General features: G+C 44.1%; 1 long non-coding RNA gene across 1 annotated transcript; it reads left to right on the plus strand.

Annotated features, from left to right (window-relative positions):
- Positions 1-11817: 11817 nt before the first annotated feature.
- LOC311242267 lies at positions 11818-17371 on the plus strand. Its single transcript, XR_014620606.1, has 3 exons — positions 11818-11901; positions 16516-16684; positions 17297-17371. It is a non-coding gene; the product is annotated as an uncharacterized lncRNA (long non-coding RNA).
- Positions 17372-72089: the final 54718 nt, after the last annotated feature.

Genomic DNA, 72089 nt, shown 5'->3' on the forward strand with positions numbered 1-72089 from the left:
CCTATGGGGTTGAACGACTTATTGGTGAGTATGTATAAACCATGCTTCGAATGATATATGTTGTATTCCGCCTGCATACCGAACTGAAAAGTAGTGGTAGTATGTGTGCCTAAGTCATAAGGGGGTTATGGTCGAAATACTTCCTAAAGGTCAGTGAATACCACGACCACAACACCAGAGGGAGCTCCACAAATCATGTTAAACCCAGATTCGGCTCAAACAAGGGACTAAACACGTTTCGCAATTATGCCACATCAATGTGGAACGCCCTACCTAAAGCTGTAAAGGAATGTGAAACACTACCCACTTTCAAAACCACTCTCAAAGAGCACCTACGGGAGACTGCAATTCGAAACTGGCCCCTGTAAATGTCCTAACCCAACCCCCTCCAATGTACAGTAAATGTCCTAACCCAATAATACACGAGACCCTCTTCTTGGGACCAAATAAAGTTTTGTCGATATTCCAATGTACAGTTTCCCCCACCTCGCCTACCCAACCCACCCACCCTCAATGTACAGTTCCCCCACCCCACCTACCCAACCCCCCACCCCACCTACCCAACCTCCTCCAATGTACAGTTTCTACGTCAAATGTATATACTCTCTTTTTTAGACGCTTTTTGTATCACAAACAGTACTGTATTTGTAAATCTGGTATGTCATAAATGTATAGATGTAGCAGTACTGTCTATCTGTATGTTGTGTATGTCATATATGTTATGATGAATTGAAAATGGGGGACACTGATGTAAACAAGACGAAAGTCTTTCTCTGGTCTGCATCCTCTTAACAATTGTGTGTATTGAGCTGTACTGTATTGTACCCATTCTGCAATCTGTTAATACAATTTTCAATCAATGAGCGGCACAGTGGTGTAGTGGTTAACACTGTCGCCTCACAGCAAGAAGGTCCAGGGTTCGATTCCCGCTTGGGGACCAGGTTTCCATGATGCCAGTTACCCAGGTGGGGTATCTCCCAGGCCTTTCTGTGTGGAGTTTGCATGTTCTCCCCATGCTCGCAAGGGTTTCAACCCCCGATAAGATAAACCCAATGGAAAAACATGCACAACAACAGATCGCTAACGCTGTGGCGTCCTTGACGAAGACGGACAGGAGCACTTGGATTGGTCCCCGGGGCGTGGCTCACGTTGACGCCCTATCTGCTCCCGGCTGCCCATGGGGGGAAGGACGACGGGATGGGTTAGGCACAGAGACTCAATCGCATCGGCGACTGAGAAAAGGACAATGCATGTGTGTGTGTGTATCCCGGTGTGTGTGTGCCGCTCCAATTGCATGTCCAGTTTGTTGCATGCCGAATAAAGACCGCCCTAAAAGAGGTCCTGCATTATATTATATTATAATCGATTCAATCAATCAATCAATGTGGAACGCCCTACCCACAGTCATAAAAATATGTGAATCCCTACACACATTCAAAACCGCTCTTAAAGAGCACCTACGGAAGGCTGAAATTCAAAACTGGCTACCGTAAATGTCCAACCCCCCCCCACCACCTCCTAATAGTCAGTCTCCTCCCCACGTATGTATATATTCTCTCCCCACCGTATGTATATTTCTATCCCACCCACCCACCCACCCCCTGCTAATAGACAGTCTCCTCCCCACCGTATGTATATTTCTCTCCCACCCCCTCCTAATGTACAGTCTCCTCCCCATCATATATTTTCTGTTAGGATCTCTGGGGAACAGTACTGTATATTTGTATATCGTATGTTACAAATGTAACAGTACTATACCTGTATGTCCCTATGCCATATTAATAAATGTCATGTTGTGTATGTCATAAATGTTTGATTGATTGAACATTTTATTAACAGATTGCAGAATGGGTACAATGCAGTACGGCTCAATACACACAATTGTCTTGTTTACATCAGGGTCCCCCATTTTCAATTCATCATACTCTATGAATACATCATGTCACTATGAATTGAAAATGGGGGACCCTGATGTAAACAAGACGAAAGTCTTTCTCTGGTCTGCATCCCCTTAATAGTCTTAACTTAAATTACTATAAGACGTTCATATGTATAGACTTTTCTTTACCTTAATGGTTCGACTGCAATCTACCGTCTTCCTCAGAAGCATTCCATAAGTGATGAAATATGAAAGTCATTATGGTAACTTTTTGGATTTTATCCATTTTGGTTTGGATTATAATTATGACCAAATATCCTCAGATTCAGATTCCTTTATTAAGCCATTTGTGTAAAAACAGTGAATGCATATATATAAAGTGTAAAGTGCAGAGTTCCAGTAAGGACCAGTGCAGTGTCATTGTCATTGTGCCAGTGTCACTTGGGGGCGGAGGGGGGGGGCCTGAGGCATTGATCAGCCTGGCGGCTGAGGGGAAGAAACTCAGTCTGTGACGAGCTTTCACAGCCTTTGGGATCCTCAGTCTTCTCCCAGAGGGGAGAAGGGTGAAGAGGCTGTGTCCGGGGTGGGAGGGGTCGGCCATGATCTTTCTTGCCCTCTTCAGCGCCCTGGAGTCGTGCAGGGACCTGAGGGAGGGCAGGGGACAGCCGATCACCCTCTCCGCAGAGCGAATCACCCGCTGCAGCGGGGAACCAGGAGATGATGGAGAGGGTGAGGATAGACTCAATGATGGCAGTGTAAAATTGGGCCATCATGTTCCTCGGCAGTTTGTATTTTTTCAACTGCCGGAGGAAGAACATCCTCCCCTGGGCCTTTTTGAGCAGGCCCGTGATGTTGAGCTCCCATTTCAAGTCCCGGGAGATGGTCATGCCAAGGATATGTCATATGTCATTAATGTATAATAAAAACAGTATTGGACCCAAAATTGACCCTTGCGGTACTCCGCAGACGATGTTCATCAGTGTTGACCTATGTTTGTCAATTTGTACATATTGTTTCCTGTCTTCCAAATAACTTTCCAGCCAATTTAGAACAGTTCCTCTAATACCACATCGATCAATTTTCTTTTTTTATAATATACCATGATCTATAGTATCAAACACCTTCTTCAAATCTATAAATATTCCTACAGCAAATTCTTGTTGTCCGTACATGTGGTGATTTCCTCAGTTAGGTCTGTAAGTGCCAATGAAGTTGATCTATTATGTCGGAAACCATACTGGCTGTCGGAAAGCAAGTTATTTTTTTCAATAAATTGAAAAAAGCTTTTCTAGTATTTTTGAGAACTGAGGTAGGAGAGAGACTGGCCGGTAATTTGTAAAAGTATGTTTATCCCCTGATTTAAATAATGGTATTACTTTTGCTATTTTCATTTTATTTGGAAATGTTCCTGTTTGAAAAGATAAGTTGCAAAATTAGTTAGTGGTTTTATAATTCCCCCAACAATTTTCTTAATCGTCTCCATATCAATATCATTATAATCTTTAGATTTTTTATTCTTACAGTTCAATACAGTGTCCATTACTTCATTTTCATCTACCGGATAAAGAAACATTGAGCTTGAGTTGAAGTCTATCAGTTTATCCAGTGACCCAGTTGTGAATGTAATTTTCTCTGCCAATTCAGGTCCAATACGTACAAAGAATTTATTAAAACCATCAACCACCTCATCCATGTTGCTTATGGACTTTCCATTTACAATAAAATGATCTGGATAGTTCACACCATTAGACCCCTTTCTGATAAGATTATTAAGCACCTTCCAAATACCCTTAATATCATATTTTTTTTACTTTCTAGTAGATTGGCATAGTATTCCTTTTTACAATTTCTCATAATAATTGTTAACTTGATTTTATACATTTTATATTTAGACTCTGTTTCATTAGTTCTGTATTTAATAAATCTTCTATACAACAGGTTTTTATTTTTTCAAGCATTTAATAGCCCCATTGTTAACCATGGATTCTTTGTGGAATTTCTTCTCTTGTCCTGTTTTTTTTATTGGACATTTGTTGTCATAAGATGCTTTAAATATTTCCAGAAAAGAGTCATAGGCGACATAAATATAATTTTTTTGGTATACTGTATTCCAATCCTGTTCAATTAAGTTATTTTTTGCCTCCAGGACTTTTCTATACATAGTATCATACACAACAAAAGTTGGTAGATGGTCACTAATGTCATTAAGTAATAGCCCACTCACAGTATTGTTATCTATTATGTTTGTAAAAATGTTATCTATCAGTGTGGCACTATGTGAAGTTATTCTGCTGGGTCTGGTGATTTTAGGATATAGGCTCATGCTGAACATAGTGTCAATGAATTCCTCTGTCAATCTATGTTTTGGGGGATTTAGCAGATCAATATTGAAATCCCCACATATGAATACATATTTTTGATTATTTATAGAAAATAGTTTTTCCATCCAGTTGTTAAACACATTAATATCTGATCCTGGTGTCCTATATATACAGCTAACAACTATATTCTTCTTTTTTGCCAAGCTTATTTCAACTGTTACACATTCAAACACATTTTCTACTGCCAATTACATCTTATCCAACACTTTACAATCCATTTTACTATCAACATATAATGCCACACCCCCTCCACTTTTGTTTTGTCTGTTTGTGTAAAACATGTCATAACCAGGCATGGAGGCCGGCACCTGCAGCAGGGAGAGCTGGTGCTCCAGGACGGGTGGAAGGATGGTGTTGAAGGCCGAGCTGAAGTCCACATACAAGATCCTGACATAGTTGCCCGCGCAGTCCAGATGTTCCAGTGTATAGTGCAGAGCCATGTTCACAGCATCCTCTGTGGATCTGTTGGCTCTGTACGCGAACTGCAGCGGGTCCAGCACAGGATCTGTGATGAGCTTCAGGTGGGCCAGGACAAAGCGCTCCAGGACCTTCATGACCACAGAGGTCAGGGCGACAGGTCTGTAGTCATTAAGGTCCGTGACCTTGGCCTTCTTGGGGACGGGGATGATGGTTGAGGCCTTGAAGCATGCTGGGACGTGACACAGCTCCAACAAGGCATTAAAAATGGTGGTAAACACCGGGGCGAGCTGGTCAGCGCAGTGCTTCAGGGCAGAGTGGGAGACAGAGTCCGGGCCGGCCGCCTTCTGGGGGTTCTGACTAGAAAACAGCCGTTTCACCTCTCTCACACTGACAGAGAGGGGGGGAGGGGCCCACTCGGGTGGGGGGATGGAGGTTGTGGCTGAGTGGGTGAAGGAAGAGGGCGGGGGGAACCTCTTTCTCAAACCTACAATAAAATTCGTTTAGCTCGTTCGCCAGGGGGAGGCTATCAGGCGCCTGTGGTGACTTCGGCTTATAGTTTGTAATGGTCTTGAGGCCTTTCCATACGGAGGAGGAATTCCCCTCAGAGAGCTGTTGTCGCAGTTTCTCTGAGAAGCGAAGTTTCGCCTCCCTCACCTCTTTGGCGAACTTGTACTTGGCCTGCCTGAACCGATGAGCGTCTCCACTGAGCCTGGCCACCTCCTTCTCCGACCTCAGCCGCCTGAGTTGGGCTGAAAACCAGGGCTTGTTGTTGTTAAAGATTGTCCTAGAGCGGAGGGGGACACACCTCACCGAGGCTGATGAATGATGTCACAGCTTCTGTACCTATACTTCTGGAACAACACAGTGAAGTATTGGTACAATGTTAATCCTCAGCATCGTGAACAAATTTTTTTTTTGCACATTTCCAAATGAAAAGGCACGACCAACTGTAGCCTTAACATAATGTGTTTCCTTTTTAACTACTGTGAGCTATGTTTAATTTAATTGCACTTAAAGTCAATATATGTATTTAACTTCTGCATTTAAGTGTGTGTGTGTGTGTGTGTGAGATCAGGCAGGCCGTCCACAACAACTGATACAAATAACATGTAAAGGGCTTCTCTTGTGTTGCATCATGTACAGGCCGCACAGTGGACTTCCACTGCATGATTTAATATCCTGCCTGACACTGTCACAACAAATGAGTCAAGTCAAGACTAGTCAAGCGTTTTATTTGTCACGGCATACAAGTATACAATGAAATGCGGGTGGTCTTGCCTGCAACAATGTGCAATACAGTGGTACAACATATAATAGAATCCAAGAAAAACAACATTGTGCAATAAACAGGTAACAGGTAACATGGTGTGACATCTCGGTATCTGTACATAGTTATTTACAGAGCATATAGGACATGCTAGGTAGCTTTGGTAGTGCAATACACTGTTACTGTTGCTATACTAATTTAAAGTGGCCTTTCCTTTTGGCCATAAGTGAGGGTGTGTGCGGCATGAGTGTGTGCCCGCTCATGTTAAAGTGTTAAAGTGGCTGCTAGTGTGTGAGCGTGCACAGCGTGCATGTCGTGTGTGTGCTCATGTGTGCTTGTGTGTGGATAGTTCAGTGTTCTGTGGCACTCAATGTTCATTGTTCAAGGCTCTGATGGCCTGGGGGAAGAAGCTGAGCCTAAGCCTCTCTGTCCTAGTAGCTGGGGTTCGCAGGCGTCTGCCTGACCTCAGCAGCTGGAACAGGCTGTTATTGGGGTGGTGGGGGTCTTTCATTATTCTGCAGGCTCTGGATTTGCACCTCTTGTTGTATAGAACCTGCAGGGGAGGTAGTGCAATACCCGTGGTACGCTCGGCTGAGCGCACCACTCTCTGTAGGGCCTTCTTGTCCTGTGCCGTGCTGTTTCCATACCAGGCAATGATGTTTCCGGTCAAGATGCTCTCTACAGCTCCTGAGTAGAAGGACTGGAGTATCTTCCCCGATACTCTGAACTTCCTTAACTGGCTCAGGTGGTAGAGGCGCTGCTTCGCCTTCTTTACTACTGTGTCTATGTGTGTTGACCATGTCAGATCCTCTGAGATGTGGACCCCCAGGTACTTAAAGCTGCTCACCCTGTCCACGGTAGCCCTGTTAATCATCAGTGGTGTGTGTGTCTCCTGCTGTCCTCTCCTATAATCCACGATCAGCTCCTTGGTTTTACCAATGTTCAGGAGCAGGCTGTTGTCCTGGCACCAGCACTCCAGTACCTCAATCTCCTCCCGGTAGGCCTTCTCGTCGTTGTCCGAGATCAGCCCCACCACCACTGTGTCGTCTGCGAACTTCACTATGGAGTTGGAGCTGAACTTGGCCACACAGTCGTGTGTGTAAAGTGAGTACAGCAGGGGGCTCAGAACACAGCCCTGGGGGGACCCGATGCTCAGGGTGATGGTGTTGGAGGTCTGACCCCCCACCCTGACCGCCTGGGGTCTTTCACTCAGAAAGTCCAGTACCCAGGCGCTCAGGGCGGAGCTCAGACCCAGCTCGATCAGCTTGTCCACCAGTCTGGTGGGGACTATGGTGTTGAACGCTGAGCTGTAGTCAATGAACAACTATCAGTCTATCAGTGAGCTGGATGCAATCCTACCTTGAGGGGAGGGAACAGATGGTAGAGGTAAACAGTACCCTATCCCCCCCCCCCTCACAGTGAGCTGTGGTGTTCCACAAGGAAGCATACTAGGACCGCTACTGTTCCTAATTTATGCAAATGACATGTCGTCAGCTTGTGACTGCAACTTGTTCCTGTTTGCGGACGACTCAGCCCTGCTGGTCTCTGACAAGAACAAGTTACAGGTTGAAAAAACCCTCAGCTCGGAACTAGGCAAAATCTGCATAATGGCTCGCTGATAACAAACTATCATTACACATGGGCAAAACAGAGTCCATTCTCTTCGGTTCAAATAACAAACTCAGCAAGACCGACGGCTTCTCAGTTACAGTGGGTGACAATATTGTCACAAGGAAAGATGAAATTACCTACCTGCGTTCCATCCTAGAGGCTAATCTCTCCTGTGACAAAATGGCATCCAATGTAATAAAAAAAGTCAACCAACTAATTCGATTCTTGTACTGGATCTCCTCTCTGGTAAACAAGAATACCCTGAAGACTCTGGCAGGAGCACTCATTCAAGGGTACTACGACTATGCTTGCACCTCATGGTACCAAAGCACCTCAAAGGTGCTAAAAACAAAATTACAAACATCTCAAAATAAACTGGTCAGACTACTGCTTGACCTTACTCCTAGAACCCACCTCACCCCTGCCCACTTTGACAACCTAGGATGGCTTAGAGTAGACGACAGAGTACAGCAACTTGCAATGGGCCTGGTCTACAAGATACACTACACGACCAAGGTACCCATGTACATGTCAAAATACTTCCCAAAGGTCAGTGAATACCACGATCACAACACCAGAGGGAGCTCCACAAATCATGTTAAACCCAGATTCGGCTCAAACAAGGGACTAAACACGTTTCGCAATTATGCCACATCAATGTCGAACGCCCTACCCAAAACTGTAAAGGAATGTGAATCACTACCCACTTTCAAAACCACTCTCAAGGGACACCTACGGGAGACTGCAATTCGAAACTGGCCCCTGTAAATGTCCTAACCCAACCCCCTCCAATGTACAGTAATTTACCTAGTATGGTTGTCAATATTCCAATGTACAATTGTGCTTGTTTGTACAGTGTGTCCCCCCCCCCCCCCCCCCAATGTACAGTTTTGCTTGTTTATACAGTGTTTCCCCCCCCCCCCACCTCTAATGTAAATTACCCAGTATGGTTGTCAATATCCCAATGTACCCAACCCCCCCCACACAACCCCACCCAACCTCCTCCAATGTACAGTTTCTACGTCAAATGTATATACTCCCTTTTCTTGACTCTTTTTGTATCACAAACAGTACTGTATTTGCAAATCTGGTATGTCATAAATGTATAGATGTAGCAGTAGGCCTACTGTCTATCTGTATGTCATGTATGTCATATATGTCCTGATGAATTGAAAATGGGGGACCCTGATGTAAACAAGACGAAAGTCTTTCTCTGGTCTGCATCCCCTTAACAATTGTGTGTATTGAGCTGTACTGTATTGTACCCATTCTGCAATCTGTTAATAAAGTTTTCAATCAATCAATCAATCAATCATGCAAATGGTTATCTTCTAATCTATCAAAAAACAACAACATATATAACAGATTTGCAAATACAGTACTGTTTGTGATACAAAAAGTGTCCAGAAAAAGAGTGTATATACATTTAACGTTACATGGTAACGTTATCTAACTGCATTTAGAATCTAACAAGCTATTAACTTATGATAAACATTAACTAAAGATTGCTACATAAAATACCACTATTGACTACATCCATGAGTGGTCTGCTAATGCGCTAAAATGTAAAAAATGCAGTAAGTAAGTAAAGTAAACTTACGAGCGAGTGCCGCCTCGGCAACAATGAAATGGACTCTTTTTGTATCACAAACAGTACTGTAATTGCAAATCTGGTATGTCATAAATGTATAGATGTAGCAGTACTGTCTATCTGTATGTCATGTATGTCATATATGTTACGATGAATTGAAAATGGGGGACCCTGATGTAAACAAGACGAAAGTCTTTCTCTGGTCTGCATCCCCTTAACAATTGTATGTTATTAACCCACTTTCAAAAACACTCTCAAAAAACACCTAAGGGAGACTGCAACTCAAAACTGGCCCCTGTAAATGTCCGAACACAACCCCCTCCAATGTACAGTAAATTACCAAGTATGGTCTTGTCAATAATCCAATGTACAGTGTTGTTTGTACAGTTGTACAGTGTCCCCCACCCCTCCTACCCAACCCCCCCCCCCCCCCACTCCTCCCTGATGTAAACAAGTCGAAAGTCTTTCTCTGGTCTGCATCCCCTTAACAATTGTATGTATTGAGCTGTACTGCACTGTACCCATTCTGCAATCTGTTAATAAAGTTTTCATTCATTCATTCATTCATGTATTGAGCTGTACTGTACTGTACCCATTCTGCAATCTGTTAATAAAGTTTTCATTCATTCATTCATTCATGAATGGCGATGATCTGAAAGCTTGAACTACGGACCCCCCCCTGAGCGCTTTACTTCCGCATTCCACGATAACAACACAAGATTTACACATACAGTATTGTTTGTGATACAAAAAGAGTCCAGAAAAAGAGAGTATATACATTTGACGAAGAAACTGTACATTGGAGGAGGTTGGTAGGTTCTTCCCTTTCGGATGTATATATTTTTTACGATCTCTTTTTACTACACAGTACTGTATATCTGTATGTCATGTATGTCATAAATGTTATGATGAATTGAAAATGGGGGACCCTGATGTAAACAAGACGAAAGTCTTTCTCTGGTCTGCATCCCCTTAACAATTGTGTGTATTGAGCTGTACTGTATTGTACCCATTCTGCAATCTGTTAATAAAGTTTTCAATCAATCAATCAATCACTTGGTATAATCACCTGGCCCATTCATTGCGTACATAGATACATTACAACGAAAATAAGTTTGGCAGTTTGGCACCCAACCAGAGGTGTGAGTGTGAAGCAGGGCGTTCCTGACAAAGAGCACCAGCTCAGCGAACCTACCCTGGGTAAATAAAGGTTAAACAATAAATGAGTACTACTGAGTAATAGTGCTAATCAGAAGTATGTGTGTACAGAGTTGTAGTATTAATATGTACAGTGATACTACCATAGTGTCTTTATACCTGTAAGTCATACTGACCAGCAGTGTAACTAGTAAGAGTAGGTAAGGGATACGTACAGCCTGTTTGTAGGTAAGGGATATTAAATCCAGCCAGTTTGTTTCCACACTCTGCTCTCTCCACCATCATTTAAGACTAAATTTCTTGCTCATTTGAAGGGAAAACGCCACCTACAGTCTAACGAGGCAGTACTGTTATATCATTACCTACAGTCTAACGAGGCAGTACTGTTATATCATTACCTACAGTCTAACGAGGCAGTACTGTTATATCATTACCTACAGTCTAACGAGGCAGTACTGTTATATCATTACCTACAGTCTAACGAGGCAGTACTGTTATATCATTACCTACAGTCTAACGAGGCAGTACTGTTATATCATTACCTACAGTCTAACGAGGCAGTACTGTTATATCATTACCTACAGTCTAACGAGGCAGTACTGTTATATCATTACCTACAGTCTAACGAGGCAGTACTGTTATATCATTACCTACAGTCTAACGAGGCAGTACTGTTATATCATTACCTACAGTCTAACGAGGCAGTACTGTTATATCATTACCTACAGTCTAACGAGGCAGTACTGTTATATCATTACCTACAGTCTAACGAGGCAGTACTGTTATATCATTACCTACAGTCTAACGAGGCAGACCCACTGAGCCCATCTATATGTAGATTTGAAACAATCAACCCTAACCCAAGTGGAGCAATCTTCCATTTACTTAGGTATGTATTTTTAGGCGGATTTTCAGAAAATAGGGCTCCGGGCTCAAGAGGTTGTTAACCCACCAACCATACAATGTTTGTGTTTCTTTATTTCTCAACAGTCTCTCCCTCTCCCTCTCCCTCACAGGGGCCGAGATGACCCATGTACGTCTGCTGCTCACGTCTGCAGTGTTGCTGCTTGCTGTCGCTCACAGCCATTCCCATGGCGACCACGGCCACCATCATCACGGCCACGCCCACTCCCATGGTGAAGGCGGTTGCCACGGCCACGGTCCTCAGGTAAAAATGCACCACGGAGCGAGTAAGTGGAGCGCGGAGGCCAACCTGCCTGATGAGGGACACCACGCCCACGGACACGCCCACGGACACGCCCATGATGAGGAACACCACGGACACGCCCACGGACACGCCCATGATGAGGAACACCACGGACACGCCCATGATGAGGAACACCACGGACACGCCCACGGACACGCCCATGATGAGGAACACCACGGACACGCCCACGGACACGCCCATGATGAGGAACACCACGGACACGACCACGGACACGCCCATGATGAGGAACACCACGGACACGCCCATGATGATGAGGAGGTTGTGCGTGTGCACAAAGAGAGTGGCCATGGACACGCGCACGGAGAGGAGCGAGTGAAGCGGGAGGCGGAGGGAGAGAAGAGAGACCTGGTGGAGCTCTGGACGCAGGTATGATCCCATCACCTCCATAAGCCCCTGTGCAACACAAACCAAACCTTGATGTGGCGCTATTTGGTTTAGTGTTGGGTTTTTCATTCATCGACCCTCCTAGAACAGGCTTCATCGACCCTCCTAGAACAGGCTTCATCAACCCTCCTAGAACAGGCTTCATCGACCCTCCTAGAACAGGCTTTATTGACCCTCCTAGAACAGGCTTCATCGACCCTCCTAGAACAGGCTTCATCGACCCTCCTAGAACAGGCTTCATCAACCCTCCTAGAACAGGCTTCATCGACCCTCCTAGAACAGGCTTCATCGACCCTCCTAGAACAGGCTTCATCGACCCTCCTAGAACAGGCTTCATCGACCCTCCTAGAACAGGCTTCATCAACCCTCCTAGAACAGGCTTCATCGACCCTCCTAGAACAGGCTTCATCGACCCTCCTAGAACAGGCTTCATCGACCCTCCTAGAACAGGCTTCATCGACCCTCCTAGAACAGGCTTCATCGACCCTCCTAGAACAGGCTTCATCGACCCTCCTAGAACAGGCTTCATCAACCCTCCTAGAACAGGCTTCATCAACCCTCCTAGAACAGGCTTCATCGACCCTCCTAGAACAGGCTTCATCGACCCTCCTAGAACAGGCTTCATCAACCCTCCTAGAACAGGCTTCATCAACCCTCCTAGAACAGGCGTGCTGTTGTCTGACACCATCGTACTTCTAATTCATAGTGACGTTTCTATGGGTCACCTGACCAGTTGTCCTGAACCATTGCTGTCATTCTTTCTACTAAATAGAAAATGTTCTGGACCTTTCTAAGGCAGATAATCAATCACAACACATGACTCACTAGAGTCAGTAGGCAGTCAGTTTATACACGGTTTCAACTTGGCAACATAAACATTCTAAATGGACAACACGCCTATATTTGATATTAGTAAACACTGCAACATAAACATTCTAAATGGACAACACGCCTATATTTGATATTAGTAAACACTGCAACATAAACATTCTCAATGCACAACACGCCTATATTTGATATTAGTAAACACTGCACCATAAACATTCTAAATGGACAACACGCCTATATTTGATATTAGTAAACACTGCAACATAAACATTCTAAATGGACAACACGCCTATATTTGATATTAGTAAACACTGCAACATAAACATTCTAAATGGACAACACACCTATATTTGATATTAGTAAACACTGCAACATAAACATTCTAAATGGACAACACGCCTATATTTGATATTAGTAAACACTGCACCATAAACATTCTAAATGGACAACACGCCTATATTTGATATTAGTAAACACTGCAACAGGAAATACACCAGGGCCCCGTTCCCCGTACCTGGCTAACTGAGTTAGCCGGATAATTTCCAGCATAGCCTGACTTAAGCCGGACCTTTCTGTTCCCCGACGCTCGATTGTCTAAATCACCATGACAACAGATCAAAAAGTTTGAGCCTGGTCGAGAGCAGGGTTAAGTTCAGTTAGCTGGATGAACCATGGCCACGCGCCCGCAAAGAATTGCCAGCTCGCTTCCTGAAATGATTCTCACAGTCTAGATCTGCATTATACCATTCTGAATTATGTTTCTGTGCTTCGTTTTCCTAGAGGGGGCTTTTGAAATGTATAATAATAGAACTAAATGCTGATAATAAATCATATTCAGCCTATAGATTTACTTTGTCCTAAATAAAATAATGCACGTCATATACGGCGCTCGGAGTGCGATACACGCTGCAGGCGCATTGCAAATGTGAATCCCGCTGGGATATTTTTAATGAATGAAACCTATCGGCCGTTTGGCTCTGATTAGTTTCATATATTCTCCGCTGTAGATTTGCTTAACGGAGCGCCCGGATTGTGTTTCATTCAAGCATAAAATTGAAGTGTCTATGCGTGGATTGTGGTTTTTGTGGATTATGAATTACGAGGACTCTGAGGATTGTTGAATTGTATCATCACTCACACGTTATTGTGATATTGTAACTGGGATTAAAATGTCTGATGAGATGCGCTGTTTGACGGATTTGAGAAATTGAATGAGCCGTTGACGTCACATTAATGCATTTGAGAATAAAGAGATAAAACTTCATTCAAAAGAAAAATATTCGAAACACAGGTCTCTTGTCCATTGATGGATACACAATGGATATATCCCGTCTGGCACAGTGGTCCAACTGCTAGTGCTTAATCCTGTCAACCGGGCGACCCGAGTTCGAAACCCCGCGTTTCCAATATAATTTTTTTGGAATATAATATTAATGATTATACGCAAAAGTAGCCTAGTTTTAAGTTAAAATATTATAAATCTACATGCATTGAGGATGTCATTCTTTATATAGCTCTCAACGTGCACCAAATTGAATTATTCCTACATTGCAAAAAGAAGAAAAAGACTAGAAGAAGGGGGGATTCGAACGCGGGTCGTCTGCGTGAAAGTCAAAAGGACAAACCGTCACACCACAGTGCAGATAAGTAAAACATCCACCATACATCAATCAATGGGTAAGAGAGCCGTATCCTTATTCTGAAACAGTTGAACTAATTATTTTCGCTAGCAAGATCTCATTTGATTATCCATTCCATAAACCTACTGCCAGCAGGCAAGTTTAAAGAAATATAATCTGATTGATTGGGGTAATGAGGGACTTAAAATTAGCCTATAGATTATGCATTTAACTTGTCGGCGAGGCTATTGAGCCGTACTGCAATCTGTTAATAAAGTTTTAAATCAATTAATCAATCAATGCCGTTAGAAAATCAGAATTTCTGCTATCGATACTTGCTGGCTTTTCAACTGAAGCGGCCGCGCGCACTTATCCTGGGTCTCAAGTCTGGTTCGAGTTAACGAGACTTAATCCACCTTCGAGGAACAGGAAAATCCCGGCTTCAAACATCGGGTTAATTGAATCTGGATAATGGGACTCTTGATCGACTTAGTTGAACCAGGTACGGGGAATAGGGCCCTGGGTCCAATCTGTTGCCTAGCAACGCACTGCCACTGAGCCCATCTATATGTAGATTAGAAACAATCAACCCTGAATATAGACTCTCAGATATACAGATATACAGCAAGTATGTGAACAGGAAGCTGTAACGTTGCAGTGAGGTGACAGAGTGCAACCCTGTGTGACACAGTTCCCATAATAAGCAGACAACCCAAACCACAGCAACACCATGCAGCGTAACACCATGTCACATACAGTATGTTGATGTTAAAGAAACACGCCAACATTATGGGAAACTATGGGATTATGTGCTCACCGTCTTCTCCAGAGTCAGACAAGAAGATAGATACCAGTTTCCTCTCTGTGTGTTCAGTAGAAAGCTATCTGGCTGCAAGATAGCCTAGCTTAGCACAAATTAATGGAAGTGGATTATGGATCATCTAGCCGAGTTTAAGACTCTGGGAAAGGTGTCCCAGGTCAGTTCAGTTAAAAAGTCTTACATTTCATTTGCACAGGTATTACATTTTGGTTGGGCTGTCGGGAGATGAAATAATATAAAATGTATGAAATGTTGTTTATTGCGGGGCTACCAGGAGCTTGTCTGGTGACAGCTTATATGGAACGTGCAATCATTTAAATTGGTGCAGCTCCCAGTTCAGTGTCGCTATGTGTTGTTGTTGTTTTGCTAGCATTGTCGTGGTTCGCTCTGAGTGGTATTAAAAAGGTCTTAAAAAGTCTTAAATTGAACTTGCAGATACCCTTCATATGACATGGTAAATACAGCCTGTGCAAATAACCCCTATATTTCCTTTTTCTTTTCTGGTTCATTCCCATTAATTCTCATATATTCCCATGGAAAGTTTCAACCTTTGAATATAACCCTACAGGTACAGTATATACATGTCTGCCTAGTGACCCCAAACCAGTGGTCTCTAAGGCTACACCGCTGAGTAAAGTACTCCGTATCGGACTACAATCAAAGGTTATGACTCCGGTATCGGCAGCATGGAAACACGGGTTTGATGTGTTCAAGATCACCTTTCTGAATCCCTGTGTGGTTGAGGGTGGAGGAGAGGCTAGCATGCAGTTTGATTAGGTTTTTAAAGAACATTTGTACCTTAGGTAAACACACTCAATTGTATTCTATGCTTTTATCCACCAATGATAGACATGACCATAATACATGCTTCAAGTAGTCGCTTCACCCTACCTCTGCCTAGAACCAACGCTCTAAAGAAAACTGCAATGTATAGTATAGAGCCATAACATACTGGAATAGGATCCCATTACATATCATACGGACGGAAAACAAGGACAGTTTCAAAAATAAACTTAAAGGAGCCATAATCCGGAAGGAAATCAATATATGTCATCATGCATGAGTGTAGCTGCAGCCATGTTATCCAAACTCCTTCTGTTTACTTTGTGCTTTTTTTAAAGGTATGGTGAAATGGATTCACCTATGACCTTTTGTTTTATTTTCTATTGATTATGGATGTGATATATAACTGAGTTACACTGAATGTTTCATATTTGTATGTGTTTATCTGTGAGGACCCCAGGAGGAATAGTCAACACGTTGATGATGACTAATGGGGATCCTAATAAACATAAACATAAACCCTGGTCTCTTTGTTTACCTCTCTAGGCCATTGGAGCCACTCTGCTGATCAGCGCCGCGCCCTTCCTCATCCTCTTCCTCATCCCGGTCCAGTCCAACACGGACAAACACCAGAACCTGCTGAAGGTGCTGCTCAGCTTCGCCTCCGGAGGACTTCTGGGAGACGCCTTCCTCCACCTCATCCCCCACGCTCTGGGTAGTAATAATAATAATAATAACTTTATTTGTATAGCGCTTTTCATTAGGGCTGGGCGATATGGCAAAAAATCATATCGCGATAACTGAGTGTTGTTGTAGCCAGTGGGTAAATCGCGATTTTTTTATTTGTTTGTCATGACAAACCGATTACATAATCCAACATATGTGTAAAGGCACAACATATTCCAGTTAACGGTATATGCTTTTAATGATTTGTTACAGCGTAGTCGTTCTATATGAATTGAAAATGGGGGACCCTGATGTAAACAAGACAAACGTCTTTCTCAGGTCTGCATCCCCTTAACAATTGTGTGTATTGAGCCGTACTGTATTGTACCCATTCTGCAATCTGTTAAATAAAGTTTTCATTCATTCATTCATTCAGTCAATACTTCCATGCGTATAAATTGAGGAAGCGAGCGAGTCCGCGGTGGATAGGGGGGCGGGTCACGTGGGGGTCGCGGCCAATCAGAGGAACCCGGAAACCGAATTCCGTTGCGGAAAGGATACACGCAGCCTGGCCCTGTAGTGCATCAAGCAGTAAACACAAATAAAGTTTATTATTTATTATATGATCTGTTTGACCTTTTCCTCTCGTTTGTTCTTGCAGCACCCCATTCTCACACAGGAGATGAAGGACCTGGCCACTCACACGCCAGTGAAGAGTCACATGACCACGGCCACGGCCACGGTATGGAACTGTTATTGGATCGAGTGGTAGAGGTGGAACACTCTCTCATTTAACCCTTTAGCATCCGCAGAGCTAATGATGCTAATGATGGAGCATCGCCGTCGGTAAAGGGCTAACCTTCTGTATTGTCACAGTGAAAGGGTTAACCGGCTGTCGTGTGGCAGTGAAAGGGTTAAAAAACAAATGGATAAATAAAACTCTTCACTAATAATAGTAAAGAATAGTACTAACCTGGTTACTACCAAGTCTCACGGTATAGTCCTCCCTGTTGAGAAATATTGCTTAATTATCTAATGAAGGTTGCAACACTGAAACGTGGGAAGGGTCGTAATTCCTTGTTCCTGCATGTTTTAAACCCTGGATCTCCTGTAGAATAGAATAGAATAGAAATACTTTTATTATCCCGAGGGAAATTTGGCAAATCGCTCAACATTAAACATTTAGACAGAACAGGTCACGAATAAGAATAACAAAACAAATCAAATTGCCTAAGATAAGAGTAGAATAAAATAGAATAAAAATGCAATAAAATATACAGTAATGCTTTTTAAATAAAAAATAAATCTAATTTCAAAGATACATTGAAATTGTGATGATGAAACGCTCTACTTGATAGCCGACTTATTGACATTTAAACTACAAACAACTACATCTTCATATGTCATGCTTTGCTGATCTTGCTGCCTGTCCAAACCCAGTAGATCCAGAACATAGATAAGATAAGATAAGATATTCCTTTATCGATCCCCTTGGGAAAATTCAGGCATCATAGCAGCATGGGGAGGGGGAGGGGGGGGGGGGGGGGTACAGGTACAGTGTTTCACCTAGGATTTTTTTCAGGGGGGGTGGTAGGCCCCCAAAACTACTAGTAAGGCGGTTGTTAGTATCGGTGCATTTCTCTACACTGAGCTGAAATGAAATGATTGCACATAAATTAGGTGAATAAATATTAACAAGGTGATTGATTGAATGAAAACTTTATTAACAGATTGCAGAATGGGTACAATACAGTACGGCTCAATACACACAATTGTTAAGGGGATGCAGACCAGAGAAAGACTTTCGTCTTATTTACACCAGGGTCCCCCCTTTTCAATTCATAGTGAATTGTAAGTAAGGGTGCAATTAGCACCGTGCAATCTATTCTTTGTGGATCTAGCCCTGAGACTTGTTACGTGCGATGCTAGTCAGTCTCGGAGTTGTCTCGGAATGGATTTGGTTTCTGCGTCTCCGTAGACCGCGCTGCACCACCGGTTTAATGTCTTAGTGAAGATTGATTTATATGAAAACCGATTTATGTATAATTTAGCTATAATTTAGCTGATTAAAGCAAACTTTAAAAAAAAATATATATACCGTACTTTTCGCACTATAAGCCGCAGCAGCTAAATTGAATGATGTGTACATATATAAGCCGCACTGGACTATAAGCCGCATGTGTTTTAATGTTTAATTACCATATGTAAGGAGTGGAGCCTGCGGCTTAATTTGACTCAACACGGGAAACCTCACCCGGCCCGGACACGGAAAGGATTGACAGATTGAGTGCTCTTTCTCGATTCTGTGAGTGGTGGTGCATGGCCGTTCTTATATTGAGCTTTAAGTTCCCACCTCTCCAGAGAATGACTCCCATTGGGACACAATACTGTCGGACAAATAACAAGAATTAACTCATTTGTATTAAGTTTAGCAAATAAGGGAACAGATAAATAACATTTCAATGCAGTAAAAAAAGCAATATTTCGATTTTCGGGTTTTGTCCACATATAAGCCGCACCGTTATATAAGCCGCAGGGTCGAAAAATGGGGGAAAAAGCCGCGGCTTATAGTCCGAAAAGTACGGTATATATATATATATATTTTTTTTAAATATATTTGTTCTGGAGGGGCGGGGCGTCCGGTTGACGGTGCAATGGTAGGGGAAACACTGAGGTTGTAAAAACAACACAAGCAGTGTAAACAAATAAGTCAATATAATTTACTATCTAACTACCGGTAACTGAAAAAATACAGTATTCACATAAGGTGCAGTATGCATAAGGTAGTGTTATAATTTACTATCTAACTAACTGAAATATACAGTATTCACATAAGGTGCAGTATGCATAAGGTAGTGTTATAATTTACTATCTAACTAACTGAAATATACAGTATTCACAGTATCACAGTATTCACATAAGGTGCAGTATGCATAAGGTAGTGTTATTGTCCTCCTTGGGTTCCTATTAGTTCTAGTTGGATGTCTGGCAGCAGTCCCTGCCCACTGTTGTGGAGCCTGATGGCCGCTGGTATGAAGGACTGGCCGAGGCGGTTAGTTGAGTGTCGGGGGGGGGGGGGGGGGGGGATCGTGGCCTTCCTGGTCGTGGAGAAGTTTGTGCGCCTGTTGAAGGGTGGAGGCCATTCACATTCACATGGTAGGTGTCTGCTGGGAACACAAGTCATTCACATGGTAGGTCTCTGGGAACACAAGTCATTCACATGGTAGGTCTCTGGGAACACAAGTCATTCACATGGTAGGTCTCTCTGGGAACACAAGTCATTCACATGGTAGGTATCTGGGAACACAAGTCATTCACATGGTAGGTCTCTGGGAACACAAGTCATTCACATGGTAGGTCTCTCTGGGAACACAAGTCATTCACATGGTAGGTCTCTGGGAACACAAGTCATTCACATGGTAGGTATCTGGGAACACAAGTCATTCACATGGTAGGTCTCTGGAAACACAAGTCATTCACATGGTAGGTCTCTCTGGGAACACAAGTCATTCACATGGTAGGTCTCTGGGAACACAAGTCATTCACATGGTAGGTCTCTCTGCTGGGAACCGATCTATTCCTCTCCTCTCTATTTTCCTCTATTCTCTCCATTCCTCTCTTTATTCCTCCTCTCCATTCCTCTCTCTATTCTCCTTTATTCCTCTCCTCTATTCCTCTCCTCTCTATTCCTCTCCTCTATTCCCCTCCATTCCTCTCCTCCATTCCTCTCCTCTATCCCTCTCCTCTATTCCTCTTCTATTCCTCTCCTCTCTATTCTCCTCCCCATTCCTCTCCTCTATTCCTCTCTTCTATTCCTCTCCTCTATTCTCATCCTCTCCATTCCTCTCCTCTATTCCTCTCTTCTATTCTCCTCCTCTCTATTCTCCTCCCCATTCTTCATCTCTATTCTCTCTATTTCTCTCCTCTATTCCTCTCCTCTCTATTCTCTCTATTCTCAGTCTCTGTTCCTCTCTATTCTCCTCCTCTCTATTATATTCCTCTCCTCTATTCCTCTCCATTCCTCTCCTCTATTCCTCTCCTCTATTCCTCTCCTCTCTATTCTCCTCCTCTCCTCTATTCCTCTCCTCTATCCCTCTCCTCCATTCTCCTGCACTCCCCCATCCAACCTCTCCTCCTCGCCCAATAGTTGCTGAATGTCACTACATCTGAGCCCATTTCAAATTATATATTTGTTATGGTTGCTCTTAGCAAAGTAGCATTAAATGATGCTTTGTGTTTGTCCTTCCATCGCCAGCCGCTCCCAAGGCAAAGGAGAGCGACGGAGAGGAAGACGAGGGGGAGGAAATGACGAAAGAGGGGAAGGAAGGCAAAGATCAGAAGCCACCAAAGAAAGAGAAAGATGAAGAGAAAAGCCCGGCTGAGGAGATAATTTATTCATCCAACATGTTTTCAGACTGACTTTTTTTTTCTTTTTTTTTTTTTTTTTTTTTTTATTATTGCAAAACAAAAATTATTAAAAGTCAGTACTCAACACACAATGCGTAATGAAACTAACAGTCAAGGTGACTAAAATTACATGCAAGTACAGAAACAAGACAAAAAAAAAAGTCTATAATAATATTTTACCGTATACAGTGTATATCCAACGAAATTAACATTTATACAAATGCCTTATACAGGATATACCCCTAATACCTATTTTCTAAAACCCTACACACATATGCTCCAGCTCGAACCCCCCCCCTCCCGGACCCCTCCTTGGATAGTACCTCCATTATCCCTCACTCCTAACCAGACACTACCATTATAAGCTAGCTTTTATTCTCTCCACCACTTCTAACCACATTGACATTTTGGATTCGTTGAGACCCAGAATTCTTGCTGTAGATATTTCTTGATAAATCACATCGAGATATGTAAGAGACCAAACTTTCCGGCACATTTTTTCCGGTTGAAACCAGCGTGATGCGATCAGTTTTTTAGCTACTGTGATACCCGATAAAACCAATCTCTTTAGCTGTGGATTTACTGCAAACTCAAAAACATCATTCAAAAGCAATACAGAGGGGTGTACTGGTATATTCCAAGATACGAGTTTTGATAATTGCTGGGTCACATCTTTCCAGAATGCCTTAACTGGTGGACAGTCCCAATACATGTGCATAAATGTTCAGACGGACCTTTTGATCCCGTTCTCAAACAGCTGGTTAGTGAGTCAACTTAGAGACCTTCTTCTTGGTATTATTACTATACACAGTAGTAATTAATGTACATGCTGTCATCCTGAACGCAGACTTCAGTGTTTTTACACTAATGTCTAACTGAATTATAAACCCAACACTTTTAAGAACTGAAAACATAAATAAAAAAAAAGCATTAACACTGATGCACCTTGACTTCCGGTTTGACCGCGGAAGAACATGGCTGCTTAACTCGCGAGCTCCCCGACAGCAAAATGATATAGCCCCGGAAAACATTTATTAACAACACCAGGGTATATATTTAATAGGGATGAAAGAAGGGGCTATCACGAGACGTAGGGCGAACTGAAACAACTGAAAAGGATGACGGAATGGCAGAGAATGACGACGTAACGGGAGGAAAAGATGGCGACGATGACTATGAACGAGAGGCCACGCTGTTGAACATATACAAGGAGCTCAAAGACTTCAGAAAAGACAATGAACGTCAATTTCGGGAAATAAAGAATGATATGAACAGAATGAACGACAGGCTCGGTGAAACGGAGGGGAGAATCGGAGAAAATGAAAATGTGCTTGATGCGGCGACGGTTTTAATCAAGAAACTGATACAGAGGCATGCCGACATGGAGGCTAAACTGCTCGACCAAGAGGGCAGAACGAGGAGAGAGAACCTGCAGGTATATGGTATCCCAGAGGAGAAAGAGGGAAAGGACATGCATGGATTTCTAGACGGCCTGTTTTTTTTTTTAAACTTTGGCCATTCCGCTGGCTCTTTTTTGCGTTTATCGCATTTTCTCTGGTCAAGAATGACCGACAGAAACAGGTTGAATGGGGGTACAGATGGGGGGAAGACACTCTGAGAAAGATACGGCTGCAGTCCGGGAATCGAACTCGCTAAACCCCAGATCCGTGACGAGCACGGTTGTCCCCGGCGCCGAAATAGCGCTCGAGGTACGCGGTGAGCTACTGGAGCTCCCCTCTAGACGGCCTGTTTAAGGACGCACTCGGCCTGCCTCATGACATGGACCTTCGTATCGAACGAGCACACCGGGCACTGGCCCCAAGGCCTAACAACCCACAGCTGAAGCCACGGTCAATCATGTACAAAATGAAGGAAGAGATAATACGCCGAACGTGGCAGAAGAAAAACGTCTCATGTGACAACGAACGCTTCTATGTCGACCATGACTTCCCCACTGAAATACTGAAGAAGCGAGGAGAATATGCCGAGGCCAAGATAATAATGAAGGAGAAGAATCTCAAGTTCCAGACACCGTATCCAGCGAAGATGAGGGTATTCTACGAGGATGGCACCCGCCTGTACCAGAACGCAGCGGAGGCGACGGCGGATATGGCAAGACGTGGATTCAAGATCACAGTGGTGAACCCGACTACCGACCCGGATCGAGAGGAGATACTGCGGCTGTCTACCTGGCAGACAGTTGGAAGAAAACGGGGACCGGGGGACGACATAAAGGCGACGGGGACTGAAGGCCCCACACAGCAGGGCAATGGACATCACGGATACCGGGAGAAACTACAGGGATTCAGACGGGGACAGTCGGAGGCGGACAATTAAAATAACGTTCAAGAAGCGCGTGGATACAGATAAGTCACAGGGGCATCGTCATAGAATAACTAACATCACAAAGTGCCAATATGTATATGAAAAAGAAGAAGAAAAAAAAAGAAAAAAAACGTGAAATGAGAATAGAGGGCAATGAATAGGAGAGTATGCTAAAAATGTGGGAGGGGAAATATCCTGGATAGATAAAACTTTACCGTTTTGACAAGTTCAGTTGAATTGATCGCACTGTATATAGATTACAGTGTGAGCCATACGTTACATCAGGGTATACAAAATAGTAGGGGCACGGTTTTGGGCAACCTGCCTTGTGCCATATGCACTCCTCTGTTAGTCGAGGGGGACCAAGGTGCACGGGTGAGTATCGATCTCACCCTCGGTACAATTGTTCTATCTGGGGTCCTATCGAATGTAGCTTGGGTAAATGTGGGGGGGGGGAATGTATTTATGTTTTTATGTGTTCTTTTTTATTTCATTTATGTGCTATACTATTGTATATATATCTTCACAGTCTCAGGTTCTTAGATATGGAAGTATGGGAGATTGCGCCCCAGACATAGAGGTAATACGTCCTGGATTGCACAGGGGAGATACATTACGAGGAATATGGGGCTGATTAAAATAGTATCGTGGAATATAGACGGATGTCATCATCCCATTAAGAGGAAAAGGATACTGACGTTCTTGAAACAAAAAGAGACGGATATTGCACTAATTCAGGAATCGCACCTGAATGAGGAGGAGTCGGCCAAGCTTAAGAGGGATTGGGTGGGACAAATATTCTATAGTACGTTCTCCTCTAGGAAGAGGGGGGTGGCAATATTGGTGAGAAAAAACATAAGACATTAAGGTGCACAATAGTTTCTCACATGATGAAGGAAGATGGGTTATACTGGATGCTGATTTGGAGGGACAGAGGACTACCTTAGCTAATATATATGCGCCCAACGGGTCGTCCTCAGACTTTTTCCATGAAGTATGTGAGGTGATCAGGAAAATAGGGAATAGCAACGTAATCATAGGGGGGGGACTTCAACCTGGTTGGAAACACCTTAATGGACAAATCGTATCAACCCAGGACCGCTGACAACGCAGGGAGACTGGCGGTTGGTGTACTGGTAGAGGAATTGGGTCTAGTGGATATTTGGAGGGTTATGAATATGAACCCACAGGAAAGAGACTACACGTTTTACTCTCACCCGCATTCCTCATACTCTAGAATAGACTATTTCCTGATCTCTAGCGCACTGGTAGAACAAGTAGCAGATACTGGGATAGGGAACATTGTAATATCTGACCATGCTCCGGTTGATTTAGTGATCACATCCATTGAGGAAGGGCAACGATCTCGGAGATGGCGATTCAATAACCTGATGTTAAATGATGAAGGGTTGTGTGCATACATTAGAACTATATTTAAGGAATTCTGGGAACTTAATGAAGGGTCAATAGATGATAGTGGCATAATGTGGGACACATGTAAAGCTTACATGAGAGGGCGACTCATACAATACAGTGCAATACTAAAAAGGGCAGAGAAACCAAAAATGACAGCGTTAGACGAGGAAATTAAAATACTCTCGAAACAGCACAGTCAGAGACCAGACCCAGAAACGTGGAGAAACCTAAACAAATCCAAATACGAATTGAACAACATATATCAAAAGAAGGCTGAATATGCGTTATTTAGGACCAACCAAAGATATTATGAACAAGGGGAGAGAGCGGGTAAAATACTAGCGAATAGGGTTAATCAAATGCAAAGTCAAAATATTATATCCTCAATTTGTAATAAAGATGACAAGATTATTACAGACAAAAAGGAAATTAATAATGTTTTCAGGTGCTTCTACCAGGATTTATATACCCCACAGACAGCGGTGGATCAGGTAAAACTGGACGCGTTCTTCGACAAAAGTAAATTACCGTCGTTATCGAAACAACAAGTAAAATCAATGGAGGGGGGGGGTCTCGATAGAGGAAATACATGCGGCAATCAACAGCCTTAAATTGGGTAAAGCACCAGGAGATGACGGGTTTACTCCCGATTTCTACAAACAATTCAGTGATATAATCGCTCCGAGACTATTAAAAGTATATCAAGATTCATTGTTAAAAGGGGGATTGCCCACTAGCTTGAGATCGGTCACTATTACGTTACTACAGAAAAAGGGCAAAGACCCTCAATACTGTGGAAACTATAGGCCTATATCCCTGAGCAATTTGGAAGAAAAAGTATTGGCAAAGATACTAGCGAATAGAATAGAAGATGTACTACCAACTTTGGTGCATTCAGATCAAGTGGGCTTTGTGAAGGGGAGAAACTCAGCTGATAATATCCGCAGACTCCTACACATAATGTGGAAGGTTAGGAATGATACAGAACCTACAGTGGCCTTCTCATTGGACGCCGAAAAGGCCTTTGATAAGGTGGAATTTGCATTCTTATTTCACACGCTAGAGCGCTTCGGGTTCGGACCATCGTTTACTGGGTGGGTAAAATTGTTATACACAAATCCGATGGCATCAGTATTGACCAACGGGATCGTATCCTCGCCCTTTAATCTAGGGCGGGGGACGAGACAAGGTTCTCCGCTTTCTCCCCAAATGTTTGCGCTCTTCCTCGAACCACTTGCTATCGCACTAAGGACTAATCAAGACATCAAAGGGGTAATAGCGGGACAGGTAGAACATAAATAATTTTTATATGCGGACGATATCTTATTGGTATCCAGCAATCCCCAAACAGCAGCTGGGGTCATTGGAACTATTATCGAGTCCTTCTCCGAAATATCTGGATACACAATCAACTGGAGCAAGTCTTTTTTTAATTTCCATGTCAGTTGTTAATGTATTTGTATGAGTCTTTTACATGTTTTGTATGTTCTTACAAAAAAGAAAAAGGCAAATCTTGGAAGTTGCATATTGTGATGTGGAAAGATATGTTTTGAATATTGGAGAGATTTGTGCAAAAAATATCAATAAAAAAAAAAAAAAAAAAAAAAAAACGTATCATACTTTACTAGATAGTGTAGATGATACTCTCTGAAGTCTGCAGTTGTAGCTCTTGTGCGTCTCATTGGCTGATTCTCTCACTAACTATAGACATCAAGGTGTCTGCGTACCTGAATCTTGCGGCCGACTTTACCCACAACTTCACCGACGGCCTGGCCATCGGGGCGTCCTTCCTGGTGGGTCCTGCGGTAGGAACGGTCACGACGGTTTGAGATGGGGTTGCAAATTGTAAGCACGTTCCTTACTCGATCATTGGTAACGTTAACGATCAATAACCCATTAACTGGTTCTGCGCCAAAAACGAGTATACTCATTTTTATGATCGTTATTTATTCCTTTTATTCGCTATATTCGCATTTGGCTGCTTGGTGCATCATGCGCGGTGACACCAATGGCGGAAATACACGGCTCGCTCTGTAAGTACCACTCGCTTTGTAACAATGATTTAAACTGTTTATTAGCAACTCCGAGCTTCCAGACCCCACTGTAAAGCTGTGTTAAACCCATATTGTACGCTGGGTATCTTTGAAATTCATACCTGATATATTTTTTGACACACCCCCCACCCCCACGTTCACGCTTGGTTGGTATTTTCTAAAGTGGTCGCACCCCATCAGCAAGTGACTGCGGTCACAAAAGCCCCAGGCTTGCAAACCACCGTCACGAAAGGGGCCAGCTTTGTGTCAACTTAAAGAGGGCGAGAGCTGTATGTGGCTACAGAAAAAGAAGACGTCAGTCGGCACTTAAAAAATCTAAAGCATGTATTTAACAAACTCAAACATTTTCTTAACCCCTTAAGCTGAGGGCACATTTTGCATAAAACGCCTGACGATTGCATACCCAAAGTTATTTGCGATTTATTACTTGAACCACATGCATGAGTCTGGTCTCTTTTGAAAGGAAACATTCTGAACTTTCTTCCACAAGGTTTGAACACTGAAATAAAAATAAAAGTGACTCACGTTGTGTTTACTTGTTGCCAGATGCCTGTTTGAGTTCCAGCTGAGAGGTAGGAGCTGGAAAACATAACTTTTCCATAACCTGTAGTCTTATCTACAGTACAGGTCCAAACATAACAATCCCTGGGAAAAGTAGTGTTTTACAGATGTTTTTGTAATCCTTGTATCGGTAATAATTCGTCCAAAATGGCGGACTGCTCATTGATTTGGACGGCGAATGAGGAAACCTCTTCTTCTCTCTGTTTACCATAGGAATCAGCCCTCATGTAAGATACCGTTGGCTCCAGAATTTCATTGGCTACAAAGGTGGTCGGTCAATCATTTTCGCCATCAGCGGTAACCGATCCATTCAGGACCCGGCCAAACCGGACGTGGTCACTTGTCCGAATGGCTCGTCAAATGACACTCGTCAGAGGTTTCGTCTTGTAACTCGAGACAGGAAGCACGCAATAGGTTGAGTAGGGTGACGATCGAAAGGCGGCAAATTCATCTTTCCAACAATGAATTGGTTGATCTGCAAATATACAGCGCTGTAATGTAAACCCCTCAAGTCAAGAGTTTTATTTGTCACGGCATACAAGTATACAATATATATATATATACACACTTGATGGGTGTTTAGCTGGGGTGGAGGGGGTAGAAAAAATTCTTATTGGGGACTGGAACACGGATATGCTGCGTAAAGCAGCACCCGTCTTCAAGGCCTTCAGTAGATTTTCTGATCTGCACGGTTCCAGCCAGCTAATCACCCAACCCACAAGGGTATGTGATTCGACACAAACCACCATTGACCTCATTTTGACCTCTGACAAGTCAATGATCTCCAATAAAGGGGTGATAGCATGCGGGTTAAGTGATCATTATATGATTTTCTGTACCCGCAAAAAGCTAAAACAGAAGGCCGGCTGTCACAAAACAGTCACATCTAGAGACCTCAAAACTTACTCTAGAGAGGCCTTTAACCTAGAACTGGGGAGCTTGGACTGGTCAGATGAACTCAGTGGTACACAGGTTGAAGAAACATGGCTTGGATTCAAAACCAAATTCACAGCAATACTCAACAACATGGCACCCATAAGAACCACCAGGGTTAAAAATCGCGCTGAGCCATGGATGCACACTGAAATACTGGCCGCTATGAAAACCAGAGACAAAAAATGCTCTGAACTTCATAAAAGTCAGACAAAGCTTTCCAAAAGCTCAAACAGTGAACTCCAAGCCCACGTGGTTGAACTAAAAACTCAAAGAAACAGACTAAGAAATGACGTAAACACCATGATCAGAACCGCAAAAAGAAATTTCATCAACGACAAAACTGAGGAAAACAAAAACAAACCCCGCGAACTTTTGGAAATTAAACATAAACATAAACATAAAGACGGACAACACGCTCATCACAGACAAGCTGGATGTAGCCAATTACTTAAACATCTTCTTCACAAACATAGCCACAACACTGGTAAACAAACTACCCTCCCACTCAGGGCATTATGGGGTAGAACACATAGTAGCATACTACAAAAACCTAGGGGTCCACAAAGACGACTTCAAACTTGAAATGGTAACAACCGATGAGGTTCTCAAAAAATTGAGCGCCCTCCAACCTAACAAGGCCACTGGCCATGACAACATCCCCTCCAAATTCCTCAGAGACGCAGCAGCCGCCATCACCCCAGTCATCACACACATAATAAACCTCTCTATAAAACAGGGGCACGTCCCCAAGGACTTCAAAATTGCGAGAGTGACCCCTCTGCACAAAAAGGGCAGCAAATTAGACCCAGGCAACTACCGCCCTGTTTCTATTCTTACCTCCATCTCGAAAGTCATGGAGAAAATAGTCTACGAACAGGTCGAAAAGTACCTGGCGGAAAAAAATCTAATCTACGAATTCCAATCTGGCTTCAGAACGTCCCACTCCACTGACACATGCCTCCTCTATTTGAACGACCACATCAAACAAGAGGTGGATGCGGGCAAATACTGCGGCATGGTCATGCTGGACCTACAAAAGGCCTTCGACACTGTCAATCACTCCATTCTAATGGACAAGCTAAAAGCAATTGGTTTTGATAGCTTATCAGTGAGCTGGATGCAATCCTACCTGGAGGGGAGAGAACAGATGGTAGAGGTAAACGGTACTTTATCCCCCCCCTCACAGTGAGCTGTGGTGTTCCACAAGGAAGCATACTAGGACCGCTACTCTTCCTAATTTATGCAAATGACATGTCGTCAGCCTGTGACTGCAACTTGTTCCTGTTTGCGGACGACTCAGCCCTGCTGGTCTCTGACAAGAACAAGTTGCAGGTTGAAAAAACCCTCAGCTCGGAACTAGGCAAAATCTGCATATGGCTCGCTGATAACAAACTATCATTACACATGGGCAAAACAGAGTCCATTCTCTTCGGTTCAAATAACAAACTCAGCAAGACCGACGGCTTCTCAGTTACAGTGGGTGACAATATTGTCACAAGGAAAGACGAAATTACCTACCTGGGTTCCATCCTAGAGGCAAATCTTTACTGTGACAAAATGGCATCCAATGTAATAAAAAAAGTCAACCAACGAACTAGATTCTTGTACCGGATCTCCTCTCTGGTAAACAAGAATACCCTGAAGACTCTGGCAGGAGCACTCATTCAAGGATACTATGACTATGCGTGCACCTCATGGTACCAAAGCACCTCAAAGGCGCTTAAAACAAAATTACAAACATCACAAAACAAACTGGTCAGACTACTACTTGACCTGAACCCCAGAACCCACCTCACCCCTGCCCACTTTGACAACCTAGGATGGCTTAGAGTAGACGACAGAGTACAGCAACTTGCAATGGGCCTGGTCTACAAGATACACTATACGACCGGGGTGCCCATGTACATGTCAAAATACTTCCCAAAGGTCAGTGAATACCACAACCACTACACCAGAGGAAGCTCAACAAATCATGTTAAACCCAGATTCGGCTCAAACAAGGGACTAAACACGTTTAGCAATTATGCCACAACAATGTGGAACGCCCTACCCAAAGCTGTAAAGGAATGTGAATCCCTGCCCACATTCAAAACCGCTCTTAAAGAGCACCTACGGGAGGCAGCAATTCGAAACTGGCCACCGTAAATGCCCAAAACCCCCACCACCTCCTAATAGACAGTCTCCTCCCCACCGCATGTATATATTCCCTCCCCATCATATGTATATACTCTGTCAGGATCTAGGGGTAACAGTACTGTATATTTGAATACCGCTTATGTCACAAATGTATCACTACTAAATACCTATATGTCCCTATGCCATAAATGTCATGTATGTTGTGTATGTCATAAATGTCTATATGAATTGAAAATGGGGGACCCTGATGGAAACAAGACAAACGTCTTTCTCAGGTCTGCATCCCCTTAACAATTGTATGTATTGAGCCGTACTGTATTGTACCCATTCTGCAATCTGTTAAATAAAGTTTTCATTCATTCAATGAAATGCGGGTGGTCTTGCCCGCAACGATGTGCAATACAGTAGTAATAATAACATATAATAGAATCCAATAGAACAAGATTGTGCAATAAACAAGTAACATAGTAGGGCATATCGGTATATGTACATAAGTTATTTACAGAGCATGGAGGACATGCTAGGTCCTTTGGTAGTCCCTAGTTAGCAACACAGCAGTGGTGACTCGCCAGTCCTCATGATGTAGTGGCTTCTTCTCCAGACTCCTCCTCGTCATAGTTATCTGTCCATTGAAACATGCTTTGAAAAGACATCATTCTACTGACGGCTACAATGTAATAAGAGACAGACAACATTCTAACACATCATTGTTTGATAGTAGATGGAGTAAATGTTATGTGTTCGAGTAAATCCTTAACGATCAATCAATCGATCTTCGATTAATTGTTAACATCCCTAGTTTGCGAACATGTCGTTTAGAGTCGACGTTGGGATGTCCTGTCTTTGAAATTAAACTCCTGCCACTGTGTTGTTTTTAGTACGATTCTGTGGATATTGTTGGTTAACCATCTCATGACTTCTGAGATTAATATGAACACAGTTTATTTATGAATGATTCCCTATCTGCTTTATAGAGATGGTAACTGTGGCCTCTGTCCCAACACAGGAGTACGATACGGACTGGGGATGAAAAAAGCCCAGTAGCTTTACATTTTAAAAAGGCACACCACAATGTCTCATCACTAAGATACCTTGGAATAGAGAGAGTGCATCTTCCAAGACGAGGGGGAGGTATAGATAATCTCCTACTGAGGAGAGAAGTGTGGTGGATCCATTATCTTAAAACTATGGCATCAACAGGACTCAATGAGGACTTTGACATTAGACCTTATTTGTAAATTAACTCATAGAGGGAGACAGTCAATAGATAGACTTTGTTTTTTCGTTTTCGTTTTCAGTGGCTAGGACCTGGACCGGGTCCGAAGAAAGTACCTTACTGCTGCCTATCTTTAAATTATGTCTAATACTGTGTTTAATATATATATATATATATATATATATATATATATATATATATATATATATATATATATATATATATATATATATATATATATATATATATATATTGTTGTGAAGGGCCAGATTAAACCGAATATATATATTTATTTATATATATATATTTAATTGTATTTGTATATTCTCTAATATTCCCTGATATCCCTTGTATATTCCTTGTACAATATGCATTGAATATCCATTCTAGCCTACTGAACATCCCATAATAGTCTCCATTCTACTATTGGTCGAGACCTTGGTGCCAGGCTGCCATACCCCTCAGACCCAGTTCAAACGTACCGCTCCACATGTACGAACAAGTCCTAGTTCCGCGTAGGAATCTGGCTACCGCACCACTAATGGGACTATTTGTTCATAGTGCGTATATATACTGCGCTACTAAAGTAGGACTTTCTTTTCAGTCCAGTTTCTTACCCTCCAATAGAGTCACAGACGTAAAGCCTCCCCGCGACGCCACGTGTGGGAGTAAGGCCAAGTTCGCCTACCATCGGTATTGAGACATCGTGTATATTAATATTTGAATAGTCATATTTGGCACTATATCGTCGAGTTGGACGTAGTCTATTAAGCTAATAATAGTCTGTTAATATATAGTGCTTCGTGCGGTGAGAATACTACCGTAGTCAGTACCCCATCGTTTCGGGCAGAGAATTGGCTGCTTACCCAGGGTGGTTGACCCCATGTGAAGCTGCACCCGAGGAGCCCCAGAGCCGACGAGCGAGTGGACCTGTATACCGGATTATTCTACCGACGACAGCCCGCCTTCCCAGGCACGGATTATGCTTTGTATACTTTGATTATTCCATGGATAAAGACCCCCGACACTGCCGTGTGTTGGAACCCCCCCCCCTGGAGAGGACGCAAGGTGAGGAGACGCTCTGCAAGACGAGGTCGCTTCACGTCTCTCCCCCGTGGACCGGAGAGAGCCGGCCCACAAAGAGTCCACCTGCTTTCATCTGTGGTCCAAGGATCGCCGGCGCATTGAACGGCACTACAGTGGGTTCACCTGGGATACCCTTGGCCGGACGAGGCAGCCGGATTCTACCCCCCCCCCCCTCCTACTCCTGTCGGCTTACAAGCGACCGGATTAACCCCCCCTTAGTGTGTCCAGTATATAATCATTAAAGTATCATTGCTGTTATTCCTTAACTATTCCAGGTCGTATATTTACCACCTGCGCCAGCAGAGATTGGACATTCTCTATTGATATACCGACGAATACTCTTTGCCATAAAAGTGCATACTATTTCAATTCATAAATGTAATTAAGTGATTAAGTGCTTGCTCTACACACCATTGCTGTGTAGTAATAAACGCATACTTCGACTTCGTACATTTGTGTTGGATCCGTTTCATCTACGTGAGAGTGTTTATGATAATATATTTATGCCGTGTACTGGGTGGCCGAATATTAAGTACAAAGGTAGTGGTAGTAAGTATCATATCTAGTAATACAGTCAGGGAATTGTACCCCTCAGTTACAATTGGTCCTTCGAGCCGGAGGGTAATCAGTGTAATATTAATATAGTGTTATTAATATTGAAATGGCCTATGATGAACACTCCACGAAACGATCCTCCTAACCAACGCCCGCAGCGCGAACGACGGCTCCCTCAGTACTTAGAGGCCTACGCTGTCAGTCAACAACCTAGTCTTCTACTAACAGTAAACGCGGTAAAACTAGAAAGTAAAAGTATGTCTAACCCCAACGCCCAGACTACCCCGACCATAGAGGCCCCTACGGGCTCTAATGTAACTGACCAAGTTCACGGTGGGGACCAGTGGGAACCAGACATGACTTCACACCCCGCCAGTACTGAAGAAGTAGTCCCCGATGAGTCCCGGGAGGAATACAACGCTACCGAGAGAGAACTCGGCACGGAAGAAGACGGGGAGAGCACCGTGGAGATAGAGCTCCAAGGCTCCGCAAGGAGTACCCCGAGGGAAGGCTCCCCTATACAACCGCTTTCTCCCAGCGAGGCAGAGAGGACCCTACAGCAGGCCTTCCTCATCAGCCTGAACGCCGCTGCTGAACGCGACCGACTGCAGATCCAGCAGCGAAGCGAACACGAGCAGATACGTCTAGAAATAAGACGCATTCAGATGGAAGAGAATGTGGCCCGAGAACGAGCCGGTGCTCAACGGGACGCAGCGCGCGACAGACAGCAGTCGCAACTAATAGAACAGCTGATCAGACGGACAACACCCTCTCCCTCCGCCAGAGGCTCCAGGAACTCGTCTAGACACACCTCCAGGGCGGCATCCCCTAGCCGAGTAAACAACCCTGAACTTGACCAACAGACGAGGTCTATACCCCCCACAGACCACCTCCCCCCACCGGTCCAAGCGAGACCTAGCAACCGGGAAGGAGCAGCATATCCTGTGGAGAGGCTAAACCAGAGACTACAAGCACTGGATGACCTAACTGAAGACGAAGAGGAAGAGGAGGAGAACCACGCCCGAAGACAGCACAGTACTCTACCGGACCAGGAGGTCCGGTACAGCCCAGGCTATACCCCCGCGGAGCTGCGCTACAGACCCCCGACTCTATACACGGGTGAGCATGACGCACGACCCGCACCGAGGAACAGCACCTGGACAAGCGGGCCATGGTACACTGCCGGTACCAGCCCATACCAAGGAGCGGGAGGAGACTCGCCTAGGAGGCCTCTCCCCCAACGCTCGCCGATGTATCCACAGTCAGCGTCATACATTGGCACGCCTATGGTACCCGACTTCACCCAAGAGAACCGGGCCCAGTATACAGAACTCCGCATGTGTCTGGAGACCATGTTGGTGGATGTATTGGATGAACGCCACAAATACGCCATCCTACTGAAGCACTTAAAGGTACCCCGCGCACATAATATAGCGCTCGCCTACGCGACTTCCACCACCCCATACACAGCAGCGCTGGTAGCATTGGACCAGAGGTATGGGCGCATATGGGATTACGTGATCCAGGAGATCCGACACATCGACCGCTTACCCCCAGCAATAGACAATCGAGCACTGGACGACCTGTCCATCAGAGTGCAGTCCCTGGTAGGGATGTTGGGAGCGCAAAGAGAGAAGGGGAGGCATGAACTTTACGCCAACTCAAATGTGGAAAGGATTCTGGAGAAGCTGCCGCCCGCTCGTCAGGAGCGCTTTAGGCGGCAGAGGGACCACAGAGACCCGAATGGCCCCGAACCGAACCTCCTCGATCTAGCAGACTTCCTGGCGAGAGAAGTCAGCAGCCTACGGCTAGATACATTCGGACGGAGCACCCCTGGCTCCAGAGAAGGAACCAGACGACTAAATGATGGAAGAAGATCGGTGACTGTGATGCACCAATCGGAGTCAGTACCGAGCAGCAGGAGCCACAGCACCCCCTCCAGAACGGAGAAGTGGAAGATAGTGTGCCCCTACTGTGAGAAAGAACACTGGCTAGCGCAATGTGACTCCTTCCCCAAGCTGAACGCGGAGGAAGCAGGTCAATGGATAAAGTCCAACAAGCGCTGTTTTCGCTGTGCGCGCTCACACATGGCAGCCGAATGCCGCTTAAAGAAAAGGTGCACCAAGTGCGATGGAGCCCATCTGGACATACTTCACGACAGTAACAGACGGCGCCCTTCACCTGCACCATCCAGCCGCAAAGCGAGCGTCATGTACATCGATCCCGCCAGCAGCAGTGGAGCCCGAGTACTCCTAAAAGTAGTGCGTGTGACACTAAGCTACCAGAATAAAGTCCTGGACACTTACGCCGTCCTCGATGACGGGTCAGAGAAGACCCTGCTGCTCGCCTCCGCTGCGGCCCAGCTAGGGCTGCGGGGAAGCGAAACCCAAATGACAATTCGGACAATAAGACGAGATTTGAAGACGATAAAGGGCGAGAATGTCTCATTCTCTATCGCAGCAAGCGGCCAGCCTGAGCGACGGTACCAGATTACAGACGCTTTCACCAGCCAAGAAATAGGACTGTCGCGGTACACATACCCCGTCGCCAAGCTGATGGAGAAATATGCACATCTGCGCAAGTTACCGATCCCGCTCATAGACAATGCTATGCCGACCCTGTTGATAGGCTCCGACCATGCAGACCTCATTGTCCCGATAGACCGGGTTCATACCGGACCCCGAGGCTGTCCTGCAGCAGTCGAGACCCGTTTGGGATGGACTCTCCAAGGGCCGCTCGCCAAATCTCTCAACCGAAGTACAGCCACTAGATGTCTCCACTCCCGAGTCACAGAGGGAGAAACCGCACTCCTGCAACACGTAGAGCGGCTATGGACCTTGGAACAAATGCCCTTTAAGAACGGAAAGAAAGACATTCGCTCTAAAGATGACATTTACGCCATTCACCTCCTCGAGACAGGGACCAAGAGAGTCCCGGTCAACGGTGTGTTGAGATACGCCACGCCACTCCTGCGGCGAGAAGGAATGCCTACTTTCCACGCCAAGACAGACGCCACAGAACGGTACCTGCTGAACACGGAGCGGCGCTTAGCCAAGAACCCCGCCCAAGAGAGTGTATACCGCGCTGAGATTGAGAAGCTCATCACAGCGGGACACGTCACAAAGATGGACATTAAAGAGGCTGACCAGACCACTGAATCGTGGTACGTGCCCCACCACAAGGTCCATCACAGCGGTAAAGACCGCATAGTATTTAACTGCAGCTACCAGATCGGATCCCAAAATCTGAATAAAGAGTTACTGCCCGGTCCCACACTCGGCCCCTCCCTACTCGCCATTCTACTCCGCTTCCGCCAGGAAAAGGTGGCCATCAGCGGGGACATTAAAGGAATGTTCCTGCAGGTGAGATTAGTAGAGGCGGACAAGCCCCTGTTACGGTTCCTATGGAGAGAGAAGCCAGGAGATGAGCACCCAGCCATCTACCAATGGGAAGTCCTCCCCTTCGGAACGACGTGCACCCCCTGCTGTGCTACATTTGCACTACAGAAACATGTAGCAGAGGACCCAGCAGCGGACGAAGAGATCTACACAGCATTTGTCCTCGCCCGCTCGAGAATAGCCCCACGCAAGCAACAATCTATCCCACGTCTAGAGCTCTGCGCAGCCCTAGCCGGAGCGCACCTAGCCACGCTCATCCAACGTGAGCTCACCATACCGGTGTCTAGAACAATCCTGTGGTCAGATTCCACGACGGTACTCGCCTGGATCAAATCGGACTCATGCAAGTACAAAGTCTTCGTGGGTGTCAGAGTCACCGAGATTCAAGACTTAACCGAAGAGTTAACCGGAGAAACAGAGTGGCGCTACGTTGATACAAAACAGAACCCAGCTGACGTCATCACCCGGGGGATGCCCCTGGATGACCTCACCCGTCGCAATGTCTACAGTGACGGCCCCGCATTCCTAAGACTCCCGGAAGGACAGTGGCCCAGGCCTTTTTCCCGAGGGAAGCAAGTCCAGAGGAGGTGGAAAATAAGAAGCCTGTGTTCTGTGGATTGAGCACTGTTATCTACCCAGTTACCCCCAACACACTCCTGATGGGGCGGCTAGATCCTGCATTACCCCAGACAATGTACCGGCCTGAAGAAGCGAACGGCCGACGAATGTGGAGGTACAGCCAAGTATTAGCCGACAAGTTTTGGAACAGTTTCCTACTGCACTACCTACCGTCTCTACAGACCCGCCAGAAGTGGGTAAAGGAGAGAGACAATTTGACAGAAGGAACAGTCGTCATGATTATTGATCAATCACTGCCCAGAGCTATGTGGCCGGCCGGCCGCGGAAGCAAAGTGATTACCGGTGCCGACGGCAAGGTCCGAGCAGCTGAGGTGCTCGTCCAGGGTCGCACTTACACCCGTCCCGTGGCGAGGCTCATAGAACTGCCTCGACTCCCAGACACAATCGATGATGACCATGACCCTACAACCCTATGACTTTGTGAAGTTGACTGACCCCTACAGCAAACCCTTATGTGTAAATAGACAACGCGATTAATCTGTCTCTGTTTAACTGATTAGGTCTGGGACCAATCAGGGGGTGGCTGTTGTGAAGGGCCAGATTAAACCGAATATATATATTTATTTATATATATATATTTAATTGTATTTGTATATTCTCTAATATTCCCTGATATCCCTTGTATATTCCTTGTACAATATGCATTGAATATCCATTCTAGCCTACTGAACATCCCATAATAGTCTCCATTCTACTATTGGTCGAGACCTTGGTGCCAGGCTGCCATACCCCTCAGACCCAGTTCAAACGTACCGCTCCACATGTACGAACAAGTCCTAGTTCCGCGTAGGAATCTGGCTACCGCACCACTAATGGGACTATTTGTTCATAGTGCGTATATATACTGCGCTACTAAAGTAGGACTTTCTTTTCAGTCCAGTTTCTTACCCTCCAATAGAGTCACAGACGTAAAGCCTCCCCGCGACGCCACGTGTGGGAGTAAGGCCAAGTTCGCCTACCATCGGTATTGAGACATCGTGTATATTAATATTTGAATAGTCATATTTGGCACTATATCGTCGAGTTGGACGTAGTCTATTAAGCTAATAATAGTCTGTTAATATATAGTGCTTCGTGCGGTGAGAATACTACCGTAGTCAGTACCCCATCGTTTCGGGCAGAGAATTGGCTGCTTACCCAGGGTGGTTGACCCCATGTGAAGCTGCACCCGAGGAGCCCCAGAGCCGACGAGCGAGTGGACCTGTATACCGGATTATTCTACCGACGACAGCCCGCCTTCCCAGGCACGGATTATGCTTTGTATACTTTGATTATTCCATGGATAAAGACCCCCGACACTGCCGTGTGTTGGAACCCCCCCCCCTGGAGAGGACGCAAGGTGAGGAGACGCTCTGCAAGACGAGGTCGCTTCACGTCTCTCCCCCGTGGACCGGAGAGAGCCGGCCCACAAAGAGTCCACCTGCTTTCATCTGTGGTCCAAGGATCGCCGGCGCATTGAACGGCACTACAGTGGGTTCACCTGGGATACCCTTGGCCGGACGAGGCAGCCGGATTCTACCCCCCCCCCCCTCCTACTCCTGTCGGCTTACAAGCAACCGGATTAACCCCCCCTTAGTGTGTCCAGTATATAATCATTAAAGTATCATTGCTGTTATTCCTTAACTATTCCAGGTCGTATATTTACCACCTGCGCCAGCAGAGATTGGACATTCTCTATTGATATACCGACGAATACTCTTTGCCATAAAAGTGCATACTATTTCAATTCATAAATGTAATTAAGTGATTAAGTGCTTGCTCTACACACCATTGCTGTGTAGTAATAAACGCATACTTCGACTTCGTACATTTGTGTTGGATCCGTTTCATCTACGTGAGAGTGTTTATGATAATATATTTATGCCGTGTACTGGGTGGCCGAATATTAAGTACAAAGGTAGTGGTAGTAAGTATCATATCTAGTAATACAGTCAGGGAATTGTACCCCTCAGTTACATATATATATATATATATATATATATATATATATATATATATATATATATATATATATATATATATATATATATATATATATATATATATATATATATATATATATATATATATATATATATATATATATATATATATATATTTCTCAAAAAAAATTCAAATGTAAAAGATAAATTGTTACTAGTGCTGTCAGGCGATTAAAAATGTATCTAATTAATTACAGGATTTGTAATTAATTAATCTAATTAATCGCATTTTAATCGCATAACCATTTTATGCCTGCTATTCTTTATTCTATAATCTCATTTAAAATTGCAAGTGTCCGGATGGCAGAATTCAGTACTGTATCTACAAAACCTTCCGTTTAATCCTCTTCCATCTATTAATTTGCTTAGATTTTTCAGGTCTGGTCAATTTTAGCATGGTGTTATTCACAGTCAAAGATCAAAAAAAATTATTTAATTGATATTCTCATTTGGTTCATTACAATTTACTCAAGCCTGAGATCCATAGATGTCCCCTAAATTGTCAAAAATTAAAATAAAAAAAATGTGTAATTAATTTTGAGTAGATTTTTATAACGCGATAATTTGCAGTGTAATTAATTAATCTAATTAACGCGATAAACTGACGGCCCTAGGTGTTACTTAATCATGTATAAAATGTATAAATCATGCATGTCTTGGGACCGCCCCTGATCACCAGGTGGGGCTGATATGTAATCTATTTAATTTCCTGTATATTGTTACGTATTGGAACGGAGAGGAATATAATGTGGGCTTTTAAACTGATGGAAGTTCTAAGACGAGAGCAGATCGACTGAGGAAGGAGGTGTTGAGGACAGCTGTCGTGTGCCACACAGGGGCCTTAACACTTTGAATGCCAGCCACGCTTTTTGTCGTTAGTTCATGCCGACCTTTGAGTGCCCGCCAATGCTATATAGCGTTTGTGTGTCGTATTTTATTTTATTGGCGATTTGAATTCATATTTCATCAATCGAGCCTTTGGCTAGTGCTGCAGAGTCTCTCTGAGCTCAATTGGGAAGATACCGCCCCCTATCGTCTCTCCCTGTGGTACTGCACCCCATTACTTTAGACTGCTGAAGGGGGGGGGGGGGGGGGGACCAGTTTCCTCATTTAACTTTTCCGTCAAGGCCAACTGAAGAATCCGTTGTGCTCACCGGCCCGGAAAACGCCTGGATTATGTATTTACAGTACCCAACACTGTAGTCAATAAGCGTGATCGATATTTGGAACGGCGATCAGGAATTGGAATAATCTTTTTGGATAACATCTGATCTAAGGTATGGAATCGATTTTACCAGTCTTAGGATAATCAGAGCTATTTTCACAGCTATAAGCGTTTGCCCTATGTGTGTGTGTGGCTGTGTGGCTGTGCAAGCGATCAGGAAATGAGATAATCCATATTTCAGCCTGCTTCTATAGCGTGCATAAGTACACATATACTATCGATAATCTAGCGTTTATTTGAAAACGATTCATAAATAGGCCGAAAAATTACAACGTTTTTGTGTATTCCAGAATATTCCAGTAAATGCCTTTTATCACGGAATCTTTATATTTTCCTTGAAAACGAGGGCTTTTCAAAATGCTATAAAACGGTTTAAAAAAAAAGAAAAAAATCTGTTTCGACAATGTTGACTGCAAACAAGTCATTGATAAGCGACGGGCAGATTAGACACATAGCCATAATTTAAGACAGATTATGCGTTCACAACGCTATCATTGAAGTGGGTGCTGGCATTCAACCACGTTTTACCATGTTAATGGCCGGTAATCAAAGTGTTAAAGACGTGCATCGACCACTTCAATTTCAGAGAGTTTAATAAACATTTAGCTGGTCCTTACTAGCTAGCTCGGGTCCCCGACAGATAGAGGTAGAGGATGTCAGAACGTCAGTTAATGCTTTCCTTTTCTTTTTTTTATAAATACACTTGTTATTGTAGGCGGCTGGGTGGCGCTCGTCACCAACGCAAGAGACACCGGGTTCCACTCCGGCTGTCAGCGTTGCCTCCGGCTTGGGCCGGCCGTCATACTGACTCAATTGGCAGAGTTAGCGGGTGGAAGTCGATGGGTGGTAATCTGGACGTTGTGGACAGCGATTCCTACAGGTCGGTTGGGGGACGCCTGCACAGCAGAGACAGGAAAATGGCGGGGTAGTGTGAGCCTCCCACACGTTACACCTCGCCACTGAGAGTCCGCGCTGGCAGGTGAAAAGATGTGACAGGCTGCCTCCACATGTATCGGAGGGGACATGCGATGCAAGGCTTCTATCCTCCCTACAACCGGCCAGTGGGGGGCATATGCGAGCAACGTTCAAGACAGGGGAGGGGAGAATTGGCACGGCTAAATTGGGATGGGAGAAAAGGTGGATCAAAAATGTTTTTAGCATTAAGAAATGTACCTTAAATCTCAAGTTCAATCGTTTAAAGTTGATGTCAGGAATAACTATTGCCAGAATATCAGCACTTGAGGGGGAAAAGGGTTTTGGCCAAACCTGGCTCGGGTCAAATAGAAAAGTTTGAGTTTTATTAAATGTACATACTGTCGCATTTGTGGATCAGAATACTGTAGGTCTATTGCTTTGTAACTACAGACATTCCAATAAAATGTTCTATGACACTGTATATAGTGATACTGTGCAAGTCTTTAATTGTCATGTCGGACATTTGACAGCAAAGAGACCAAAATGCCATTGTTGCTTCGTCATCAACTTGGGGAATGGAATCGGGGTTTGAAAAGAAGATGAGAGGATTTAAAGGTTCAGTTGTTTTTGATGGCGACTCAGCCGCAGTTGCTGACCAAACCACTAGATGGCGATGGTAGATGTCCTTCACATGCTGCTGAAGCTCCATCTCCGAATTGCCACACATTTGTAGTTCTGCGTTGTTGTAAACATTATGATAAAACTGTCGACCAAGAATGTTGTGTGCTTTTCCCTTCTCATATAAATATACTGTATGTCAATGTATACATGTAAGTAAAAATATGTTGGCTGTAAATTGAACAGAAATTGTGATGAATTAGAAATGCGTACTATACACAGAGAGAGAGAGAGAGAGCAGAGCTTCCTGTCAGCTTCCTCTGGACATGGAGACAGTGTTAATTTTGTCAACTAAAATGATGACGAAAGATGTTCGTCAACGAAGGTTTTTTTCATGACGACAACGTGACGTCACGTTATTGAAGACCACGTGACGCTAACGAGACTAAATAGTTTATTAAATATCGTTGACCACAACTGAGGACACAAAAATGTAATTTACAAAAACCAGGACGAAATTTCTCTTCATGTATGTTGATATTGTTGACTAAAACAAGACGAGACAAAATAATTAGAACTTTTCTTAATGCCATCGTCCCGACAGAGCAGTGTGACGGGGAGCTCCGTTATTAGCATTAGCTGAAGAGCTATTTGAAAAGCTAGTTTTAGCTTAACGTTTCCTTGGCTAAAGTTGGGACTTTTCATAATCCAGCTGCAGACCTGCAAGCAAAGTACAGCAAGTTGGCAAAGGAGTATTCCAAGGTAAATCACTTTTTCACCAGTAACGTTACATTGTTTGTATTTCCATCTAGCTCACGTTAACTAGTGGCTAACCTAGCTCATGCTAACGTGGTCACTGATCGACCTCTGCTCTCGCACACAATTAATGACATAATGCTGCAGACACCCATACCGGTGACAATGTTTAGCTTTTAGTGCCAAATGATAAGTGAATGTTGAATATTTATTGTGCATTAAAAATCACAACAGAGCCTCTGCTACTAGCTGACCTAAACTGAGCCTTCTGGAAGCAAGTGCAACAACGTATAATGTCCGTGTGGAACAACCTTTCCGTGGGTGAAGCATAGTTGAGCATAGTTGTCATTTAATGATACTAATACTAATCTATACAATCACCTGTTGTTGAATAAATACCATTACTTTCTAGTTATTACTAAAAAACAGTATATATAAAACTAGCTGTAAAAAAGAAGAATTTTTTTTAGTACATTAACTAAAAATAGACATGTCATCCGTTTTCGTCGACAAAATCTAGACTAAAACAAAATAGTCAAAATTGAGACAAAAACTGACTGAGACTAAAATGCTCAGACCTGTAGTTGACTAGAACTGACTAAACGAAAAATAAATGAAGATGACTAAATATGATGAAAATGAAAAAGGAGCACTTGACACATGACTAAAACTAAAATGAAAATAGCTGCCAAAATTAACACAGAGAGAGAGAGCAGAGAGAGAGCAGAGCTTCCTGTCAGCTTCCTCTGGACACAGAGAGAGAGAGCAGAGCTTCCTGTCAGCTTCCTCTGGACACAGAGAGAGAGAGAGAGCAGAGCTTCCTGTCAGCTTCCTCTGGACACAGAGAGAGAGAGAGCAGAGCTTCCTGTCAGCTTCCTCTGGACACAGAGAGAGAGAGCAGAGCTTCCTGTCAGCTTCCTCTGGACACAGAGAGAGAGAGAGTTTAACTATAACTAAGCCCTCTTTCTCTAAGCATAACCCACTTCGAAAGAGGGCCAAAGCATAACCACTTCGAAGCAGAGAATATATATGTACAAGGCGGACATTTCTATCCCAGAGACCCTTCGGAGCGCTAAACCAATCAGAGAGGGTCCTCGCTGTACGCGGGTTAGCCAATCAGAGAGCGTCTTCGCAAACAGAGGCTATGGAAAAAAATCACGCCTCTGGACACCGAGAGAGAGCAGAGCTTCCTGTCAGCCTCCTCTGGACAAGGACATTGGGATTGGGCAGCACAATTAACATTTAACAGTGTTTAAATCGTTGATCGCCATTGGGTCTTTTGATTGATTGATTGAAAACTTTATTAACAGATTGCAGAATGGGTACAATACAGTGCAGTTCAATATACACAATTGTTAACCGGCTGTCGTGTGGCAGTGAAAGGGTTAAGGGGATGCAGACCAGAGAAAGACTTTCGTCTTGTTTACATCAGGGTCCCCCATTTTCAATTCATCATAAAATGTATGACATACACAACATACAGATAAATAGTACTGTTACATCCAGACTGTTATGACATACAAGATATACAAATATACAGTACTGTTTCAGAGACAGTTTCTAAAAGAGAGTATATACATTTGAGGGGGAAGAAACTGTACATTGGAGGGGGTTGGGTTTGGACATTTACAGGGGCCAGTTTCGAATGGCAGCCTCCCGTAGGTGCTCTTTGAGAACGGTATTCACTGACTGTACAAGCTTGGCAATAAGGTTGTTGTGCACAATCGCCGTAACAAATGTGTGCGATGTCGTGGCGTAAGTATTAAACATGTTCAATACGTAAATACATCTCGCTAGCTTTTGAATGAAAGCCGTGGGTTGCCAGGTCGATGGAAAATCTCATGAAATATTTTACGTCATTTTAAGTCCTATGGGGTTGAACGACTTATTGGTGAGTATGTATAAACCATGCTTCGAATGATATATGTTGTATTCCGCCTGCATACCGAACTGAAAAGTAGTGGTAGTATGTGTGCCTAAGTCATAAGGGGGTTATGGTCGAAATACTTCCTAAAGGTCAGTGAATACCACGACCACAACACCAGAGGGAGCTCCACAAATCATGTTAAACCCAGATTCGGCTCAAACAAGGGACTAAACACGTTTCGCAATTATGCCACATCAATGTGAAACGCCCTACCCAAAGCTGTAAAGGAATGTGAAACACTACCCACTTTCAAAACCACTCTCAAAGAGCACCTACGGGAGACTGCAATTCGAAACTGGCCCCTGTAAATGTCCTAACCCAACCCCCTCCAATGTACAGTAAATGTCCTAACCCAATAATACACGAGACCCTCTTCTTGGGACCAAGTAAGGTTTTGTCGATATTCCAATGTACAGTTTCCCCCACCTCGCCTACCCAACCCACCCACCCTCAATGTACAGTTCCCCCACCCCACCTACCCAACCCCCCACCCCACCTACCCAACCTCCTCCAATGTACAGTTTCTACGTCAAATGTATATACTCTCTTTTTTAGACGCTTTTTGTATCACAAACAGTACTGTATTTGTAAATCTGGTATGTCATAAATGTATAGATGTAGCAGTACTGTCTATCTGTATGTTGTGTATGTCATATATGTTATGATTAATTGAAAATGGGGGACCCTGATGTAAACAAGACGAAAGTCTTTCTCTGGTCTGCATCCTCTTAACAATTGTGTGTATTGAGCTGTACTGTATTGTACCCATTCTGCAATCTGTTAATACAATTTTCAATCAATGAGCCGCACAGTGGTGTAGTGGTTAACACTGTCGCCTCACAGCAAGAAGGTCCAGGGTTCGATTCCCGCTTGGGGACCAGGTTTCCATGATGCCAGTTACCCAGGTGGGGTATCTCCCAGGCCTTTCTGTGTGGAGTTTGCATGTTCTCCCCGTGCTCGCAAGGGTTTCAACCCCCGATAAGATAAACCCAATGGAAAAACATGCACAACAACAATAATAATAATAATAATAATAAATCAAATTTATATAGCGCCTTTCATAGAACCCAAGGTCGCTTTACAATCAGGACAAAAAATAGGGCAAGGAAAGTAGGGGGGGAGGGGGATGAGGGAAAGTAGGGGATAATGGACCTAATTTAATCTAAAACTAACTGATGGGGAAAGCCTTGGTGAAGAGGTGTGTTTTTAGAGCGGATTTGAAGGTGTCCAGGGTTGGGGCGTCGCTAACGCTGTGGCGTCCTTGACGAAGACGGACAGGAGCACTTGGATTGGTCCCCGGGGCGTGGCTCACGTTGACGCCCTATCTGCCCATGGGGGGAAGGAAGACGGGATGGGTTAGGCACAGAGACTCAATCGCATCGGCGACTGAGAAAAGGACAATGCATGTGTGTGTGTGTGTGCCGCTCCAATTGCATGTCCAGTTTGTTGCATGCCGAATAAAGACCGCCCTAAAAGAGGTCCTGCATTATATTATATTATAATCGATTCAATCAATCAATCAATGTGGAACGCCCTACCCACAGTCATAAAAAGATGTGAATCCCTACACACATTCAAAACCGCTCTTAAAGAGCACCTACGGAAGGCTGAAATTCAAAACTGGCTACCGTAAATGTCCAACCCCCCCCCCCCCCACCACCTCCTAATAGTCAGTCTCCTCCCCACGTATGTATATATTCTCTCCCCACCGTATGTATATTTCTCTCCCACCCCCTCCTAATGTACAGTCTCCTCCCCATCATATATTTTCTGTTAGGATCTCTGAGGAACAGTACTGTATATTTGCATATTGTATGTTACAAATGTAACAGTACTATACCTGTATGTCCCTATGCCATATTAATAAATGTCATGTTGTGTATGTCATAAATGTTTGATTGATTGAACATTTTATTAACAGATTGCAGAATGGGTACAATGCAGTACGGCTCAATACACACAATTGTCTTGTTTACATCAGGGTCCCCCATTTTCAATTCATCATACTCTATGAATACATCATGTCACTATGAATTGAAAATGGGGGACCCTGATGTAAACAAGACGAAAGTCTTTCTCTGGTCTGCATCCCCTTAATAGTCTTAACTTAAATTACTATAAGACGTTCATATGTATAGACTTTTCTTTACCTTAATGGTTCGACTGCAATCTACCGTCTTCCTCAGAAGCATTCCATAAGTGATGAAATATGAAAGTCATTATGGTAACTTTTTGGATTTTATCCATTTTGGTTTGGATTATAATTATGACCAAATATCCTCAGATTCAGATTCCTTTATTAAGCCATTTGTGTAAAAACAGTGAATGCATATATATAAAGTGTAAAGTGCAGAGTTCCAGTAAGGACCAGTGCAGTGTCATTGTCATTGTGCCAGTGTCACTTGGGGGCGGACCTGAGGCATTGATCAGCCTGGCGGCTGAGGGGAAGAAACTCAGTCTGTGACGAGCTTTCACAGCCTTTGGGATCCTCAGTCTTCTCCCAGAGGGGAGAAGGGTGAAGAGGCTGTGTCCGGGGTGGGAGGGGTCGGCCATGATCTTTCTTGCCATCTTCAGCGCCCTGGAGTCGTGCAGGGACCTGAGGGAGGGCAGGGGACAGCCGATCACCCTCTCCGCAGAGCGAATCACCCGCTGCAGCGGGGAACCAGGAGATGATGGAGAGGGTGAGGATAGACTCAATGATGGCAGTGTAAAATTGGGCCATCATGTTCCTCGGCAGTTTGTATTTTTTCAACTGCCGGAGGAAGAACATCCTCCCCTGGGCCTTTTTGAGCAGGCCCGTGATGTTGAGCTCCCATTTCAAGTCCCGGGAGATGGTCATGCCAAGGATATGTCATATGTCATTAATGTATAATAAAAACAGTATTGGACCCAAAATTGACCCTTGCGGTACTCCGCAGACGATGTTCATCAGTGTTGACCTATGTTTGTCAATTTGTACATATTGTTTCCTGTCTTCCAAATAACTTTCCAGCCAATTTAGAACAGTTCCTCTAATACCACATCGATCAATTTTCTTTTTTTATAATATACCATGATCTATAGTATCAAACACCTTCTTCAAATCTATAAATATTCCTACAGCAAATTTCTTGTTGTCCGTACATGTGGTGATTTCCTCAGTTAGGTCTGTAAGTGCCAATGAAGTTGATCTATTATGTCGGAAACCATACTGGCTGTCGGAAAGCAAGTTATTTTTTTCAATAAATTGAAAAAAGCTTTTCTAGTATTTTTGAGAACTGAGGTAGGAGAGAGACTGGCCGGTAATTTGTAAAAGTATGTTTATCCCCTGATTTAAATAATGGTATTACTTTTGCTATTTTCATTTTATTTGGAAATGTTCCTGTTTGAAAAGATAAGTTGCAAAATTAGTTAGTGGTTTTATAATTCCCCCAACAATTTTCTTAATAGTCTCCATATCAATATCATTATAATCTTTAGATTTTTTATTCTTACAGTTCAATACAGTGTCCATTACTTCATTTTCATCTACCGGATAAAGAAACATTGAGCTTGAGTTGAAGTCTATCAGTTTATCCAGTGACCCAGTTGTGAATGTAATTTTCTCTGCCAATTCAGGTCCAATACGTACAAATAATTTATTAAAACCATCAACCACCTCATCCATGTTGCTTATGGACTTTCCATTTACAATAAAATGATCTGGATAGTTCACACCATTAGACCCCTTTCTGATAAGATTATTAAGCACCTTCCAAATACCCTTAATATCATATTTTTTACTTTCTAGTAGATTGGCATAGTATTCCTTTTTACAATTTCTCATAATAATTGTTAACTTGATTTTATACATTTTATATTTAGACTCTGTTTCATTAGTTCTGTATTTAATAAATCTTCTATACAACAGGTTTTTATTTTTTCAAGCATTTAATAGCCCCATTGTTAACCATGGATTCTTTGTGGAATTTCTTCTCTTGTCCTGTTTTTTTTATTGGACATTTGTTGTCATAAGATGCTTTAAATATTTCCAGAAAAGAGTCATAGGCGACATCAATATTATTTTTTTGGTATACTGTATTCCAATCCTGTTCAATTAAGTTATTTTTTGCCTCCAGGACTTTTCTATACATAGTATCATACACAACAAAAGTTGGTAGATGGTCACTAATGTCATTAAGTAATAGCCCACTCACAGTATTGTTATCTATTATGTTTGTAAAAATGTTATCTATCAGTGTGGCACTATGTGAAGTTATTCTGCTGGGTCTGGTGATTTTAGGATATAGGCTCATGCTGAACATAGTGTCAATGAATTCCTCTGTCAATCTATGTTTTGGGGGATTTAGCAGATCAATATTGAAATCCCCACATATGAATACATATTTTTGATTATTTATAGAAAATAGTTTTTCCATCCAGTTGTTAAACACATAAATATCTGATCCTGGTGTCCTATATATACAGCTAACAACTATATTCTTCTTTTTTGCCAAGCTTATTTCAACTGTTACACATTCAAACACATTTTCTACTGCCAATGACATCTTATCCAACACTTTACAATCCATTTTACTATCAACATATAATGCCACACCCCCTCCACTTTTGTTTTGTCTGTTTGTGTAAAACATGTCATAACCAGGCATGGAGGCCGGCACCTGCAGCAGGGAGAGCTGGTGCTCCAGGACGGGTGGAAGGATGGTGTTGAAGGCCGAGCTGAAGTCCACATACAAGATCCTGACATAGTTGCCGGCGCAGTCCAGATGTTCCAGTGTGTAGTGCAGAGCCATGTTCACAGCATCCTCTGTGGATCTGTTGGCTCTGTACGCGAACTGCAGCGGGTCCAGCACAGGATCTGTGATGAGCTTCAGGTGGGCCAGGACAAAGCGCTCCAGGACCTTCATGACCACAGAGGTCAGGGCGACAGGTCTGTAGTCATTAAGGCCTGTGACCTTGGCCTTCTTGGGGACGGGGATGATGGTTGAGGCCTTGAAGCATGCTGGGACGTGACACAGCTCCAACAAGGCATTAAAAATGGTGGTAAACACCGGGGCGAGCTGGTCAGCGCAGTGCTTCAGGGCAGAGTGGGAGACAGAGTCCGGGCCGGCCGCCTTCTGGGGGTTCTGACTAGAAAACAGCCGTTTCACCTCTCTCACACTGACAGAGAGGGGGGAGGGGCCCACTGGGGTGGGGGGATGGAGGTTGTGGCTGAGTGGGTGAAGGAAGAGGGCGGGGGGAACCTCTTTCTCAAACATACAATAAAATTCGTTTAGCTCGTTCGCCAGGGGGAGGCTATCAGGCGCCTGTGGTGACTTCGGCTTATAGTTTGTAATGGTCTTGAGGCCTTTCCATACGGAGGAGGAATTCCCCTCAGAGAGCTGTTGTCGCAGTTTCTCTGAGAAGCGAAGTTTCGCCTCCCTCACCTCTTTGGCGAACTTGTACTTGGCCTGCCTGAACCGATGAGCGTCTCCACTGAGCCTGGCCACCTCCTTCTCCGACCTCAGCCGCCTGAGTTGGGCTGAAAACCAGGGCTTGTTGTTGTTAAAGATCGTCCTAGAGCGGAGGGGGACACACCTCACCGAGGCTGATGAATGATGTCACAGCTTCTGTACCTATACTTCTGGAACAACACAGTGAAGTATTGGTACAATGTTAATCCTCAGCATCGTGAACAAAAAAAATGTTTTGCACATTTCCAAATGAAAAGGCACGACCAACTGTAGCCTTAACATAATGTGTTTCCTTTTTAACTACTGTGAGCGATGTTTAATTTAATTGCACTTAAAGTCGATATATGTATTTAACTTCTGCATTTAAGTGTGTGTGTGTGTGTGAGATCAGGCAGGCCGTCCACAACAACTGATAAAAAGAACATGTAAAGGGCTTCTCTTGTGTTGCATCATGTACAGGCCGCACAGTGGACTTCCACTGCATGATTTAATATCCTGCCTGACACTGTCACAACAAATGAGTCAAGTCAAGACTAGTCAAGCGTTTTATTTGTCACGGCATACAAGTATACAATGAAATGCGGGTGGTCTTGCCTGCAACGATGTGCAATACAGTGGTACAACATATAATAGAATCCAAGAAAAACAACATTGTGCAATAAACAGGTAACAGGTAACATGGTGTGACATCTCGGTATCTGTACATAGTTATTTACAGAGCATATAGGACATGCTAGGTAGCTTTGGTAGTGCAATACACTGTTACTGTTGCTATACTAATTTAAAGTGGCCTTTCCTTTTGGCCATAAGTGAGGGTGTGTGCGGCATGAGTGTGTGCCCGCTCATGTTAAAGTGTTAAAGTGGCTGCTAGTGTGTGAGCGTGCACAGCGTGCATGTCGTGTGTGTGCTCATGTGTGCTTGTGTGTGGATAGTTCAGTGTTCTGTGGCACTCAATGTTCATTGTTCAAGGCTCTGATGGCCTGGGGGAAGAAGCTGAGCCTAAGCCTCTCTGTCCTAGTAGCTGGGGTTCGCAGGCGTCTGCCTGACCTCAGCAGCTGGAACAGGCTGTTATTGGGGTGGTGGGGGTCTTTCATTATTCTGCAGGCTCTGGATTTGCACCTCTTGTTGTATAGAGCCTGCAGGGGAGGTAGTGCAATACCCGTGGTACGCTCGGCTGAGCGCACCACTCTCTGTAGGGCCTTCTTGTCCTGTGCCGTGCTGTTTCCATACCAGGCAATGATGTTTCCGGTCAAGATGCTCTCTACAGCTCCTGAGTAGAAGGACTGGAGTATCTTCCCAGATACTCTGAACTTCCTTAACTGGCTCAGGTGGTAGAGGCGCTGCTTCGCCTTCTTTACTACTGTGTCTTGTCTATGTGTGTTGACCATGTCAGATCCTCTGAGATGTGGACCCCCAGGTACTTAAAGCTGCTCACCCTGTCCACGGTAGCCCTGTTAATCATCAGTGGTGTGTGTGTCTCCTGCTGTCCTCTCCTATAATCCACGATCAGCTCCTTGGTTTTACCAATGTTCAGGAGCAGGCTGTTGTCCTGGCACCAGCACTCCAGTACCTCAACCTCCTCCCGGTAGGCCTTCTCGTCGTTGTCCGAGATCAGCCCCACCACCACCGTGTCGTCTGCGAACTTCACTATGGAGTTGGAGCTGAACTTGGCCACACAGTCGTGTGTGTAGAGTGAGTACAGCAGGGGGCTCAGAACACAGCCCTGGGGGGACCCGATGCTCAGGGTGATGGTGTTGGAGGTCTGACCCCCCACCCTGACCGCCTGGGGTCTTTCACTCAGAAAGTCCAGTACCCAGGCGCTCAGGGCGGAGCTCAGACCCAGCTCGATCAGCTTGTCCACCAGTCTGGTGGGGACTATGGTGTTGAACGCTGAGCTGTAGTCAATGAACAACTATCAGTCTATCAGTGAGCTGGATGCAATCCTACCTTGAGGGGAGGGAACAGATGGTTTGATTGACTGATTGATTGAAAAGTTTATTAACAGATTGCAGAATGGGTACAGTACAGTACAGCTCAATACATACAATTGTTAAGAGGATGCAGACCTGAGAAAGACTTTCGTCTTGTTTCCATCAGGGTCCCCCATTTTCAATTCATCATATGACACACATGACATACAGATAGACAGTACTGCTACATCTATACATTTATGACATACCAGATTTTCAAATACAGTACTGTTTGTGATACTAAAAAAATCCAGAAGAAGAGTATATACATTTGACATAGAAACTGTGCATTGGGGGAGGTTGGGTAGGTGGGGTGGGGCTGTACATTGGGGGGGGGGGGGGGGGGGGGGGGTTGGGTAGGGGGGGGGGGACACTGTACATTGGAATACTGACATACATTTGACATGGAAACTGTACATTGGAGGAGGTTGGGTAGGTGTTGGGTTGGGTGGGGCTGTACATTGGAATACTGACAAAGCCATGCTTGGTCTTTATTGTACAACTGGTTTAGGACATTTGTAGGGGCCAGTTTTGAATTGCAGTCTCCCGTAGGTGTTCTTTGAGAGTGTTTTTGAAGGTGGGTAGTGATTTACATTCCTTTACAGCTTTGGGTAGGGCGTTCCACATTGTTGTGGCATAATTGCGAAACGTGTTTAGTCCCTTGTTTGTGCCGAATCTGGGTTTTACATGATTTGTGGAGCTCCCTCTGGTGTTGTGATCGTGGTATTCACTGACCTTTGGGAAGTATTTTGACATGTACATGGGTACCTTGGTCGTGTAGTGTATCTTGTAGACCAGGCCCATTGCAAGTTGCTGTACTCTGTCGTCTACTCTAAGCCATCCTAGGTTGGCAAAGTGTGCAGGGGTGAGGTGGGTTCTAGGAGTCAGGTCAAGCAGTAGTCTGACTAGTTTGTTTTGAGATGTTTGTAATTTGGTTTTTAGTGCCTTTGAGGTGCTTTGGTACCATGAGGTGCAAGCATAGTCGTAGTACCCTTGAATGAGTGCTCCTGCCAGAGTCTTCAGGGTATTCTTGTTTACCAGGGAGGAGATCCGGTACAAGAATCGAGTTCGTTGATTGACTTTTTTTATTACATTGGATGCCATTTTGTCACAGGAAAGATTAGCCTCTAGGATGGAACCCAGGTAGGTAATTTCATCTTTCCTTGTGACAATATTGTCACCCACTGTAACTGAGAAGCCGTCTGTTTTGCTGAGTTTGTTATTTGAACCGAAGAGAATGGACTCTGTTTTGCCCATGTGTAATGATAGTTTGTTGTCGGCGAGCCATATGCAGATTTTGCCTAGTTCCGAGCTGAGGGTTTTTTCAACCTGTAATTTGTTCTTGTCAGAGACCAGCAGGGCTGAGTCGTCCGCAAACAGGAACAAGTTGCAGTCACAAGCTGACGACATGTCATTTGCATAAATTAGGAACAGTAGTGGTCCTAGTATGCTTCCTTGTGGAACACCACAGTTCACTGTGAGGGGGGGGGATAGGGTACCGTTTACCTCCACCATCTGTTCTCTCCCCTCCAGGTAGGATTGTATCCAGCTCACTGATAAACTATCAAAACCAATAGCTTTTAGCTTGTCAATCAGAATGGTGTGATTGACAGTGTCGAAGGCCTTTTGTAGGTCTAGCATGACCATGCCGCAGTATTTGCCCGCGTCCACCTCTTGCTTGATGTGGTCGTTCAAATAGAGAAGGCATGTGTCAGTGGAGTGGTAGAGGTAAACAGTACCCTATCCCCCCCCCCCTCACAGTGAGCTGTGGTGTTCCACAAGGAAGCATACTAGGACCGCTACTGTTCCTAATTTATGCAAATGACATGTCGTCAGCTTGTGACTGCAACTTGTTCCTGTTTGCGGACGACTCAGCCCTGCTGGTCTCTGACAAGAACAAGTTACAGGTTGAAAAAACCCTCAGCTCGGAACTAGGCAAAATCTGCATAATGGCTCGCTGATAACAAACTATCATTACACATGGGCAAAACAGAGTCCATTCTCTTCGGTTCAAATAACAAACTCAGCAAGACCGACGGCTTCTCAGTTACAGTGGGTGACAATATTGTCACAAGGAAAGATGAAATTACCTACCTGGGTTCCATCCTAGAGGCTAATCTCTCCTGTGACAAAATGGCATCCAATGTAATAAAAAAAGTCAACCAACGAACTCGATTCTTGTACTGGATCTCCTCTCTGGTAAACAAGAATACCCTGAAGACTCTGGCAGGAGCACTCATTCAAGGGTACTACGACTATGCTTGCACCTCATGGTACCAAAGCACCTCAAAGGTGCTAAAAACAAAATTACAAACATCTCAAAACAAACTGGTCAGACTACTGCTTGACCTTACTCCTAGAACCCACCTCACCCCTGCCCACTTTGACAACCTAGGATGGCTTAGAGTAGACGACAGAGTACAGCAACTTGCAATGGGCCTGGTCTACAAGATACACTACACGACCAAGGTACCCATGTACATGTCAAAATACTTCCCAAAGGTCAGTGAATACCACGATCACAACACCAGAGGGAGCTCCACAAATCATGTTAAACCCAGATTCGGCTCAAACAAGGGACTAAACACGTTTCGCAATTATGCCACATCAATGTGGAACGCCCTACCCAAAACTGTAAAGGAATGTGAATCACTACCCACTTTCAAAACCACTCTCAAGGGACACCTACGGGAGACTGCAATTCGAAACTGGCCCCTGTAAATGTCCTAACCCAACTCCCTCCAATGTACAGTAATTTACCTAGTATGGTTGTCAATATTCCAATGTACAATTGTGCTTGTTTGTACAGTGTGCCCCCCCCCCCCCCAATGTACAGTTTTGCTTGTTTATAAAGTGTTCCCCCCCCCCCCCCCCCCACCTCTAATGTAAATTACCCAGTATGGTTGTCAATATCCCAATGTACCCAACCCCCCCACACAACCCCACCCAACCTCCTCCAATGTACAGTTTCTACGTCAAATGTATATACTCCCTTTTCTTGACTCTTTTTGTATCACAAACAGTACTGTATTTGCAAATCTGGTATGTCATAAATGTATAGATGTAGCAGTAGGCCTACTGTCTATCTGTATGTCATGTATGTCATATATGTCCTGATGAATTGAAAATGGGGGATCCTGATGTAAACAAGACGAAAGTCTTTCTCTGGTCTGCATCCCCTTAACAATTGTGTGTATTGAGCTGTACTGTATTGTACCCATTCTGCAATCTGTTAATACAGTTTTCAATCAATCAATCATGCAAATGGTTATCTTCTAATCTATCAAAAAACAACAACATATATAACAGATTTGCAAATACAGTACTGTTTGTGATACAAAAAGTGTCCAGAAAAAGAGTGTATATACATTTAACGTTACATGGTAACGTTATCTAACTGCATTTAGAATCTAACAAGCTATTAACTTATGATAAACATTAACTAAAGATTGCTACATAAAATACCACTATTGACTACATCCATGAGTGGTCTGCTAATGCGTTAAAATGTAAAAAATGCAGTAAGTAAGTAAAGTAAACTTACGAGCGAGTACAGTTTCTACGCCAAATGTATATACACTCCTTTTCTGGACACTTTTGTATCACAAACAGTACTGTATTTGCAAATCTGATATGTCATAAATGTATAGATGTAGCAGACAGTACTGTCTATTTGTATGTCATGTATGTCATATATGTTATGATGAATTGAAAATGGGGGACCCTGATGTAAACAAGACGAAAGTCTTTCTCTGGTCTGCATCCCCTTAACAATTGTATGTATTGAGCTGTACTGTACTGTACCCATTCTGCAATCTGTTAATAAACCTTTCAATCAATCAATCAATCAATCAATGCCGCCTCGGCAACAATGAAATGAATGGCGATGAGCTGAAAGCTTGAACTACGGACCCCCCCCTGAGCGCTTTACTTCCGCATTCCACGATAACAACACAAGCTGATGGGAGTGTCTTAACTTTCTCTCTCTACGGCTTTGTTTGGTAGAAGAAGGCATTCAGTCTCCGGCGTCACAGGAGACACTCACGGCTGGAGGGAGAATCAGAAGCAGAAGATATCACATCGCCGCTCAACCTTACGCCAAAAGTACACAGGTAAATCAAACGGGGCTTTTGTTTGACTAACTAACACTGAATATTAAATTGTGACTGTAAAATGTGCTCTGCTAGCTCTGTTAGCTCTGCTGGCTCTGCTGGCTAACTGTTAGCTCTGTTAGCCGGGAGACCAGCAGACGCCGGTGGGCTAAGTGAGATGGACCTGCCGGGTCAGGAATATACCAACACGCGTTCTCAGTTTATAGCTAACGTTACCTCAAGTCGGTTAAATGTTTGACGAATGCAAGCAAACCGTAATCTTAACAGCCGTTAGCACGTTAGCTACTAGCTTAGCCAGTGAGCAACCACCGTGGAAATGGAGTTCGAAATATTAGCTGAGCCAGCTAGCGTGCTAACGTCGACTACCAGCGCATTGTTATCGTTTGAACTTTGGATGCAACACGCCTCCGTCTGTTATAATAACGTGATGTATAAACGCTATAGATGTTCACTTTCCACAACGGTACGTACTTGTCTTTAGTATAGAATAACAGTTAGCTCCTGTACTGTAGCCGCACAAGCACGGCTGTTAGCTAAGTAAGCTAGCTAGCTAACACGAGCTAAATGTGTGCAGCTGGAGTGTTCAAGTTCAAGTTCTTTAATAGTTGTCATACAGAAGTACAGAATACTTTCATACAAAATGCTTCTTACTGTTACGCTCCAGAGACTGTGCTAGACAAGATAGTATCAAATAACATAATAACATAATATAGCATGAATTTAGAAGAAGAAAATGAGGTCACAGTTGTTCGGTATAGACATATGTACAATGTTCTGAGTTACCATATAATATACAATACACAATACTATGCAGTGTACTAATGTACAGTACTATCTAGTGCAAAGCAGAAATGGGATGAGGTACAATTTTAGGTACAATTTACAGTAAGGTGTACGGGTTGTAGTGCAATCCTTCATCCATAAATATAAAGTGTGGGGAGTGGGTGCTACAGTGTGTTTGTTTAAAGTGGGTGTGTGCTATAAAGTGTGTGTAGTGGGTGCTACAGTGTGTTTGTTTAAAGTGAGTGTGTGCGTGTGGATGTGTGTGCTATGTGTGTTTGGTGGTTGTTGTTGTGTAGTGTTCATTCATTGTTCGTTTAGCAGCCTGATGGCCTGGGGATAGAAGCTACTTCTGAGTCTTTCTGTGCTCGCCTTGAGACTCCTGTATCGCTTGCCTGACGGCAGCAGTTCAAAGAGGCAGTTGTTCGGGTGGCTCGAGTCCTTAATAATTCTCTTAGCCTTCCCCTTGCAACGCTTGTAGTAAATGTTCTGGAGGGTGGGGAGCCCCCCTCCAATTGTGCGTTCGGCTGAACGTGTCACTCTTTGTAGTCTGCTTTGGTCTTTTGCAGTGCTATTCCCAAACCAGGAGGTGATGTTGCCGGTCAAGATGCTCTCTATTGTACATGAGTAGAAGTTCTTAAGGATCTTCTGGCTGACTTGGAACTTCCTTAGGCGCCTGAGGAAGTAGAGGCGTTGTCGTGCCTTCTTCACCACACTGTTAATGTGTATGGTCCATGTCAAGTCCTCGGATATGTGGGCTCCGAGGTACTTGAAGCTGTTGACTCTCTCAACCGGTGCCCCGTCGATGCTGAGGGGGCTGTAGTCCTTGACCCCCGACCTCCTGAAGTCCACAATCATCTCCTTTGTTTTGCTGACGTTCAGGGAGAGGCTGTTTTCCTGGCACCATCCCGCCAGGACCTTGACCTCTTCCAGGTAGGCCCTCTCGTCGTTGGCAGAGATCAGGCCCACCACCACTGTGTCGTCAGCAAATTTGACGATTGTATTGCTACTCCGCTGAGCCACACAGTCGTGTGTGTACAGGGAGTAGAGGAGGGGACTCAGAACACAGCCCTGGGGGGCCCCTATGTTGAGGGTGATGGATGAGGAGGTGCAGTTGCCTGCTCTCACCACCTGGGGTCTGCCAGTCAGGAAGTCCAAGACCCACTGGCAGAGGTCATAGCCCAAGCCCAGGTCCCTGAGCTTGGCTATGAGTATGGAGGGGACTATGGTATTGAATGCCGAGCTGTAGTCGATGAATAGCATTCTCACATAGTTCCCCTGCCTCTTGTCCAGGTGTGATGCTGCTGTGTGCAGCACATGGGATATGGCGTCCTCCGTGGACCTGTTGGGGCGGTATGCAAATTGCAGGGGGTCCATGTTGATGGGGAGGGAGGAGCAGATGTAGCCCTTTACTAGCTTCTCAAAGCACTTCATGGCTATGGAGGTGAGAGCTGATCGCGAAGTAAATACAACAGTGTTTAGAGTACTGCCATGTTGTAGACAAGTCAGGTCGTTTACTTAAGTTCTAACATATCCCTTTGATTGATTGATTGAAAAGTGTATTAACAGATTGCAGAATGGGTACAGTACAGCCCAATACATACAATTGTTAAGGGGATGCAGACCAGAGAAAGACTTTCGTCTTGTTTACATCAGGGTCCCCCATTTTCAATTCATCATATGACACACACGACATACAGATAGACAGTACTGCTACATCTATACATTCATGACATACCAGATTTACACATACAGTACTGTTTGTGATACAAAAAGAGTCCAGAAAAGGGAGTATGTACATTTGACGTAAAAACTGTACATTGGAGGAGGTTGGGTGGGGTTGTGTGGGGGGGGGGGGGGTTGGTTAGGAGGTGGGGGGGGGGGACACTGTACATTGGAATATTGACAACCATACTAGGTAATTTACTGTACATTGGAGGGGGTTGGGGGGGGAAACACTGTACAAACAAGCAAAACTGTACATTGGAATATTGACAACCATACTAGGTAAATTACTGTACATTGGAGAGGGTTGGGTTAGGATATTTACAGGGGCCAGTTTCGAATTGCAGTCTCCCGTAGGTGTTCCTTGAGAGTGGTTTTGAAAGTGGGTAGTGATTCACATTCCTTTACAGCTTTAGGTTGGGCGTTCCACATTGATGTGGCATAATTGCGAAAACGTGTTTAGTCCCTTGTTTGAGCCGAATCTGGGTTTAACATGATTTGTGGAGCCCTCTCTGGTGTTGTGATCGTAGTATTCACTGACCTTTGGGAAGTATTTTGACATGTACATGGGTAGAGCTGCCGCGATTACCGCATTACCGCGGTATCGCTGTTACATCACGGCCACCGCAGAGTAGGCTGAATACCGCGTCACCGCTGTTTTTTAGAATAATAATAATAAATTACCCTCCTCTCGTTGGGCTTGCGGCTCTGCAGATATACCCTACTCCTCTATCGACGTTCCAAGCGACCCTATTGGGTACCAGAAAAGTAATGTGAAACATTGCAGACCACTGATTGGTCAGACGTTTTTTACGTCCTGAATGTCAGCTCATCACAACACGGCTAATAACGTTAGCTTTAACTCTCCGCCGGAGTGGACTACCATCGCTCTTCAGGAGTACTAAACGAGACATAATGATTTTACTGTCTGCAACGAATGTTATAATAAAAGCCCTTCGTTCTATACACTTGTCTGATTGAAAACTTTATTAACAGACCGCAGAATGGGACAACTCAGCACGCTCTGAGCAAAGAAAGGAACTGAGATATGAATTGAGTATTGCTTGGCTTGCTATGGTCCGGTAAATACGCTGATGTTATTGAACGTATAACTATATAATGTTAATGCCACAAAACGAATGCCTTTATTATAAAGTAGTAACTTTATAGTAATAATAATAAGAAAGGGTCGGGGGGGTTAGGGGTAACCACCCCTGCCCGCGACACCGAGTGAACTGCGCACGACCAGAGGGGAAACTTCGAATCCGTGTTTCACTTTCAATAACTAATGCGTGCTTGCCGAATCCCAAACAATATTCATGCTGCAAAGTCATCCTCTAAAGATAGACATTTAGACTAGAGGCAGGCTATATGCTATAAAGAGTAGACTACTACTAAAAAAAAAAAATGCATTCAAACTTTCTTTTTTAATTTTTTGTGTGCGTGCGGTAATAACCGCTGCGGTAGGAAATATTTTGCAAATGTGTGCGGTAAGGAAAACATCAATACCGCGGCAGCTCTATACATGGGTACCTTGGTCGTGTAGTGTATCTTGTAGACCAGGCCCATTGCAAGTTGCTGTACTCTGTCGTCTACTCTAAAAGCAGGGACCGAAACTAGAGAGCGCCACCGCCATTTGCGCTCAGTTTTTACGTTTGGCGCCTCCCACTGAGAGGTTTGACGATCAAATAGTCATGTGAAAACCGAAAATCATGATGATCCAATTATTTAGCGGAGTTCTCACTCGCTGTCTCAGCACCAGGGTTTCCGTTAGAATTTTTTTTTGCAGGTCTGAGTGTCCGGTAGATTTCAATCTACCGGACAAATGGGATAAATTCCGGTCAGAGTTTATTGAGCTTAAAAACAATTGATAGGCCTATATAAAGAATGACATCATCAAGGCATTTATAATATTTTAACTTAAAACTAGGCTACTTTTGCGTATACAGTCATTAATATATTCCAAATAAAATAAGTCCCTCGAGACTTCGTGCTGCTGCCGACTTGAGGTGTCGGTGGGCAGTCTGCCCGACATTAAACACCAGTCTGTTATAATCACATTTTTATGAGCTAACGAATTCCGTTATATTGGACATTTGTATTAATTATATCAAGCGAAGAACTGAGAAATTTGGCAGAGAGAGACGGCAACATTATCGTGGGTTTGCGTGATGACTCCACCTCCCAACGACTTGGTGCTGGTCATAATGTCCTGTGAAAATAATTCCCTCTAAGCACAATTTGATTATTTGAATTGTATTAAAATAGACTAAAATTAAATAGCCTATGCGATGAATGAAACAAGCATTACATTTGTTTCATCGTTGCTTCACCAAGCAGCCGGTCTAATAATGACACCGCTGTGTCAGCGCGAGCTGGCTGTTGGATTTACGTGAAGCATGGAGCTGCAGACCGACAGAGCAGCGGTGTTTTTAGGTCCGGTCCGGTCTGGGCTCAGCAGCGCCGCCCACCCAACAGCTGAATTGCCAATGGCTGGATTGGAGTACTGCATTCTGTGGGGCTGCAGATGGATGCTTCTCACAAATCTAGGAGCAGCAAGCTCACGCTGACACAGCGTTGTCATTATTAGACCGGCTGCTTGGTGAAGCAACGATGAAACAAATGTAATGATTGTTTCGTTCCGGCTATTATAGGCTATTAAATTTTAGTCTATTTTAATACAATTCAAATAATCTAATTGTGCTTAGAGGGAATTATTTTCACCGGACATTATGACCGGAGAGATTAAATATGTCGGACTTCAACAGATTTTGCCGGTCAAATACCGGTAATTACCGGCTAACGGAAACGCTGCTCAGCACAGACATGCAGCGCACCGCGCACTGCTGCTGCTACCCCCTCCCCACCTGTTTCTGTATGCCTGCATGTAAACAGAGGCTATTGCCTCCGAGTCACCGTGACGTTAGTCTAGTCAGTGTGGGACCTTCGTGAGATAACGTTAGCTACCGTTACAAAATGACCCAGTCAACTTTCACTTAGTTTAATACATGAGGCATTGTGTAACGTTATCCAGCCGGCTAGCTACTGATAGCTCCAGACACGGGGAACAAAATAAACTTTTTGACTTACCAGCCATTTGGCTGGTAGATTTAAAAAAAATAAAAATAACTTTTTAGTATATCGCCATGTGTTATTATTACTATATAATACTCTCATATGCTATTTTCAATTAATATCATAAACAACATAAGGAATATTAGCATAATTTTGAGTGGACTGAAGGAATGAGTCAGCGTTAATAGTTTTAAATGCAAATAATTTATTGAAACATAGAAGTGGGGTCGGGGACACACACACTGTTTCAACTCACCACCCCTGCATCATATTGTCTAGTCTGTCTTCAAACTTCCACTCCTCTCGAAACCTTTTTATATTTGAATATCAACATTATCTGTGCATCCTCAGTAATCCTCAGTTTACTACAATATACTCCTCTCCTGAGTCCTGACTAGTGACTTGATCGTCTTTCCAAACGCACGCACACACACAGAGAAAGGGAGAGTGCCCCCCCCCCCATTTCCCTTTCCCCAGTCCACACTGTCTGTTGTTCTCTATGGCTCTGCCGCTGATCAGGATTAGCTTGTTAGCTTACGCTAACATAACGTTCATTTCGGGCGATGTGGGCATAAAGGAATGGCGACGATGCAATGCATGTTAGATGCATTTGACCCGCTGTGAGAAGAAGAAAAAACCACAGACTTATTTCGGCTCGCAAAATAGGCGCACTGCTGTGTAGCTCTGCTCTCAGGGAACAAACTTAACTTTTTGACTTACCAGCCATTTGGCTGGTAGATTTTAAAAACTACCAGCCAGGCAGATTTTTTACCAGCCATTGGCGGTTGGCTGGTACTTATTTTGTTCCCTGTCCAGACATCAACAAATCCTCCAGCAATAGTCCAGTGCATAATACCTCCGTTGGCTAGGTAGCTCACTAGTCACTACGAAATGTCGCAGTAAACTAAATAGTTCACTGAGGCGTTGTCCCAGCGCCATCCAGCAGTAGCTACAGATAGCTCCTGGCATCAATGTCCTACAACAACAACATGCGTATTCGAGTCCCTGGCTTACATCGCATGAGTGAGGGCTGCTGAATAGGGTCCAGGTGCAGCGCAGGAGAATCCTTTTGCATGCTGAATGTAGCGTTTAGGGTCCAGCTGCACCGCCGGAGAATCCTTGCTGGAGCTGAAGGCCACTCGAGTATACACAGACAGTGGAGCTGTTTGCAGACAGCGAGGTGGCGATGTCTCGCAGATAACACAATCACAAGTATGATTATATAATATATATATTTTATTTAAAAAAAAAATTATATAAAATAATAATAAAAATTATCAAAAAAAAGTTGGCAGGTAAGAAATATGCTTGGCGGGTAGCTTCTTCCCATCTACCCGCCACTGGCCGGTGAGTCAAAAAGTTAATTTCGCTCCCTGACTCTAAGCCATCCTAGGCAGCGTTTCCGTTAGAACATATTCGTGCCGGTCTGAGTGTCCTGCAATATTTCTATCACCGGACATATTCAAGAAATTCCGGTCAGAGTTTTAAACAGCAGTCTATTATAATCACATTTTTATGAGCTAACGAATTCCGTTATAATTGGACATGTGTATTAATTACATCAAGCGAAGAATGAGAAATTGATTTGCAGAATCAAATTACTATCTCTCGCCTCTCAAGTTAGTGCGATACGCTACCAGCATCAAGCTCCCGCCCTGCAGGCTCCCGCTGCAGCAGCTCTGTCACACGCACCCCCAAATGAATCTCGAGTCGACATCGCTTCACCTCGTTGTATCAGACACGTCACACATATCATAATGTTCAACTTCACACACAGCAAACTGTAGTTGATCATCACATTGCCTCGTTATGCAGAGAGGACGAGCCACGTGCGCGTAACGCATTTGTTAATTTCATTATAGGTTATAGCCTACATTTAGTTATAATCAATAATATGCATTACTATGTGACACGGCAGTCAACCAACAGTTGCATATGATTTAAAAATGTCAACACTCACTCACCCTTCTCTCGTTGTGCCTATCCGTTTTGTACCTGCATGCGAGAACAGCAGCAGCAGACTGACTGGGGATGCTCTTTTTGGTTCAATCAATAAAGTGTACTTTGTGTCAGTTCAATCAATGTTATCTCTCGTTGATTCGTACATCATAGAGGCTATCTACTAGAGCGCTATTTGAAATGGATGCACCTAGGGCTGGGCGATAAAACGATAACGATAACTATCGCGATAAATTATTTCCTCGAAATAAACATGAAACGTGGTCGCAAAGTTTCGATATATCGATTTTCCAAGCTTGGATATGAGCACGCACTAACAACCAATCGGTGAAGGAGATGGCCGAGAGCGAAGGAGACCCGCGCTGCACCTCTGGGTAGAGAGGTAGGACTCACTCAACAACAAGGCTTGCTAGGCTAATTAGCTTGCACGGCGATGTTTTATATATTTACGTGCCGAGTATGTGTGTGGCGTGAATTCTGAGGCCACGTTTATAGTAGTGTGGGTATACAGTGGACGTCGTTTCAATATATTGTGGCGGAAGAGAGTATTTTAGTGTTATATTTAGCACATTGTCATGGAATACACCGCTTAGAAGCAACAGGCTGGCTAGGTTAACTAGCTTGCACGGCGATGTTTTATATATTTACGTGCCGAGTATGTGTGTGGCGTGAATTCTGAGGCCACGTTTATAGTAGTGTGGGTATACAGTGGACGTCGTTGCAATGTATTGTGGTGGAAGAGAGTATTTTAGTGTCATATTTATTACATTGTCATGAGATATTCCGCTTGTCGGCTAACTGCTAACGTGCGCGGACTGATGACGACATCAACTCGACTCGAGACATTCGCAGCAGCATAAGAAGTTAATTAAACTTGACAGACATTATATCGACGATAATTATCGATATCGAATTATATGAAAATAATTTTATAATTTTATCGCGATAACGTTTTTGGTCATATCGCCCAGCCCTAGATGCACCGCACGTTGACCCGGGAACCGTGTGCGCGCGGAAGAATACATTTCCCCATGGCTATACAAAGACGTCAGAGTTTATTGAGCTTAAAAACAATTGATATGCTATAGGCTATATGCAATTAAAGAATGACATCATCAAGGCAGGTAGATTTATAATATATATTTTTTATAACTTTCTGTATTGCAGGAAAAATGTATTAGACATTACAGTTGCAGTATTGAAATTGAAAACTACGCTTTTGCGTAAAGGCAAACGCAGACAAAAACGTTGATTGGGGCAACACGAACACTAACACAACAATTGTATTCTAAAATAGAATAAAAACGATTTGCAAACTAACAAAAAATGTAGGCCTATCTGGCTTACAGGCGAATTCCCTTCCCAGAACATTGGGTCTCATTCTCCAAGGATTTACGAGTTACGACAAAAAGGGCTTTCTCTTAGGGCCTTTTCTCAGAAACTAACAAAATTACACACACTAGGCCTATCTGGCTTATAACATTTTAATTATGGCGTGCTGCTGCTAACTTAAAATTAAATAGGCGAATTCCCTTTTGCTATAAGCCTTTTCTCAGATCAAATAAAATAGAATAAAAAAAACAAATAAAATAACCAGAACCTATTGCTGGCTCATAACGTTTTACTTCCTACGTGTTTTCGCAGCAGTGAAGCATTAAATTAAAATCCGAATTAAAATCGAATGTGCCAAGTGTCTCTCGACAACTTGCAAGGCGCATAAGTCTTGTGACCTTGTCCTCCCTGAGGTGACTTCGCTGCGCTGTTTTTATCCTGTTCTGCAGAGAGAACCCTCTCTCTGCTGGCACACTGGAGACTGGGATCAGGCAGGCTACCTTGGCCAGTTTGGCCCACTCTGGGTAGATTTCGCTAAAATCCCTGATGAGGATTTCGCATGCCGTTGAAAAAGTCAAGCCTCCATAACCGCGGAGCGCTGTCATCAGGGGAGGAAATTAGGCCACTTTACTCGCCAAATGCGAGTATTTTTTACGTTTGGCGAGTAATTCATGAAGAGCACTCGCCAGTCTGGCGAGTACTTGTAATTACAAAACAAACAAAAAAATCATTCTGCAATCTGCTGATTCGCTCACTGGCACAAGCCGAACTCTGACTCCCCCCTTGATTCCTCCCATTTGCGCCTCAATCCAACCATAACCAATGAACATCATCGTTGTACAGATGCGCTCTAAGCTCCTCCAATGAACACTCATTTTCTAGAAGATGCCGCCCATCTAGGGGAAGTGGACAGAATACAGATCACTGCGCGCGGACCTACAGACTCCTGCCACCGGCTTGACAACGTAGACAAACTTAGACAAAAACACATCAGTGGATGAAAATAATTGCATGTAGTGTCGTCGCTTTCGGATATCAGTGCGGTCTGACATGGGGGCGAACAATAGCATGCGACGCGTCTCCTTCGAGTCGGATGAGAATGACAAGTCAACCAGGCACCAGCATTAGCCGGCTAGCTACCTAGCATGTAACAAGCTACCATAACGCGCGTTCAACATAGTGGACTATACTGAGCGGCTTTGCTTAAATGCAGCCGAGTGACATTTCATTATTACCGGGTTTCCCCCATATCACCACTCGCCCATATGCCCTTCACAACGGTGATGTTGTCATACTTGGCATTCAGAATACACCTACTGAACCCCTAGCGTTGTCGATTCGGTTCCAATGTATTGTCATCTTACAGCACAAGTACAGTACAACCAGAATACATTTGGCATACAACCAGAGTGCAAATGTAACAAGTCAAGTTGTTTTATTTAGCTATTACATTACAGTGAAATGCTTGGTTCTTTCACTGCCCAACTCAGTCCAACCTAGACCAGTCCAACCTAGTCCAGCCCAGCCCAGCATCTTTCACTGCCTAGTTCAGCCCAACCCAGTCCAGAATAGTTCCCTCTTTCATGTTAATATGTGATATCCTAATATTTTGAAGAGTAGAGACAGTGTGATTAATACATGTTGTATGCTAATATTGTGAAGAGTAGAGACTGTTATTAATGTTTTATGCTAATAAATATTTTAAAGAGTAGAGACACGGTGTGATTTTTACTATGATTGAAAATCAATTTAGACAAAGACATACAAAGAAGTAATTATCACAATTAGCGATTTTTTTGGGCTGGTAAAAAATCAGTTTGTCTGGTAAAAAAAATCAGATACTCGCCAGTTGGCTGGTAAGCCAAAAAGTTAGTTTCCTCCCCTGGCTGTCATCATAGCAATGGCATCTCGTTGCGCGCTTGTGGCATCAATGAGGGGCTGTGGCTGGTGCTGACTCATCCTCGCTGGTCACTTCTTGGCCAAAATGACCAATAATGGTTCGGATGGCTGGTTCAGCATATTCCCGAAGCCCGGGGGACGGCGTGATAAATAATCATTGATTCATTTTTATGAAAAGCCAATAAACAACTTTAAACAACTTATTGCATGGCATCGACAGCCTGATTAACTGAAAAGTAGGAAGGTTTAAATGTTATCCTGTTATTTTCATTATTATTGTTATTATGATTATTATTAATAAGAATAGCCATACATTTTCGCGATATAGGCGAGCATTTTAGGTTATTCAAAAATGATATACCTATTTAAAGAATGATGCTACGACTTTTGCAACAAACTAAATCAAATTGACTTACCATCCTGTGGGTATCGCGAGGGGTTCAGAAGGACGTCGAAGCAGTTGAGCAGATCCAGGGAATCTTCAGGGAATCGGTCGTGTAAAGCATCTATTAGATGTTGTATGTAGCGTGCTCGGGCACTTTTGAAAGCCTGAACGGGCCGGTCACCTGCATGTGTCAATTTCACATCCTTGTACATGCCTCCCTCTCTTCTTCTGGACCTGGGGCATGTAGTAAGTGTGTGAGTGCCGCGACTGATGCGTGAACCATTGGTCGGATTGCGGCCAGATTGACGTCCTCTTTCTGGAAAACCAAATTAAGTTTGGTCATCACCGGTAGCACTTCAGCCAGTGCGTGAGTCAAGGCGATGAAGGAGTACGACTGGATTTGACCCAGGATGCCTTGGGCTTGGGCATTTCCTCCCACAGCCTCTTCATTTAGCTCCATCACCAGAGCAGGCCAGTTACTTTTAATACCCTCCACTGCCCTGTGCAAGGATAGCCAGCGGACAGCGCACGGCTGCTTTAGGCTCGTCATGTCTTCATCGCTGAGCGCTGCTGCCATTTGACGGAGGCGATTGGTCCTGCTGGCTGAGTGCTTGTAATAGGAGTACACAGAGGCAATTGTGCGCTTGTAGGCTCCTACCTGGTCCACAGCTTTAGCAGCATCTAGCGCGGCCAGCGCAGCTCGGTGGGCACCACAGTGCACCTGAATGGAAAACGCACTCTCTCTCTTCAGAAGAGCACCAACTCCACCACGCTTCCCCATCATTACACTGGCCCCATCCGAGCCCAGGCCAGTGATGCGGGACAGCGCCACACCCCTCTCGCGGAACACCTCGGCCACTTTGTCAAAAATGCACTGTGCGGTCCCGGACTGCACATCATAATTGCCCAGAAAACACGTCTCAACTCTTCCTTTTTTTTCTAACTTGACGTATACAATCAGCTTCTTGTTCACCGTGATATTTACAGTCTCATCAATTATAATGCCAATGAAGTCACTCCCCTTTAGCTTTTCATCCAGCTGTTTCATCACAACGTCTTCCAGCGCCCTTTCCATGTCATCAACGGAGTCGCTGTGCCGGTAAATGCCGGCACACGTGACAAAATCTGGAGCCTTAAGTTCTCTCAGTAGGTCAGTCAACCCTACATACTGATGACATGCGATGTCATTTTTGGCCATGTGAAATACAACTTGTAGCTGAGAGCACAGCTTCTTATTGGACGTTTCATTCGCTTTATCACAGTGGCCTTGCATTGCGTTTTGCTGTTGCGTTAGGTAGACGGCTGATATGTGGTCACTACACTGACCGTGCTCAGTGAGAGCCGAGATTCTCATATTCGTTGCTCCTCTTGTGAATCCATTCTTCCTCCCCGATTTCTCGCATTTTTCGCAAAACATTTTTTCTTCTGCATTTATAATGTCGCACCTCAGCCACGAGAATTTTACTTTCCACTCGGGCCTGAACGCTCGACATTTTAGTTTCTTTTCCGCGGGAGGAGCCACCACGGCATCAGCGTCAGCGGTCTCTGTGACTTCAGGTTCAGAAGGTTCATCTTCTTCATTATTAGACCTGCTTGTGCTTGGTTTCGTGAAATATTTACTAAGCTTAGCTTGTTTCGCCATCTCTCTCTCTTCCTCGTGTACCTGTTTGTCGTTATGATGGCCAGAGCGTGCAGGCTCAAAAAAAAAAAAGGTTAAGTTTCACATTTGCGTGGCGCCATCCTATCAGAGTGAAGCAACAATGAAACTGAAAATGGAATTATTGTTTCGTTCATCGCATAGTGTAACTGAGGGGTACAATTCCCTGACTGTATTACTAGATATGATACTTACTACCACTGTTATGTACTAGAGGCCTGGTCACTCCTGTTTCACCAGGGCAGGCAGGTGAGGGCTGCCAATTAGCCAATTAGTGCTGATTGGTTACCTGCTGGGGAGCTTCAAAGGCAGACCCAGAAACACACATGCACGGTCTGTGCCTAGTGAAAGAGCTGTCAGGTTCTTACAGTCCTTGTCCGTTGGGTTACCAGTACATTAGTTTATAGTTATATTAGTATTTCCTTGGTTTAGTAGCATTTTTGAGTTAGAGCACAGGGTTTTGGTGTTGGTTGCACATAGGTTGCGTGCCCATGAGCCAGGGTCGTAACAATTGGGCGCTCGTCCGGGATCTTTTACCCCTAGAACTTTGTTTGGTGATTTTTTTTTTTGTGTTGCACGGGGTCTCATCATATTATGGTTTGGGTGGTGGTAACGTGGGGGCTGAGCCATTTTCATCAAACAGGTGAGTATGCCGTATTTGTTTGTAATTTGATGTGACTACTTAGGCTGTTAAAATATATAGTTTAGTAGGCACCACATGTAGATAGGGACATTATTTTCTGGTTGTGGGTTAGCGTCCGGTGCACCACGTACTCCTGGGGCGGTCAATGAAATGATTGTATATGATCTTTGACTGGTAGCAGGTGTGGTTGAAGAAAGTTAGGTCTACAGGGCATTAGTTTAAGGGTAGGTAGGTTAGGGCGGCCAGGAAACACAGGTAGTGTGGTAGGGCTTGATTTAGTGTTTCTTAGGGTAGACATGTGGTAGGCCGGGGTTTTCTGCAGTTTAGACGTAGAAGCATATGTGGTCACATCAGGTTAGAAGGCGCACCTGTTTGGAAAATTTTGTTGGATTTATTTTGTTTGTTTAAGTGTTTGGTGAGCATACCTGGTAGCACCTAACACCCTGCGTGTATGACACGTCTATTTAGGGTGGGTGTGTTTTTAAAAAAAAAAAATTGGTTGTTTGTGCAACCTGGAAAGGTGCGCTCCGTAGAGCTCACATTTCCACCGTGTTCCATTCTGGTTGTTATTGTTGGCAATTAGCATTATTCATGGTTCTTCAGTGGTTCTTCGTTGTTCTTCAGTGGTTCGTTAGTGGTTCTTCGTGTCTGTGAGGTTGGGTGTGTAGCTTGGGGTGTCTAGTTCAGTGACAATGGCTTCCATCAGGGACTTTGTTGATCGCCCGTCTCATGACTTATTGGACAAATTTTCCAAAGAACAACTGCTCGAGCTTGCTGTGCACTACAAGGTCGAGCTTACTCCCAGTGAGAAACGTTTGAAACCATCTGCCTTGGGTGCTTTGCGGGTTTTGCTCATTAGGGGACAGGTGCTTGAGGAGAGGGTGGAGGAGCCTCCATCGTCTGGCGCGTCTCCGCTATTACCTGGTGTAGAGGGTGAGTGGAGGATTAGGGAGTTGGAGTTTAAGGAAAGGCAGCTAGAGCGTGAGCGTGAGGAGAGGAGAGAGGAGCGTGAGCTTAAGGAGAGAGAGAGTAAAGAGGAGCGTGAGCTTAAGGAGAGAGAGAGGAAAGAGGAGAGAGAGCGTGAGTTTAAGGAGAAACAACTGTTGCTGGAGCACGAGCGTGCACAGAAGGAGCTTGAATATAAGTGTGCTGCCTTGCAGGCGGGTGCTCTGCATCCAGAGTCACGTTCCGGGTTTGATGTAGGCAGGAATATTAGGATGGTGCCACCATTTTTTGAGAAAGACGTGGAAAGATATTTTCCCCTTTTCGAAAGGGTGGCAACCACATTGAAGTGGCCTGATACCGCCTGGACACTGCTGCTACAATGTGTTTTGGTTGGTAGGGCACAAGAAGCCTACACTGCTCTTGAACAAAGCGCTGATTATGAACTTGTTAAAGCTTCCATATTGAGGGCTTATGAGTTGGTCCCCGAGGCCTATCGTCAGCGTTTTAGAGGTTATCGTAGGCAGGAGGGGCAGTCTTATGTTTAATTTGGAAAAGAGAAGGAGAACCTGTTTGACCGGTGGTGCACCTCGCAAAAAGCAGAGTCAAGGGAGCAGCTCAGACAGTTGGTTCTCCTAGAGGAATTTAAGAGGTGTGTTCCTGATAACGTTTCCACACATCTAAATGAGCATAAGGTATCGAAGATAGCCGACGCTGCTGTCTTGGCTGATGAGTTTGTGTTAACACACAAGTCTGTCTTTGTAGAGGAGGGCCGTGTGGAGTCCAGGGGTAGTAGGCGTCCTTCTCAGGGGAGCCGGTTCCCGGCACCCGTGTCTGCTGGTCGGTTTACTTCTACTCCTAGGCAAGGTGGCTCTGCTAGTGCATTCCCAGAGGGGGTTATCTGTTTTTACTGTAAGGAGCCTGGTCATATCGTTGCTGGATGCCCTGTGCTTAAGCAGAAAAATGTAAAAACTGTGGCTCTGGTAGAAATCATAGACAGGACACCTATGCCGACATTAGAGGGTGGGGTGCGAAGTATCAAAGGTGCAGACGGGGAGCTAGAGGGCTCCTCAACATTTAGGATGGAGGGATTTGTTTCACTGGTTGGTGAATTAGGATCAAGGCAGGCTATTACAATATGGAGAGATACAGGAGCTTTCCAGTAGGGGTGGACGGTATAAACGGTATACGGTATAAACGGTATGAATTTGCTCTACGGTATGGATTTTGCCTATACCGTGTAACCGGTAGTGCAGCTCTAAAATAGCAATGACGTCATGTAACCACAGCGCGACTATTTCACTCGCATTTGCCCCTAAAAATAGATAGAATTAGTCATAGATAATAGATATGTGCGAACTGGAAAAAGTTATTTAGGAGGCTTCGCGCAG

Source organism: Notolepis coatsorum, assembly GCF_963971535.1.
Source record: "Notolepis coatsorum genome assembly, contig: SUPER_15_unloc_3, whole genome shotgun sequence".
Lineage (NCBI taxonomy): Eukaryota > Metazoa > Chordata > Actinopteri > Aulopiformes > Paralepididae > Notolepis > Notolepis coatsorum.